General features: G+C 52.9%; 3 protein-coding genes and 1 non-coding gene across 11 annotated transcripts; 3 read left to right on the top strand and 1 right to left on the bottom strand.

Annotated features, from left to right (window-relative positions):
• Window positions 1–11769: 11769 nt before the first annotated feature.
• LOC111758810 (U6 spliceosomal RNA) lies at window positions 11770–11876 on the bottom strand. Its single transcript, XR_002792961.1, has one exon. It is a non-coding gene; the product is annotated as a U6 spliceosomal RNA (small nuclear RNA).
• Window positions 11877–20991: 9115 nt separating this feature from the next.
• PLEKHM2 (pleckstrin homology and RUN domain containing M2) lies at window positions 20992–55563 on the top strand. Of its 8 annotated transcripts, none has more exons than XM_058304335.2 (20): window positions 20992–21143; window positions 39959–40065; window positions 40457–40566; window positions 41031–41130; window positions 41729–41816; window positions 42720–42906; window positions 44305–44364; window positions 47271–47499; window positions 48658–49503; window positions 49772–49841; window positions 50089–50179; window positions 50504–50568; window positions 50937–51025; window positions 51529–51661; window positions 51948–52138; window positions 52552–52617; window positions 53146–53305; window positions 53608–53787; window positions 53869–53985; window positions 54652–55563. In XM_058304335.2, exons 1-20 carry the CDS (start codon window positions 21084–21086, stop codon window positions 54787–54789), a joined length of 3087 nt encoding a protein of 1028 aa, XP_058160318.1. In that variant the 5' UTR covers window positions 20992–21083; the 3' UTR covers window positions 54790–55563. The 8 variants fall into 8 exon arrangements, 7 of the variants coding, with proteins under 7 accessions (XP_058160318.1, XP_058160321.1, XP_071073870.1 ...); XR_011649743.1 differs by lacking the exon at window positions 20992–21143 and adding an exon at window positions 23648–23854 and having other exon boundaries at window positions 53207–53305; XM_071217769.1 differs by lacking the exon at window positions 20992–21143 and adding an exon at window positions 23648–23854.
• A 1468-nt stretch (window positions 55564–57031) lies between these two features.
• Window positions 57032–60556, top strand: SLC25A34 (solute carrier family 25 member 34). Its single transcript, XM_004485185.4, has 5 exons — window positions 57032–57627; window positions 58205–58270; window positions 58341–58493; window positions 58847–58981; window positions 59549–60556. Exons 1-5 carry the CDS (start codon window positions 57208–57210, stop codon window positions 59729–59731), a joined length of 957 nt encoding a protein of 318 aa, XP_004485242.1. The 5' UTR covers window positions 57032–57207; the 3' UTR covers window positions 59732–60556.
• A 728-nt stretch (window positions 60557–61284) lies between these two features.
• On the top strand, window positions 61285–65172 carry TMEM82 (transmembrane protein 82). The gene is made up of 6 exons (XM_058304344.2): window positions 61285–61442; window positions 61604–61676; window positions 61847–62021; window positions 62659–63076; window positions 64192–64379; window positions 64727–65172. Exons 1-6 carry the CDS (start codon window positions 61355–61357, stop codon window positions 64814–64816), a joined length of 1032 nt encoding a protein of 343 aa, XP_058160327.1. The 5' UTR covers window positions 61285–61354; the 3' UTR covers window positions 64817–65172.
• Window positions 65173–68480: the final 3308 nt, after the last annotated feature.

Here is a 68480-nt window from a genome sequence, read left to right as displayed (position 1 = left end):
CTTTCAGGTCTTTACTCAAATATCACCTCAGTGAAGCCTTCTCCAGCTACTTTATCTAAAATGTCAGCCAGCTTCTTTTCTTCCTATGTTCCTTCCCTTCATTTTTCTCCTTAGCCCTACCACTACCTGACGTACTCTACATTTCACTTATATATCTTGTTTATTAATGCTCTCTCCCATTAGAATTTCAAGCTCCCTGAGGGCAGGGATTTATGTCTGTCCTTTTCACTGCTATAGCCCCAGTGCCTAGAATGGTGCCTGATACACAGTACACACTCATATATTGTTACAGTTTCCTTGGCTGCTTAGGCAAATACCATGCAATGGGTTGGCTAAACAATGGGAATTTATTGGCTCACAGTTTTGAGGCTAGGAAAAGGTCCAAATCAAAATGTCATCAAGATGATACTTTCTTCCTGAAGACTGGTGTTCTGGGGCTGGCTGCTGGTGATCCTTGGTCCTGGGCTCTTCTGTCACATGGCAATGTACTTGGCAGCCTCTCCTCGCCTCTCTTTTCTCTTTTGGGTTCCACTGGCCTTCAGCTTTTTGCTTCTGTAGTTTTCTCTCTCTGTCTGAATTTCATTCCACTTGTAGAGGACTCCAGCAATAGGATTAAGACCCATTCTGTGGAACAGCAACAATCCCCTGAGTGCAATGGCTAATATGAATAAGGTAGCATGATCTAACAATGAGCCCTTGATGCTAATAACTATGCTTGTGGGCCTGTGGGCCTGTGGGCCTGAAATAAGAACTAGGCCTAGATCTGCAGGGTACCTAAGAGTTACCTCCTGAGAGCCTCCATGTTGCTCAAATGTGGCCAGTCTCGAAGTCAAACTCAGCATGTAAATGCATTGCCCTCCCCCGAGCATTGACATGACTCCCAGGGATGAGCCTCCTTGGCACCAAGGGATTACTACCAAGTACCAGCTGATGATGTGGCTGGATAACGACCTTGAATAAAAGGGTCAACTCAGACCAGCAGAATATCTCAGCCTACATGTAATTAAAATGCTTTTTGACCTTGAATAAAAGGGTGAAAATGAAAGGACAAATGAGTTTATATGGCTATGAGTCTCCAAAAAAGAGCCAGGAGGTCATCAGAGGGGTCGTCCTTATGCACACCTCAGCAGAGTCCCAGAGGCAGCTAAAGTAGATACAACCCCAGGTATTGGTTCTTCTGAGGGCTACAGAGACCCATAGGTTCTATGGTCATGGCAGATGGACTTCAGTGCCATGTCAGTTGGTCCTACTTTGGAGTTTGTGTTCCTGAGTGTGATGGAGTTGGACTCAGATGTGATCTTTGTTCACAAGCCTCTCCTGTCACTTTTACCAGGCCTGTGGTTGGAGCTGGGGTTTAGTGTATACTCAGGGGACCTGAATCTCTGGACTGTCCATTTGATAGCCAGGCCCTGAGCCTCAGCAGACTTGTAACTCCTACCCTCTGGTTTATTGGACTTACACAAGCCAGCTAACAGGGAGCTGAAGAAGGTCAACCACCACACCAGGGAGCCAAGAGTGCCTACAGCTACAAACAGGAGAAGTGCATCCATCATCCAAGTGGAATCTAAGCAACTTCTCGATACAGAGATGGAGCAGACATAACCATCCCAGGGTCCACAGAATGGAGGAATAGAGTATGGATTAGAGTGGACTTACTGATATTCTATTCTGGAACTAATGTGATTAGTAATGGAAGTAAATGTAGCATTGAGATGGAGAAAGTGGCCATGGTAGCTGCTGAGGGTGGGGAATGGGAAGAAGATATGTGATCTGGGGGCATTTTCAGGACTTGGAGTTGTCCTGAGTGGTACTGCAGGACAGTTACTGGGCATTGTATGTCCTCCCATGGCCCACTGGGTGGACTGGGGGAGAGTGTAAACTATAATGTGGACCATTGACCATGTGGTACAGCAGTGCTCAGAGATGTATTCACCAAATGCAATGAATGTCCTATGATGATGGAGGAGGTTGTTGTTATGGGAGGAGTGGGGTGAGGGGCTGGGGGCATATGGGGACCTCATATTTTTTTAATGTAACATTTATTTATTTCATAAATAGTTTTTTTAAAAATAAAAAAGATGAATTAAAAAAAAAAAAAGACCCACCCTGGCTCATGCCCTACAGCAGTGATCTAATCAAAAGAAAGATCCCTTAACTGATTCTAATAAAAAAATCCCATTACAATAGGTTTACATCCACAGGAATGGGTCAGCTTAAGAACATAATTTCCCAGGGTCCACAAAGGAACCAAATCACACAACAGGTAAAATAAATTTCAAAAAGCAAAAAAAGAAAGAAAAGACCCATTCTGATTGAATTGGGCCACACCTTACCTGAAGTAACCTCATCAAAAGGTCCTACTTACAACGCAGTCACACCCACAGGACTGGATTAAGTTTAAGAACAGGTTTTTCTGGGGTATTTCATCTCCAAATTATGAATGAATTGGAATGAATGAATGAATCCATGGACACCATTATGCTGCCTCAGTTTCCTCATCTCAGTGGTCCTAAGGAATTATGCCATCAGTGGATGACAGCTAGTTGCAGAACTGTGCCAAAAACACAACCAGGCCATTGAGGCTGGTTTGTAGGTTTAGGGATTCTATCCAGAATAACTGCTGATTATGAGTTTAATGTAGATTTTATAAGACAGATGACACTCTAGGGTAGTAAGTTTACAAGTTTCTATGTGAAGTGGTACTTTTTTTTTTAACAAATCAATTTTATTGATACATATTAATAAAGCATACAATTCATCCAAAGTGTACAATCAATGGTATTTGGTATAATCACATGGTTGTGCATTCATCACTTCAGTCATTATTAGAGCATTTTCATTATTTCAGTAATAATAATAAACAAGAAAATTCTTCACCTCTCAATCTTCTCTGTTTCACCTGCTGTACATAGCTGCTATTTCTGGCTATTCTTGCACATTTATTTATTTATTTATTAAGCTGTTTTATTGAGATATGTTCACATATCATATGATCTTCCTAAAGAGTATAATCATTGGCTTTTTTTAAAAATATCTTCCCCCTTTGTGGCTTTTTGTGTGCTGTCAGCTCTGTGTTCATTTGCTGTGCATTCTTCTGTGTCTGTATTTATTTTATTTCCCTCCCCCCTTGTGGCTTGCTTGCTGTCTGCTCTCTGTGTCCATTCGCTGCATGCTCTTCTGTGTTTCTGCTTGTCTCCCTTTTTTGGTTGTGTCACCTTGCTGAGTCGGCGCTCCCTGGTACCTGTGGGCCGGGCGGCACTCTGTGGTGTGCGGGTGAGTCTGCCTTCCCAAGGAGGCCCCAGGATACAAACCCAGGGCCTCTCATGTGGTAGATGGGAGCCCAACTGACTGAGCCACAGCCGCTTCCCCTAATCAATGGCTTTTTAGTATAATCACAATGTTATGCATTCCTCATCACAAAAAATTTTAGAATTATTTCACTACTCCAAAAAGAAAAACTCCACACCCCTTAGCATACCTTCCCTAGCCCTACATAACCACTAATCAAATTTCATCTTTATAAATTGATTTATATTTGCATTTCATATAAATGGAATCATGCAATATATTACACAACTTATTTATTTTTAAAGATTTATTTCTCTCCCCTCCCCCCACCCCCACCTCCACCCCCAGTTGTCTGCTCTCTGTGTCCATTCACTGTATGTTATTCTGTGTCCACTTGTATTCTTGTCAGCAGCACTGGGAAACTGCATCTCTTTTTTGTTGCATCATCTGGCTGTGTCAGCTCTCCATGTGTGCAGCACCACTCCTAGGCAGGCTGCACTTTTTTCATGCTGGGCTGCTCTCCTTATGGGGCGCACTCCTGGTGCGTGGGGCTCCCCTACATGGGGGACCACCCTGCATGGCACGGCACTCCTGTGCGCATCAGTACTGAGCATGGGCCAGCTCATCACACAGGTCAGGAGGCTCTGGGTTTGAACCTTGGACCTCCCATGTGGTAGGCGGATGTTCTATCAGGTGAGCCAAATCCACTTCTCATACACAATATATTTAGTTCATAGTAACACAATCGTACAGTATTTGTCCTTTTGTGTCTGGCTTGCTTCACTCAACATCATGTCCTCCAGGTTCATCCATGTTATCATATGCTTTACAACTTCATTTTTTTCTTACAGCTGCATAATATTCCATCCTGTGATTACACCACAGTTTGTTTATCCATTTATCAGTTAATGAACTCTCGGGTTGTTTCCAACTTTTGGCAATCGCAAATAATTCATTGTGAACATTAGTATGCAGATATCTATTCATGTCACTGTTCTCAGTTCTTCTGGGTATGTAACTAGTAGTGGTATTGCAGAGTATGTGCCAAGTCTATATTCAACTTCTTTAGGGACTGCCAAACAGGCCTCCACAGTGTCTGTACCATTCTACATGCCCACCAACAGTGAATAAGTGTTCCTGTCTCTCCACATCCTCTCCAACACTTGTAGTTCTCTGTCTTTTTAATAGTGGCCATTCTGATAGGTGTGAAATGATAATTCGTTGTAGTTATGATTGGCATTTCCCTAATCATGAGTGATTTTGAACATTTTTTCAAGTGTTTTTTTGCCATTTGTATCTCTCTTTTTTTTTTGTTTTTTATTTTTTTTAAGATTTATTTTATTTATTTCTCTCCTGTTCCTCCCTCCTCCCCCAACCGTTGTCTGCTCTGTGTGTTCTTCTGTGTCCTCTTGCACCCTCGGTGGCCCCAGGAAACTGCGTCTCTTTTTTATTGCATCATCTTGCTGCATCACCTCTCTGTGCGTGCGGTGCCACTCCTGGGCAGGCTGTGCTTTTTTCACGCAGGGTGGCTCTCCTTGCAGGGCGCACTCCTTGCATGTGGGGCGCCCCCGCGTGGGCACGGCACTCCTTGAGCATGGCAGCTCTGTGCCTGGGCCAGCTCACCACATGGGTCAGGAGGCCCTGCATATGGAACCCTGGACCCTCCCATATGGTAGGCAGACACTCTATCCGTTGAGCCAGTCCACTTCCCTGTATTTCTTCTTGGACAAATGTCTATACTAATCTCTTGCCCATTTTTTTTTTTATGTTTTTTTAAATTAAATTTAATAAATCACAATCTTTTGCCCAATTTTTAACTGGGTTGTTTGTCCTTTTATTGTTGAGTTGTAGCATCTCTTTATATATCATGGACATTAAACCCTTATCAGATATGTGATTTCCAAATATTTTCTCCCATTGAGCTGGCTGCTTTTTCACCCTTTTGACAAAGTCCTGTGAGGTGCAAAAGTGGTTAATTTTGAGGAGGTCCCATTTATCTGTTTTTTCTTTTGTTGTCTGTGCTTTGGGTGTAAGGTTCAAGAAACCACCACCTACCACAAGTTCTTGAAGATGTTTCCCTACATTTTCTTCCAGTAGTTTTATGGTCCTGGCTTTTATATTTAGGTCTTTGATCCATTTTGAGTTGACTCTTATATAGGGAGTGAGATAGGGGTCCTCTTACATTCTTTTGGTTATAGATATCCTGTTCTCCCAGCACCATTTGTTTAAGACACTGTTTTGTCCCATTAACGTGGACTTGGTAGGTTTGTCAAAAACCAGTTGACCATAGAGGTGAGGGTTTATTTCTGAACTCTCAATTCTATTTCACTGATCAATGTGTCTGTATTTATGCCAGTACCATGCTGTTTTGACCACTGTAGCTTTGTGATATGTTTCAAGGTCAGTCAGAGAAGTTCCTCCCATGTCACTCTTCTTCTTAAGAATGCTTTTGGCTATTCAGGTGCACTTTCTCTTCCAAATGAATTTGGTAATTGCCTTTTCTATTTCTGTAAAGTAGGCTGTTGGAATTTTTATTAGTATTGCATTGAATCTATAACTCAGTTTGGGTAGGACTGCCATCTTCAAGATTGAATTCATGAACATGGATTCTTTTTTCCCCCCCTATTTATTTATTTATTTATTAAACGTTACATTCAAAAAATATAAGAGGGTCCCATATACCGCCCCCCCCAAAACATGGATTCTAATCCATGAACACAGAATGTCTTTCATTTGTTTAGGTCTTCATGGATTTCTTTTAGCATTGTTTTATAGTTTTCTGCATGTAGACCCTGTACGTCTTTGGTTAAATTGATTCCTAGGTATTTGAGTCTTTTCGTTGCTATTGTAAATGGAATTTCCCCCCTGATTTCCTCCTCAGATTGTTCAATACTAGTGTACAAAAACATCACTGATTTTTGCATGTTGATCTTATATCCTGCCACTTTACTAAACTCATTTATTAGCTCAAGTAGCTTTGTTGTAGACATTTCAGAATTTTCTAAGTACAGGATCATGTCATCTACAAATAGTTGCACTTCACTTCTTTTTAAGCTGCATATTATTCCATTGTATAGGTGTACCACATTTGTTTACCCATTCATCTGTTGTGCCCACCTTTTGGCTATTGTGAATAATGTTATGATGAACACTGGGGTTCAAATATTTGTTCAAGTCCATGATTTCAATTATTTTTTGTTTTATTCTGTTGTTGTCCAAGGTGAGACATTGTATTGATTTCAATATTTTTTAATTTAAAATTTATTTGTGATCTAACATGTGGTCTACCCTACATGGAAAATGTTCCATGTACCCTTGAGAAGAATGTGTTTTCTGCTGTTGTTGGGTGGAGTGTTCTGTATATGTCCATTAAGTCTTATTAATTAATAGTGTTGTTCACATCTCATGTTTTCTTTTTTTTTTTATAGTTGAACATGACTTTTTGTTTTTTGTTTTTGTTTTGTTTTATTTTTATTTTTTGTCTTTATTTTTTTAATATTACATTCAAAAAGTATGAGGTCCCCATATACCCCCCACCCCTCCATGTTTTCTTATTGATCTGCCTAGAGAAAGAGACATGGGCATTTAAGAAGAATGTACAACCCACTGAGTTTGGATGCAACGTGCTTTGTCTGTTATGTCTAACTACTTATATTGTTCAAGTCCTCTGTTTCCTTGTGGATTTTCTGTCTAGTTGTTCTGTCTAATGATATGAGTGATGTGTTGAAGTCTCCAATGATTGTTGTCAAAATGTCTATATTTCTTTTCAGTTTTGCCAGAGTTTGTCTTATGTATTTTGGGGTATGCTGGTTAGGTGCATAGATATTTATGAACTTTTCTATCTTCCTGGTGGAAAGTCCCTTTTATTAATATATAATGGCCTTCTGTAACTCAAAACTTTTTTGCATTTAAAGTCTGTTTTGTCTGATATTAGTATAGCTACCCCTGCTCTTTTTCAGTTATAATTTGTGTGGAGTATCTTTTCTCAACTTTTCACTTTCAGCTGTTTTGTATCCCTGGGTCTAATGTGAATCTCTTGTAATCAGCCTATGGATGGCTCATGATTTTTAATACATTCTGTCAGTCTGTATCTTTTGATTAAGGAATTTAATCTGTTCACATTCAATGATATAACTGTAAATGCATTATTTACTTCCACTATTTTATCCTTTAGTTTTCATATGTCATATCATATTTTTGTCTGTCTTTTTACTCTTTTGATTATCCCTTCTGCTAATCTTTCTTCTATACTCTCCTCCAAGTCTCTCTCCTGTCTTTTTCTTTCCAGGCTCTAAGGCTTCCTGCAAAGATGTATTATTTTTTATGAACTCTCTTAGTTTCTGTTTGTTTGTGAATATTTTATACCCATGTTCATATTTGAAGAACAATTTTGCTGGATAAAGAACCCTTGACTGACAATTTTTCTCTTTCAGTACCCTAATTGAATCATACCACTGTAGCTTGCATCCATGGTTTCTGATGAGAAATCTGCACTAAGTCTTACTGGGTATCCCTTGTATGTGATAGTTTGCTTCTCCCTTGCTGCTCTCAGAATTTTCTCTTTATACTTGACATTTGACATTCTGAGTAGTATGTGTCTTGGAGTAGGTCTATTTGGATTTTTTCTGATTGGAGTACTGTGTGCTTCTTGGACATGTAAATTCATTTCTTTCATGAGTGTTGAGAAATTTTCAGCTATTATTTTCTCAAATACTCTTTCTGCCCCTTTTCCCATCTCTTCTCCTTCTTGAACTCCCATGACATATATGTTGTTGTGTTTTGTGTTGTCATTCAACTCCCTGAGTCCCTCATCATTTATTTCCATTCTTTTCTCTCTCTTTTTTTCTCTATTCAAGTTCAGTTATTCTGTCTTTGGTATCACTTATTCTTTCTTCTATCATTTCAAATCTGCTGTTGTATGCCTCTAGTGTGTATTTTTGAGGTACTAAGGCTGGGAATTGAACCTGGGATCTCATATGTGGGAAGTCAGCACTCAACTACTGAGCCACATTGGCTCCCCTGAGTTGGTTTTTTCATTTGTTTTGCTTGATGTTTATTTTTGTTTTTTCTAGCAGGCACTGGGAACCAAACTGGGGACCTCCTATATGGGAAGCAGGTGCTCAAGTGCTTGAGCCATATCCCCTCTCCTCTAATATGTTTTGGATCTCACCTATTGTGTCTTTAATTCCCATGAGCTCTGTTACTTTTCTATTCAGGGTTTCAAATTCTTATTTGTGCTCACTCAATGTCTAATTGATGTTTGTTTTTTTTTTTCTCTTTAGCCATTTTGTCCTTCATCTCATTAATTTGATTTTGCAAATTTGTGTGCATCTCATTAATTACTTCTCTCAAATCCTGCAACTTTTCTGGAGGATTATATTCCTTTCCTTGGACCATGTCTTCCACTTTCTTAGTATGGCTCATATATATTTTTTTCACTTTAAAAAAATTTATTGAAGTATATCACACATACATAAACAAATATAAACAATAAGTGTATAGTAATAGTTATGAACTTACAAAACAAACATACATAACATCATACAAAGACATCATACCTCATCCTAGCAATAATACTTTGCATTGTGGTGAAACTTTTTTTACAGAGTTATTTTTTATTTATTTCTCTCCCCTTCCCCACCCCCTCCCCTCAGTTGTCTGCTCTTTGTGTCCATTCACTGTGTATTCTTGTCAGTGGCACTGGGAATCTGTGTCTCTTTTTGTTGCGTCATCTTGCTGTCAGTTCTCTGTATATGCAGTACCACTCCAGGGCAGGCTGCACTTTTTTTGCACTGGGCAGCTCTCCTTACAGTGTGCACTCCTTGCATGTGGGGCTCCCCTATGTGGGGGACACCCCTGCATGGCATGGCACTCCTTGCATGCATCAGTACTGAGTATAGGTCAGCTCATCACACAGGTCAGGAGGCTCTGGGTTTGAACCCTGGACCCCCTATGTGGTAGGTGGATGCTGTATCTGTTGAGCCAAAACCGCTTCCCAGTGGTGAAACATTTTTAATAATGATTAAAGAGCATCCTCAAAATATTTCACCAACTAAAATATCTTACTTTTGGTGTATTTTTCTCCCAACCCACCCTATTATTATTATTATTTTTATATCATTTATATATGAACATATATAAACAATAAGTGTATAGTAAAAATTGCGAACATATAAAACAAACATGCATAACATCATACAGGGGTCCCATACATCAACCCACCATAAACATCTTACATTGTTGTGAGATATTTGTTACAAATGATGAAAGAATATCATCAAAATTTTACTACTATAGTCCTTATCTTACATTTGGTATATTTTCCCCCAACCACTCCTATTACTATTTTCTAAATATATTTTTATGACAGAACTTGTAAACTTACAAAACAATCATGCACATGTGCAGGATTCCTATATAACACCCCTCTATCAACACGCCACACCATGGTGGGACATTTGTTACAGATTAGGAGATAATATCATCAGACTATTACAAGGTCCATAGTGTACATTTGGCACACTTTTTCCATACTCCACCATTATTGACACAGTATATCTTTGGCTTAGATGCATGAATATTACATTATTACTGTTAACGACAGCCCATAGGTCACTCCAGCTGTATTTTTCCCATGCTTCTCCATATTCCCACCACCCTGCAATAATGATGTACATCTTTTCTAGCTCACAAAGGGCACACTTGCATCTCTTAAGAATCCACCACCTACCACCAGGTCTTGAAAATATTTTCCTATATTTTCTTCTAGAATATTTATGGTTCTTGCTTTTATATTTATATTTTTTAATCCATTTTCAGTTAATTTTTGTATAAGGTGTGAGATAGGGGTCCTCTTTCCTTCTTTTGGCTATGGATATCAAGTTCTCTCAGCACCATTTATTGAATGGACTGTTCTGTCTAAGCTGGGCAGGTTTTACAGGCTTATCAAATATTACTTGATCATAAATGTGAGGGTCTGTTTCTTAACCATCAATTCAGTTCCATTGGTTTATCTGTCTGTCTTTATGCCAGTACCATGCTGTTTTACCGCTATAGTGAAGTAATATGATTTAAAGTCCAGAAGTGAGAGTCCTCCAACTTCATTTTTCCTTTTTAAGATGTTTCTCGCTATTTAGAACCCCTTAGTCTTCCAAATAAATTTGATTATCATATTTTCCATTTATTTTAAAAATGCTAGTGGAATTTTTATTGGGATTGCATTGAATAGAATTGGCATCTTGATATTTAGTCTTCCAATCTGTGAGCATGGAATGTTCTTCCAATTATTTAGGTCTTTTAAAATTTTTTTTAAACAATGAGTTATAGTTTTCTGGATACAAGTGCTTTACATCATTGGTTAAGTTTATTCTTAAGTATTTTATTCATTTAGTTGTTATTTTTTCCCTGACTTTCTCCTCAGATTGCACATTACTAGTGTCTTTTAAATCTATTTCATCTAATACAAGTATAGGCACTCTGTTTTTTTGTTGTTGTTGTTACCGAATGCATGGAATATCTTCTTCCAGCCTTTCATTTCAAACTGTTGATATCCTTAGTCTAAGATGAGTCTTTCCAAGACAGTGTATAGGTGGCTCATATTTTCTTATCCTTTCTGCCAAGTCTGTGTCTTTTGATTGGGAAGTTTAATCCATTAACATTCGATGTTATTACTGTAAATGCAGTTCTTATTTCACCCATTTTGACCTTCAGGTTTTATCTGTCATATTTTATATTCATCACTTTTTTGAGACTTTAGTTACTTTTACTGATATAATCTTCATTTCTAGACTCTCTTCCAAGCCTCTCTCTCTTGTCTTTTCTTTTCAGACTATAGCACACCCTTTAGTATTTCCTGCAAAGCCAGTCTCTTGGTTACAAACTCTCTCAGTTTCTGTTTATCTGTGAATATTCTAATCTTGCCCTCATTTTTGAAAGATAATCTTGCTGTATATGAGATTCTTGGCTGGAAGTTTTTCTTTGCAGTATCTTAAATATATCCATACCACTGTCTTCTTGTGTCTATGGTTTCTGATGAGAAATCAGCACTTAATCTTATTGGATTTCCCTTATATGCTATGCATTGCTTTTCTCTTGCTGCTCTCAGAATTCTCTCTTTGTCTTCGGCATTTGACATTCTGATTACTATGTGTCTTGGAGTTGATCTATTTGGATTTATTCAGATGGGAGTACATTGTGCTTCTTGGACATGAGTATATTTGTTCTTCAATAGGGTTGGGAAATTTTCTGACATTATTTCTTCAGATATTCTTTCTGTCCCTTTTCCCTTCTCTTCTCCTTCTGGGACATCCATGACATGTATGTTTGTACATCTCTTACTGTTGTTTAGTTCCCTGAGACCTTGTTTAATTCTTTCCATTCTTTTCTTCATCAGTTCTTTTGTATGTTCACTTTTGGAGTCCATTTCTTTAAACTTACCAATCCTTTCTTCTGCCTCCTCAAATCTGCTATTGCATGATTTTTTAAAATATGGAACACTTCACGAGTTTGCATGTCATCCTTGCACAGGGGCCATGCTAATCTTCTCTGTATCGTTCCAATTTTAGTATATGTGCTGCTGAAGCGAGCACTCCAGTGTATTTTTTTTAAAGATTTATTTATTTATTTGTTTATTTCTCTCCCCTTTCCCCCCACCCCGGTTGTCTGTTTTCTGTGTCTATTTGCTGCATCTTCTTTTTGCCCACTTCTGTTGCTGTCAGCGGCATGGGAATCTGTGTTTCTTTTTGTTGCGTCATCTTGTTGTATCAGCTCTCCGTGTGTGCAGCACCATTCCTGGGCAGGCTGCAATTTCTTTCCCGCTGGGTGGCTCTCCTTATGGGGTGCACTCCTTGCACGTGGGGCTCCCCTATACGGGGGACACCATTGCATGGCAGGGCACTCCTTGCGCGCATCAGCATTGTGCATGGGCCAGCTCCACACGAGTCAAGGAGGCCCGGGGTTTGAACTGCGGACCTCCCATGTGGTAAACAGATGCCCTAACCACTGGGCCAAGTCTGCCGCCCTCCAGTGTATTTTTAATTTCATTTATTGTACCTTTTGTTCCAATAAGATCTGCTATTTTTCTATGTATGCTTTCAAATTCTTTTTTGTGTGCATCAAATGTCTTCTTTTTAAAAAAAATTCTCTCCCCTGTTCCCCCTCTCCCACTGTCTGTTCTCTGTGTCCATTTGCTGTGTGTTCTTCTGTGTCCACTTGCATTCTTGTCAGCAGCACTGGGAATCTGTATCTCTCTTTTTGTTGTGTCATCTTGCTGCATCAGCTCTCTGTGTGTGCAGCGCTACTCCTGGGCAGGCTGCGTTTTTTTTTCATGTGGAGCAGGTCTCCTTGTAGGGCACATTCCTTGCACATGGGGCTCCCTACATGGGGGACACCTGTGTGGCACAGCACTTTTTGTGTGCATCAGCACTGTGCTTGGGCCAGCTCACCACATGGGCCAGGAGGCCCTGAGTTTGAACCCTGGACCTACTATATGGTAGACAGATGCTCTATCAGTTGAGCCAAATCCACTTCCCCAATGTCTTCTTAATATACTTTTTTTTTTCAAATTCTACTCAATTTATTCATTTTTTAAAAAATATTACATTCAAAAAATATGAGGTCCCCATTTACCCCCCCCCACCACCCCCTTAATATTTTTAATCTCTTAGCCATCTCTTTGAATTTATTAAGGAGATTTGTTTAAACATCTATAATTAGTTTCCTCAACTCCTTTATGTCATCTGGAGGCTTATCTCATTTCTTTAACTCGGCCATATCTTCCTCTTTCTTGGCATGGATTCAACTTTTTGTTGGTGTCTGGGCATCTGGCTTACTAGATTCATTTATTCTGGGTGCAGTTTCTCTCTTTAGTTTAGGGCTTGTTTGCCCTTTCTCCTTTGATGGCTGTGTAGTAGGAGCCAAGGATGTAGTTGATGATGTAATCTGTGGAGGTTCAAACTGCCCTCATTTCCCCAGGGACAGACAAAGGCTTTCCCACCTTTCCCCTTTGCCAGGGACAGGGACAGAATCACAGCTGTGTGTAATGTAGGCCTAAACTCTAGTTGCCCAGAAGGGCTGATGAAACTTTACACCCCTTCTTTCCCTGCCTGGGGTGGGAACAGAGCTGCAGGTGTGGGCAGCAGTCTATGCCATGTGGGTCCAAAATGACCACAGTTACCTCAGTGGACTTCTGACCATTCTGTATCAGCTAAACATACCTGCAGTTACCCAGAGGGGCTGGTGCAGGGCCTGCCAGCCTCCTTCCTGCTAGAAGGGGGGCTGAAGCCTAGGCTAGGGCTGCCAGTCCAATTTGGCTAAAAGAAGCCAGTCCCTACCATCACTGTGATTTTCAGTCAGCCTGGCTTCCCTTCATGCTGGGGGCAGAGTCAAAATGGCGGCTAATGGCCTCTTTCCAACCTGGACAGATTCAAACTTTAACTGTTGTTGGGGTTATACTTTAGTCAGTCAAATTTACTAATCAGTAGCTGAAGTCAGTGGTCTCTCCCTCCCCTGTTTTTGGGAAATGGAGCATCCAACACCAGCCACAGAACAGCTCCTGAGGAGGCTTGTGCCTCCAGAGTAGAATGATCTCCAGCCTCTGTGGCATGGCCTGTATTTTCCTGGAGAGGCTGGTGCAGGTCCCCCCAGCTTCCTCCCTGCTGGAGGTGGGGTTGGGGCTTAAGCTAGAGCTGCAATCCGACCTGGATGGAAAGAAGCTGACTTCTATCAACACCATGATTTTCAGTCTGATCCACTTCCCCTCATGCCAGGGGCAGAGTAAAATGGCAGCTACTGGCCTCTTTTTCACTTGAACAGGTTCAAACTTTAGCTGTTCTCGGGGTTATACTTCAGCCAGCTGAGTTTACTAATCAGTAGCTGAAGATGGTGCCCAACCATCTCTTCCTCCCCCATTTTTGGGAAGTGGCACTTCCAATTCCAGCAGTGGAATAGCTCCCCTCCCGAGGTGGCTAATGCCACTGGGGGAGGATGGGCACCGACCTCTGGGGCATGGTGTGCTTTGCTCATGAATCTTCTCTGCAGATGGGCAGTTTCCTCCTTCCATTCCTTCAAGGATGTTGCAGGATGCTCTTCTGGTCTCCTGGAGTCTCCAGACAGGTGTGTTATGTAGCTCTGGGTGATTACTAATTGCCCTATAGCATGAGCTGACTCTAGAAGCACCTTATTTTGCCACCATCTTGCTGGTTGTCAGTCAACTATGGCTCATAATTTTTTGCTGACGTCTAGGAATCCGATTAGGATGTAGTTTACTCAGATGCTAAATTTCTTTCTCTTTTGTAGGGATTTAGTGGCTGAAGGCTGTGTGTTACTGTTGCTCTTTGATTCTGGGTTTTACCTGGATCATTAGGATTGTCCCTGTTAGTTTCTCAAAACTGGGCTTGCAGTAATGGGTTGCAGACCAGCTTCTTAGGGCCTTGGGGAGAGAGGATATAAAGGCTGGAAAAAGCCTCTCTTATTTATTTTTAATTTTCTCACATGCACTTCCTTGGTCTGCCAGCAAATGGTGCTCTTTGGAAGCCCTCTCCTTTCAAAGCCTGGTCAGAGCGTGTTTCTGCCTGGAGGCTAAAAGCCTTGCAATTTAAACTTTCTCAGAGACAGTTCTCAAGCCCCTCCCTTTTCCCAGGTAGGAAATATTTCCACTCCCCTCCGCATCCTCAACCCTCAGTCCTGGTTAGTAGAAAAGGAGATTGGAGGGTTGGATCTCTTTAAACCCTTGTGGGCTCTCAAGGCAAACCGTGGCACATGGCACCAAGTTTGTGGGTCAGAAGCTGAATCTGCCTTAGGCTGTGTCCCTCTCTCCACCCCCCTTTCCTGAGGAGGTGGATTCCTGGAGCCTCCTTTGTCTGTAGCTGGCTCAGAGGCCTGAGAATTCTAGAGTCTTTAGTGTGCGGGTGGTGCTGGCAGTAGCAACTGCTGGTTTCATCTCAGTTTTGCCGTTGCAATTTCCCTCCTTTGTCCCTCTCTCTTCTGGGTGGTATCCAGCCTTCGTCTGGTGTCCTAAACCCTAGACGATCTTTTTCCAGGCTGTTGCAGCCTGTCCTCTAGCTATTTTCCTGGAAGAAAAGAGAGTCCTATGTCTTTTGAGTCTGTCATCTTCCCAGAAGTAGTGGTACTTTTTATTATGCCTACATATAAGGCTAGTTTGGGACATTGGCAAATAGCACCTTTCTGCTGTTTGACTTTGACCGCAGCTCCCCATTGCTTTAGCTTTCTAAATCTGCTAGGAGCAAATTACCAGAAATGCGTTCACTTTTATAATAGAATTCATTAGGGGAAAATCTTACAGTTCCAAGGCTGTGAAAACATCCAGATCAAGGCATCATCAGAGAGGCTGCTCACCAAGGTCAGCAGCTGGCAAGCCTGGAGTCCTGCCATGTGGCAAGGCAAAATGCAAGCTGGTGTCTGCAGAGGTCCCTGTCTTCCCTTCCAGGCTGACTTTCTCAGCGGGGGTGATCGGGTACATGGGTCATCTCTCCCTTCTTGCTTTGGGCTGCTCTGCTGATTCCAGCCTCTAGCCTCTCTCTCAGCCTCTTGGGGTTTCTCTGTCTTTCTGCAGCCTACTTTCTGGGGCTGTAGGCAATCCTGGTGTCTTCTCTCACATGGTAAGGTAAAAGAGCAGCTGTCTTTGTGTGCCTTCTCCATTTATAAAGGACCCCAGTAAAAAGATTAGGACTGACCTGGGGTCCTGCAATCTAATCAAAGGCCCTTAACTGAAGCACTCTAATCAAAAGGTCCCTTAACTGAAATTTAACCCAAAGGTCCCACATACCTTATACACACAGGAATGGGTTAGCTTAAGAACATGATTTTCTGGGGTTCACAAAAGATTCAAACCAGGACACCCTCCATTACTTTCCTGGAATAGAAGGGCCAAGTCAGGCGTAAAGAGGAGCCTTATATTTATCCTCAGTTCTCTTTCTGTCCTTTTACGGTTACAGCCAGCTAAAAAATTCTGTGCATCCCAACTGAGTTAAAAACTAGGGAGAAGATATTCATTCAGCAACCATTATGTATCATGTACTAGATAACATGTTGATGCTATGAATACATCCTTGAATGAGCTGAACAGAGGTGCCTATTCCATTGGAGCTTACATTATAGTATCCTTTAGAAGAGTGACAACAAATAAGAGAATGCCAGGTAGCAATTAATTCTGTGATGAAAACAGTAGAGTGACATGCTGAGAGGGACTCAAGGCTACTTAATGCTGAATAATCAAGTAGGAAAGTCTCTGAGAAGATAACATTTAAATTGAGACCTGACTCACAATAAGGTTCCTGCCAGGCGATGATTTGGGATGTTTTAGGTTAGGATAAGCTAAGAAAACAATGAGGTCCAAAATTTCCCCCTTTTTTTTAGGGTAAGCAAGGGAGTAAAGAGTTTATTAAGAAACAAGAAAACAACTCTTTTCTTGTCCTAGACATGGACTGCGGGTGTGCTGCAGGGTGGGTCACTCAATGGTTTATTACAATAAAAGATTTGTATCTTGCCTATGTTACTGTCCAAGGTGGTTGGCAGGTACCTCTCCATGTAATAACTCCAGGAGGCAGGATCTTTACATCTTGTTACTCCGGCATCCCCTTTGCTTCCTCCCAACTGGTGGAAGAAGAAGCATGGAGGAGGAGTACCCACTGGCTTAGAAACCCCAACCAGAAATAGATCACTTCCACATTCCACTAGAGAAAGCTCCATCATATAGCAGCATCTGCTGCAAAGGAGGCTGGGAAATATAGTCTAGTGCTGAACTTAGCTACAATCATATCATGGTAGAAAGTGAAGAAATTTTGTTGGGCAGCTAGAGGCCCCTGCCATACTGGAAATGAGCATTCCCAGCGAAGGCCCTCAGAACTGAGCAGGCTAGAATGCTTGAGAAAGCGAAGGCTGATGTGGACTGGCACACACAGCAGAGAGGTTAGGAGATGACTCAGAGGAGGTTGGGTCAGCGCACCTATAGCCTTGCAGGCCAGGGAAAGAGTGGACTTTATTCCAAATGCAATGACAGGATGACGTTAGAGGTTTTTAAATGAGGAGATTGAGCAGCGTCCTGATTTTCACCAATCCCTCTTTCTGACCAGATGGTCATAAGGAATGAGCTGGATGTTCAACACTTTCTAATAATATCAGCTAGATCAAAGATGCCTTGTTCTAGTCTACAAAGAGCTGTAGATTGTCTGCACTTCTTCTAGGCGCTGGAGTTAAGGAATGGGAACCTGGGCCATTGCTGTTACGTTATAACCAGCCCCTCCAATCTTCCCTCTCCAGATGGGGATCAAATGGCTTCATAGACTGATGGTCAAAGAAATATTTAGGAAAGCGGACTTGGCCCAATGGATAGGGCGTCTGCCTACCACATGGGAGGTCCACGGTTCAAACCCCGGGCCTCCTTGACCCGTGTAGAGCTGGCCCGTGCGCAGTGCTGATGCGTGCAAGGAGTGCCCTGCCACGCAGGGGTGTCCCCCTCCTAGGGGAGCCCCACGCACAAGGAGTGCACCCATAAGGAGAGCCGCCCAGCGCGAAAGAAAGTGCAGCCTGCCCAGGAATGGCGCCGCTCACATGGAGAGCTGACACAGCAAGATGACACAACAGAAAGAAACACAGATTCCCGGTGCCGCTGATAAGGATAGAAGCAGTCACAGAGGAACACACAGTGAATGGACTGAGAGCAGACAACCTAGGGGGGGGGGAGGATAAATAAATAAATAATCTTTAAAAAACAAAACAAGACAAAGAAACATTTACTCCTTCTGGAGGCACAAATATATTTGCCTTGAGTTTAGGGGTGGGGAGGAGCTCAGCCCCTAAACCATACCCTACTTTTACTTGCAATCATCCTGTGACCTTTAGGACTGTGGCAGGATAAAGCTGCCAGACTTTTTCCTTAGCTTTTTCCCCTCTGAAGCAGCACACAGTCTTTGAAAAGAAGAGTAAAGGCGACCTGGTGCCCTTCTCTGTGGTCTTGACTTCCTTCCCAACTTTTGCCCTTGTCTGATTAAGTTTAACAGTATGAGACTTGGATGAGGACAATAATAAAAACAAACGAAGAAAACAAGAACAATCATTTTTCCTGTGTCACTGCTTTGGAAACTAAGGCAAAGTGACTTGCCCGAGGCCTTAGCATGAGTCAGTTGATACCTTTTGACTCAGAGTCTCGTGCCCATTGCGTGTGATCAGCAGTCTTGTGCAATAAATGAATGGGCTTCAATTCTGAGTTTTAATGATTCCCAATAACAGGATTAATATGCATCCTGGGTTTTTTGTTTTGTTTCCTTTCAGTTTTGCCTTTTCTTGACAGGATGGAGTCCGTGTTTGTGCTCTGGGCATGGTGCACACACTTGGCCTGTCTTCTTCCCCACAAGAAGTCTTGTTAGAATTAAAATACGCCCCTTCCCTCCCACCCACTCACACACCCACGAGCACCTCAGGACCCAGGTAGGCAGTGGGACCTTATGTTTCCCTGAACACTGTAAAATGTTGATCATCCTCCCATGGGCAAAGAGGCAAACATTATGGAAGAGATTCCACTGCTGCCTTCAACTGCAGACCAGGCAGGCCCCCCCAGGTGTAGAGCCCAGCAGTGACAGTGTCGGCTGAAGTTCCCATGTGCCCAAGCCGTGAGCGGCCGTTTGTAGGAAGGTGGTGCCAGCAGAAGACTACATCCAGCAGGCGATGGCTTGCTCTTCAACAGCAGGGTCACAGAGCACATTGGCTCAACTTCGGGCAGAAGGAGCACAGGAGCCAGAGCTGTGTCAGACAGGTTGGGGCCGGCAGCGCCTTAGCCTGGGTGGAGCGGAAAGGCAGAGCACCAAAGCTAATCAGCGAGCCAGTCAAGCTGGCTTCCTGACTTGCCACAAACACCTCTGGACACTGGGCTATTTTTTTCCTTATTCAAGTAATGTGTTCTCTGCCCCCAGCCTTTACCTGTTCAGTGTCTGCATACTCCATCCCCACCTGTCCTGATTCAGTGCTCTGCCCAGCTCCACAGAGACTTTCTCCTACTTTTCCTGAATTCAGTACAAATAAGAAAGTGATTTCGGTTATTAGGTTTGTTGAGACTTTGCTTCTTCCCCTAAAGCATTCGACCAAGATCCTTTGGAGTAGGATGCAAAAATATAAAGGAGTCCTTGGGCCAGGAAAGGATATACATGGTTTCTTGGGTTGGTGTCTTGGCTCCACCACTTGCTGTATGATTTCAAGACAAATGATTTAATCCCTCAGCCCTCAATTTCTTCATCTGTACAAGAATCATGTGAGGATTATGAGACAAATGTATGTAAGCCACTTAGGGGCACATAGTTAGCACTCAGCACTGAGTATGATTATCATAGTCATCGTGACAATGAAGAACTCTTGCCCTAGGTCCTGTGTGTACATCAATTCCAACTTCTCAAGTTGTACTCTTTCCTTTTCCTAAGGTTATTTTTGTCCCCTTATCCAGACAAATAAAATCAAAACAAAAATATTCAACTGCTATCTTGGGGTCTCTCCTTGGGAAACTGAGGAATGAGGAGGGATCTTTGGGGTATGTGGGGCAGGGGAGGGAATAGGGTCCACCTTGGGAGAGTTGTAGAATCAGTGTTTCAGGTGTGCTGGGGCGATGGGGTCTGGGAGGCTGAGGATTGGGATAGCTGGAGCAGAGAGGAAGGACTGGGAGCTGGACTTGAGAACTGAAGGGTCTGAGAAGAAAAGGTGGGGAGACTAATGGATGTATCAAGAATATATTTATTTGGGGTCCAAATCAGTGAAGTGAGTCGGGTAGGAGACAGCTCCAAGTGCAGGAGGCTTAAGTGACGGTGAATTCAGGGAAAGGGGGATCGTTATGGTGAGTTTCAAGGGTTGAGGGAGTTGAGGCTCCCAGGAAATGTGGGGTTGAAGAAGTGGGATAGGGGTAGGAGGAGGGAGGGGAGTTGCAACTGGAGGGAGAGGGTGTGTTTAGGACTGGACGGGGAGAGTAGAGGGGCTGGCTTCTCTGGCACGGAGATGACAGGGGGCCAGGGAGGGCTGGAGGACTGGGGGACTGCAGGCAGGGCTAGGTGGGGAGGTCTCTGGGCCACCAAAAGCCAGGGGCGTGAGCCTGTGGGCTGAGGGGAACCCGGGTCTGTGCGTTGAGGGGTTCTCCGGTCCTCGACGGAGGTGGGGCACCTCTGGGCTGTCGAAGGGGAGAGGGGACAGGCAGGGTCTGTGGGCTGAGGGGGTCCTGGGGTCTCCGGCTGGCAGGGGCGGGGTCTCAAGGATCCCCGGGGTCTGTGGCCTTCCGGGATTTCCGGGGTTCCCCGGCCCCGGGGCTGGGAGGGTCAGGGGGGCTTGTGAGCTGAGGAAGGCCGGGATGGGGGTCTCTGGGCTTAGGAAGAGGCGGGACCTGGGGGCCAGGAGAGGGGCCCGGGGGCTCTCGAGGTCCCCGGGGTCTCCGGCCCGGAACTTAGGAGGCCGGGAAGGCGGAGCCAGCGGGGGGCTCTCCGGGGTCCCCCGAGTCTCCCGGCGCGGGCACGGCGCGGGCGTCCCAGCCGCGGCCGCCGGCCTTGGCGCCGCCCCGCCTGACATCAGTTCCTGCCGCCGCCGCCGCCGCCGCCGCCGCTCACTGCCCGCGGCCTCCTCCCCCGGCCGCGCTCCCGAGCCCCGGGCCGCGGCGGAGCGAGGGGCCGGGCGAGGCGAGGGCCGGGCGGCGGGCGCCGGGCCCCGCGGCCGGCACGACGGAGCCCCCGCACGGCCGGCGGCAGCGGTTGGCGGCGGCCCCGGGCCCCCGGCGCGGGAAGAGGCGGCGGGGCGGCGGCGGCGGCGGCGCCATGGAGCCGCGGGAGGTGAAGGACCGGATCCTCGAGAACATCTCGCTGTCGGTGAAGAAGGTGAGCGCGGCCGCGCCGCCCTTCTCCGGGCCCCGTTCTCCGCCCCGGGCCCCAGGTCCAAGCCGGGCCGCCCTGCCCCTTCCCGCGCCCTCCCCTCCCTCCCGGTCGCCTTCCCGGGTCCCCCCGGCCCTCGCCCTCTCCGACCCCGGGAGGGGAGCAGCCGGGAGCCGCGGACCCAAACGCCGAGCGGGCCCCCTGGCGTGAGCGCCGCGGCCTCCGAGCTGCTTTTAAAGAACGAAGTTGAGGTCAGCATCCTCCGAGCTTCCCGAGGCCAGGCCGGGGGCCCTGCCTCCCTGGGGAGGGGCCGGCGACCCCCACTCAAGCAGCTGCACCTCCAGGAAAGCCCCCGGGAGGCCCCCGGCCGGCGGCGCGTCCCTGGGCGAAATCCACCGCCTCCTCGGACTTGCTCAGGGCTTAGCATCTTGGCGGCGGTCTGATGGTCAGGGTGAAGGCAGATTCGTAAGCAACTTCCACTTTTCCCCGTTCTGTCTTCTGGCGACGTTGCCTTTGGTCCAGGAAAGTTCCCGGGATTAATCTTGCTCAAGGTTGGCAATGTTGAAGAGGCTTATTTCAGAACTTGGAGAACCTGAGGTACCTGGGGATTGCGTTTTGGACGGTGATCCGTGGAATTTGGCACCGCAGACCCTTGGCTGCGTGGGGCTTGCTGCAGTAGAGATCGTTATCCCCGTTCCAGGTAGAAATTATTACCCAGCAGGGCCACGTAACTGTATTTGTGATGAAGTCAGCTTGTCTGAAAAGGGGTTTGGGGCTTGAAGGCGAAATTCATATTCACCTGAAACCTCCATGGCCAAACCAGAACTGACAGTCATGTAAGGAATGCTGTTGGATTTTTTTCCCCCTTATTTGAATATCTGGCTCACCTGATAGTCCCAGAAACTGGAAAAAGAATGATTCAGAAAGGGGAACAAAGAACCTCTAGCTTATTTTTAATATTTCAGCAAACCAAAATGAAGAGTATTCAGTTGATTTAATTGAAATAACTATGCTTTTTCTTCCCCACTTACATTCCTCAAAAGTATTGTAGGCAAGCAAGTTTACATTTCTTTGAAATAAATGTGCCTTAAAAGCAGAACCAAAAATGCTCTTTCCAAAATGTTCCTCTGAAAGCACAGTTAAAAGTTTAACATTGCCGAGATCCAACAAGAGTTTTATTTCATTTTCCTGAGCTTTGCTAATGCAATATAGTAAGTTTTTGCTTACTCAGGGAGAGCAGGATGAGCAAATACTTCATTAAAAAGCAATACATCTTTTGTAATGGAAGAGAGGGAAGACTGCTGATGTTTCTTTTTGAACCTGGGCTAATTATGGCGTCAGGTGGACTGAGCATTTGGTCTTCAGATTCCAAACAGATATATGGGGAAAGTCCCCGGTGGAGAGGTGATGGCCATGAGACCCTGTCACTCGTACGGTCACGGGTCTTTTGACAGCACCAATCCACAGTAAATCAAGCTCTCATTTATTTGGAAGAATCGCATGTGTGTGTCAAGAGTCTTGTAATTGTGTGTGTCTGGACAAGCACATTTTATGGAGCTGGTAATGAGCCCCAGAAAATATAAGTTGTACTCTAGCAACTGGAAGCCTGTCCCTGCTGCATCCTAGCCAAAGGCGTGACTAGCGTCGCGGTAAGGAACATGGATTCTGGAGTCTGGCTCCCTGGCTCGAATCCCTGCCCTGTCAATGAATAATCCTTAGTTTTGGGGAGGGCCCTTAACTTCTGTGCCTCCGTTTCCTCCTCTGTAAAGCAGAGGTGGCATGAGGGCCGTTGTGAGGATTAAATGAAATTATGTTGGTAGCGTGTATAGCTTGGTGCCTAACCCAGTTTTAATACATGGTAACTCTCTTGGTTGGTTTGTGGTAGAGCCAGTTCCTCACTTTTACAAGGTCTCAAGCGCCTCGGTTGCCTAAAGGTTGTTATATAACACCATTTAGCCTTGTCAGCCACTTCCTTTGTATGCTGTGTTTCAGAGAACTGTGTTGTAATTCTTGCATTATGAAGTGCTTTTGGTTTTCTGAATCAGAGTAGCTGCTTCCAGGAGGAATTGGTAAATTCAGCTGCAGCAGTAGGCATTGGGGGTCAGTAGTCTTGGAGTTGGGTTTGTCTTTGAAGACCAATCTCACTTAAATTTGTCCTATAGCACCTTAATAGGTGCTTGGCTTTTTCTTCCATCCTACCACTGGTAAAATGATCTTGCTGGTTCTTTCCTAAGGAGGTTACATGAAGAAAATGAGATGTGTATTTCTGCAGAGAAAGTTCTATTACATATCACTGTGTTGGCATATAGCACACTTCCAGACCCTACACGTACAGCTCAAGTTCTCACAAAGTGAACACGCCCACGTGTCCAGCACCCAGAGGAAAGAACAGAGCACGACGGGCATCCCAGAAGCCCCACTCATGTGTCCCTCCTGAAACCAGCCCCCAAGGGTAACCACCATCCCCAAGCAGCGTTGGTGAGTTGAGCTATTTTCACACCTAGATCGTGTGGTGACGAAGACGCCCTGGACGACCAGGAGACGCACCAGCCGTTATCCCCCCTGACCTGAAGGGAGCCTGCGTCCTGCTAAGGAGCCAGGCTCCGCGGAGCTTGGGGAGAATTGGAGGGCTTAATAGTTAACAAATGAAAACGGCAACAATAAGAAGCAAAGTGGCACCTGTTCTCAGGAGGGAGCGCGGAGCAGAAACATCCCAGGTGCAGATAACAAAGCCTGTGGTTGCTGCATTGCTAGTTAAAGAGAAGAGCCAAGTCGAGTATAGCGCCGGCCAGCGCTTCTGCTGACTAGCGTCTTCTCCAGGGCAGGCAAGGCAGTGGTTTTCATGGGAGTTTTTTTTTTTTTTTTAAGGATTTATTTTCTTTATTTCTCTCCCCTTCCCCCCCACCCCCTGTTGTCTGCTCTCTATGCCAACTTGCTGTGTGTTCTTCTGTGCCCTCTTGCACCCTCGGTGGCACCGGGACACTGTGCCTCTTTTATGTTACGTCATCTTGCTGTGTCAGCTCTCCGTGCGTGCGGTGCCACTCCTGGGCGGGCTGTGCTTTTTTCACGCGGGGCCGCTCTCCTTGCAGGGCGCACTCCTTGTGTGTGGGACATCCCCACGCAGGGGCGCCCCTGCGAGGCACGGCACTCCTTGTGCGTGGCAGCTCTGTGCGTGGGCCAGCTCACCACATGGTCAGGAAGCCCTGGGAATCGAACCCTGGACCCTCCCATATGGTAGGCAGACACTCCATCAGCTGAGCCACGTCCGCTTCCCTTCATGGGAGTTCTGTTTAACTTTTGAGGAGCCCCGAGTGTCTGGTGCATTTGTGTGCAGTGTGAGCAAAGGCTCTGTGCTGTAAGAAGCAGTCTGTGCCCTCAACAATTTGCATATTGGTTGGGGGAGACTTAAAACAAACAACAACAACAAAAAAACCTATGGCAAGGAGAAGCCTTCAGAGAAGGAAGGCTTAACTGATTTTGACAATTTGACAAAAAGAAGAAACAGGCATTCAAAATAGGAGGAGCAGCCTAAGCGTCCCCAAGGAGGTAGGACTGTGCAGGTAGGTGGTCTCCTGAGGATAGCAAGGCGACAAAGTGGAAGGAGCTCAAGAGCACTGGGACTTCTGCTTGATGTGGCTAGAAAGTGTAGGATTCAGAGGTACACACCTGTGGGTCTGGGTGCCAGTGCTGGGTCCATCACTGACCATATTAGCTTTGGAAATCCTGGACCTCTTTTACCCTCAGCTGTCATTGTAATGAGAATTAAATTCAGTGAAATAATATACTTAAAACACTTAGCTAGCACATAGTAAGACCGAAATAAAATGTTAGTTACTGTTATTACTTGCAAATGTCTATGTGAACTTGCAGTTTACTCTTGGGCATTTCTCAAGTTGAAGTCTTTTACTATACTTCTTGGTTTCTTGAACCTCAGGTTTGGCAAACATTTTCTTAAAAGGCCAAATAGTAAATATTTTCGGCTTTGGAGGACTTATGGTCTCTGTTGCAACTACTCAATTCTGCTATTGAAGCTCAAAAGCAACCATAGGTAATCCATAAACATGTAGGTGTGGCTGTGTTCCAATAAACCCTTATTTACCCCAACAAGTAGCAGGCTGGATTTGGCCCTCAGGCCATAGTTTGCTGAACCCTGTTATTCTTCTTGACCCAAGCCCTTGTCTCGAAAGTGTACATCAGGCTAAAGTGTACATAGTTACAGACAAGGGTATGTACATGTATGTGTGTGTGCACAAAGAGTCCTTGCCCAGGTAGACCAGGGGTCACTTTCAGAGAAGTTGGTGTGACCAGTCCTGTACTTAACCAGCTCTCTATTGTGACTGTTTTTGCCCATCAGATCAGCCCTGTAGAGGGAATATGGACACTTGTAAATCCCATCGAGTGTCCATGCATTCTTATTTTTAAATATTTACTGAGCACCTGTTATATGTTGGCACTATTCTAGGCCCTGGGGATATAGGAGTGAACAAGGCAAATAAGGTCTCTTCCCCCATGGAGCTGATACTCTAGTAGCGGAAGACAAGCAGTCAGTTAGTAGACAGAGGAATAAGAAGATGATTTTGGATTGTGATAACAGTTAAGAAGATATTAGGTGGATAATATGATAGAGAATCAGCCAGAAGTGTTTGCTTTGGCAGAGGTGGTCCCAGAAGACTCCTAAGGAGGTGATGGTGCATCCAGCAAGGAACACACTAGGATAACAAACAGTGAGAAGTCGTTCTAAATATATAACAAGTAGTCGTTTAAAAACCACACACACCTCCTGTTTTGGGCGATGAAAACGTAATGAAAGGTGGTGATGGTCGCACAGGACTGTAAAAATAATCAGTGCCACAGAACTGTACCCTTGAACATGGTTAAAATGGCAAATTTTTACATTGCGTGTATGTGTTACCACAATTTTTTAAAAAGTCACACAAATCAGTACAAAACGTTTAGAAATAAAAAATAAGAGTTCCTTTTTCTCCCTCTCCTCTGCCCCATTCCACTTCCTGAAAGTAGGGAATTTTTAGAAATAACCATCCCTCAGCACGTGGTCCTGAGCCGCAGCAGCCTCCTCTCCTGGGTCCCCACCTGCCCCCTTGGTGTGGGCACGCGTCTGCTGCTCTCCCGCTGTGGGCGCTGAGTGCGGTTCTTTTTCCAGCCAGGCACACCCTGCACTGAGCAGGACTTTCCCAGTCGGGATTGACCCAGCTGCAGCTGCTGCTTAACCCGGCCTGTGCATGCTGCTGAAAATCCCCCTCTAGGTGGTGGGCTTCTCCCTCTTTTCCCACTCTACGCCTAGGTTATATCAGCAGGTGCAGTGGAAAAAATAAGCCGGGCAGCTCATTTCGGGAGAGGGACTGGTAGATATTTGTGAGGATCATGTTGACCATTTGGTTTAGATCAATAGTTTTGTCCTCTCTAGTTTCATGGAAAACCTCCTTACGAGTTTGAAATGTTCTGAAATCCCTAAGGACCTGAGTCACCAGGGCAAAGACCTAAATAAAATAATATGTGCATACAAGGTTTATAAACGGAAGTGCTAAGGATCTGTGTTCCTTCTCCTCACTTCCTCTTCCCCTGCCTGTGTCTTCATGTTGGCAGCAGAGGCTGAAGTTATTTCTCTGCTCCTTTACTTTCTTTCACAAAATAGAGCCATCCAGAAGGCTCCCAGCCAGGCTCCTTTGAAGTCTGCCCAGCGGGCTACGGGCCCATGAGTAACTCAACCTAGGCCAGATGTGATACTCACGGAGAAGCCCTGGCTGCCCCTCCTGAGCCCTGCCCGTTCAGTTTTGTTTTTTTTAGGAGGTGCACCTGGGACCTCATACATGGTAAGCAGGTGCTTAGCTACTGAGCTACGCCCACTCCCCCATTCAGCTCTAAGACCCGGTTCTTCTCGAACGAGATGCTTCTCTAACAGCGGGTTCTCGTTGAAGCCTTGTGCCACTGTGTTCCTTTCCATCCCATCACAGAATCCCTTGGGTCCTCTCTTTCCCCGGAGCTGGCCCTGGCGTTAGGCCAGAATCCATCTGGGTTGAAAGACCCTGTTAGATGATTTGAGGCCAAGCAGAAAGTTCACCTGTGCCTGGGGTTAGACACAAAAAAGCCACCACCTGGCAGCATCGGGCTTGGAAAAGGGGTTGACTACAGCTGACTTTCAGTTCACAGTGACCAGTAACACTGTTTTGGACAGAGCACTGACAATTCCCACTGTTCCCTGTCAAAATACATCCAGCTAGAGCCTTGTGTGAAAAGAAATTACCAGCAAAGTTAAAAATCTACTGCTAGCTGGGGAGGAAAAAAAAGGTTAGGTCCACAAACCACTGTTGAGCAAGCGGTGGGGTGGTCAAGACATGCTTTACTATGGAAAGAAAGGAGCTGGTGTTGAGAGTGTGCCACTGTGGGGAGAGGGAGGTTGGCACTGGCAGGCCCCAGAGGCCCCCCTGGTGGGTCTCTGCCCTCTCAGGTCTCTTGTGCTCGTCCCAGGCATCCAGGATTCACCGCCGCGGCAGGAGCAAGTGCTGCCGAACCTGGTGGTGCCCTTCTGCCTAAGGAAAGCAGTGGGTTTTTTCTCCCTTAGGATAAAAAGCTTTCGTAGGTTGTCTTGATGGTAAGGCAAGGCTTCTTAGCTGGGGATATGGAACCCGTGGTGTAGTAACCTAATAACAACCAGCTCTGGACCCAGAGTCTCCTCCTTGAGAGTCTAAACCAGCCAGCAGGCCTGGCTCATTTGGGCATTTGGGCAAATTTTTGTTTCCAACCCTGTCCTCCTCCTCCTTGCTGCTCACTCAAGGTGCAAACATCCTAAAACTTCTGTTCGAGGCAGGAGAACAAGGAAGATTGCTGGGAGAGACCATTTGGCTGGAGCTGACAGTTCAGGTCATAGTAACTGTCCCAGGACCCTGAGCTCATGTCCGCTTGTCAGCAGAGCAGCTGGCCTGCCTCACAGCCACCCTCTCCTGTTCTCTGTATTTGTAATTTATCATTTTCCCCTTGCTTATATGTGTTTTTAAAATTATAGACATTCATAAGGAAGAAAGTATTAGTTTCCTATAATTCCCACTCTCTTTCCCCCAGAATAACTGTATTTAAGGGTTGGAACTAACAGAGTTTAAGAAACCCAATCAGATGTGAGAACAAGGAAGGAACTACTGAAATCCACAGAAATTTCCTATTTTAAGATTAGTGCGGAGACAACCTTTTCTCTTCGTTTTTGGTGTTCGCGGACATCTGAGGCATAAAGTGTCTGAACGCACAGGGGGGCAGGGGGCAGTGATCCCGAGAAGCCTGGCACGTGGCCAGCACCTGCGGTGTGCCGGGCACAGAGCTTGGCACGTTCACATGCGCTTTCTTTTCCAGTCGCACCATGAGCCAGCAGGATGGCTCAGGACCCAGGGTTAAATGTGAGGGAAACGAGGTTTAGCAAAGCAAGTAGCTCATAGGGACAGAGCTGGGCTTTGAAGCATTTTCTTTCCATCTTCTGCTCCTTTTCCACCTCCATGATGTCTGTTTTGAAATTCTGACTGATGATATGTCCCCACGGGTCAGTCTTGTGGGCTGGTCCCCACAAAACCACATTTAACAGGTCTTTGTGGAGTGGCCCTTCTGGCTCAGGACTCTCCTCGGCCCTAGGAGTCAGCAGCCCCTGCCCCCATGGGCTTCCGTTCTAGAAGGGGAAGCAGACAGTAAACAGATCGCAGGAGGGTAGGCACACGCCCCCCAAACCTGCCCGGACATCCTTCTGGGTCTGTGTCCTGCGAAGTTCTCCTCAGGCTTCTTAGACCTGTTTTGACGTTTTCGGCCTGTGAAGCATCTGTGTTGTGTGGGCCTTGGAACCGAGGCAAGGGTCTCCCCAGTGGCCTCCAGACCTAACACTGCGGTTTAGACAGGATTTGATGACCCTTTTTCCTTAGCAACAAGCTGGTTGCCTGGGTGGGGATGCTCTCATGAGGCCGTGTAGGTCTAGCCGAGGAAAGGGGAAGCGAGAGACAAACCCAGACCCCGTGAAGGCGCCCGTGCTTTGAAGGACTGGTCGAGATGGGGCGTTGAAAACCCCCTTCTCTGGGGAAGCGGATTTGGTCCAACGGATAGGGCGTCCACCTACCACATGGGAGGTCCAGGGTTCAAACCCAGGGCCTCCCGACCCGTGTGGTGAGCTGGCCCACGTGAAGTGCTGATGCACGCAAGGAGTGCTGGGCCATGCAGGGGTGTCCCCCGTGTAGGGGAGCCCCACGCGCAAGGAGTGCGCCCCTCAGGGAGAGCCACCTTGCATGAAAAAAAAAACACAGCCTGCCCAGGAGTGGTGCCGCACACACGGAGAGCTGGCACAGCAAGACGACGCAACAAAAAGAGACAGATTCGGGGTGCCTCTGACACAAGCAGACACAGAAGAACACACAGCGAATGGACAGAGAGAGCAGACAATGGGGGCGTAGAAGGGGAGAGAAATAAATTTTTAAAAAAAAGAAAAGCCCCTTCTCCCTCCTGCCAGCACCACCCACAGCACTGAGTGAGGCGTGCGAGGCAGGCCCCGTGGGCACCCTGCCGTCCCAGCGAGAAGGCCTCACGTGGACCCGCATGTGCCGCCCGGTCCTCCAGGCCGCTGGCTGGCTTCTAGTCTCCGGTGGTTGCCCAGGGACCTCCCGGCAGAGCCTTTACCCTCTGCCCTCCCACTTTGACAGGCGTCCCGGTGCCGCCCTTCGAGGCCAAGCCCTGTGCCGAGCTGGGAGGCAGAGCAGCCGTGGCCCTCAGGCTTGGCCACTCGCGTCACAAGCTTTCATTTCCTGGGGAACCCCGTGCTGTGATACCAAGAGATCTGTGCCCAACTGTGCTCCTCCCCTTCAGTTGTCACACACTTGATCTTCTAAATCTATCTGGTCTCCATGGGGCTGGTAGGGAGGCTGCTGTCACCTGGCGACGGCCTCCCTGGGTGGAGGAAGAGAGCAGCACCTCCCCTGAGCAGGATGGAGCAGGTGCAGCCTTAGAGCTCGCAGAGGCCAGGCAGCTAAAACTGGCACCGCCACTCCCCTGTGTTTGTCTAGACTCGCAGACCCTCCCGAGGTGGGGAGAGGCAGTGGTTCTTACCCTGCTCTGTAGAGAGAGAGCTGGTGACCTTCTCTCCCCCACCCCCACCTCCGGGACAGCCCGTGAGCCAGTAGCAGAGTTAGAACCCAGAGCGCCCCTCTGTTGGGCTGGGCAGCCTCACGTCCTCCTTTTGGTCTTGAATGACCAGGAAGGAAGCAAGGAGAGCACCCGTAACCACCTGCTTTCATCTGGCCAGTTATGACTTTCTATAGCCGCCCTAGAGCTCGCTACCAGTGACCAATTCAGGAAGATTTCTTGGTTCCATGGCACTAGAAATTGTTTTGTGATTGTGTGTCTGTAAGAGAGACGAGTCGGAGAGAGCTAGGTGGCAGCTCCAAGCAGACTGTGGAACCAGCCCTAATTAAAAGAAAAAATTATATCATTGATGTGGAGACAGTGGCCACAGGAGTTGCTGAAGGCAGGGAAAGGGAATAAGGGGTATGATATGGGGGCATTTTTGGGACTTGGAGTTGTCCTGAATGATACTGCAGGGACAGACGCAGGACATTATATATCCTGCCATAACCCATTGAATGGACTGGGAGAGAGTGTAACCGTAATGTAAACTGTAATCCCTGCTGTGTAGCAGTGCTCCAAAACGTATTCATCCAATGCAATGAATGTGCCACACTAATGAAAGAAGTTGTCCATATGGGAGGAGAGGAGAGTGGGGTATATGGGAACCTCTTATATTTTTTAATGTAACATTTTGTGTTATCTATGTACCTTTAAAAATAAAAATAAAAAATGGAAACAAAACAAAACAAAAATGCTCAGTGGCAGGCATTGCTTGGCCTGCTAGAATGAACCACCCACTTTTCCCTGCAGCCACAGGGTGTGGCGCAGTCAGGGAAGGCAGGAGCAGGGATAGAAGGCCACTTAGCAAATCCAGGGTGCGAGGTATGCTCTGTAAACGTCCCTCTTCCTTAAGGGATTTCAGGGAAAACTCAGCTTTTTAAAATCTTTTTGTTTTGATCCCTCTTCTCATACTCAGCTGAACTTGCTTATTTGTTTGCTTATTTATTTCTCTTCTGACCTTCATCTTCCCATCACCGAGAAGAGCAGCCCACCTTCTCCTGTGCCTCCCCTCCCATGGCCACCCTCCGCTGGAGCAGCTCAGGGACTTTACTCCTTTACTCTACCCCGTTTTCCTGCCAGACTTTTGGGAAAAGTAGTCACATGAGTTTCCTGTATTGGCTGCCTCTTTTCCCCTCCCTCCCCCTTCTTCTCTCCCCTTCCTTCCCCTCCCCCTCTCTCCAGATCAGAAATAGACAGTAGCCTGAATAGTGTGGTGGAGCCCTAATGGAACCCACGCACCCAGCACCCAGTTCAGCCCTGGTCATCTCATGGCCCGCCCCGCCACTCCTCTGCCCTCCAATAGATCTCAGCAGCCATAAGTGCTTCAATATTTAGTTCTTAGAGATGAGGGCTCATTTTTTTCACATAACCCCAATACCATTATCCACGTTAAGTATTAGTAATTTCTCCTTAATATCATCAAACATCTAAATTTTCAAGTTCCAATTGCCTCATAAATGTCCAAAAAAGAGCCTCATTTGCTTGAAAAAGGATTTGGAGAAGCGCCTGCTCTTTAAGGTGCTCCCGTCAGGCTTTCGTCCCCTCGCCCTGCTCCAAATGGCTTTCATTCGGGCTTCCGGTACCTCCTTTCTAAGACCGCCTCTCACGTGGCCCGACGAACTCTCATCTCTTGCCTTTGAGGACTTCCTTTGCTCGGCAAGTGCGCAGTGCCCTGGTTTTCCGCCCACCTCGCTGGCTTTGCCTTTTCCGAATAGAGCAGTGATCCTCAGACCAGCCATACACCAGAGTTAACCCCAGAGCCTTCACAGATCAATTTGGATTCCTGGCCCCTCCTCTGGAATTCTGATTTAGGGGTTCTGGGAAGGGGCCTGAGCATCATTATTTGTTTCACGCTCCCCAGGTGGTTCTGTTGAGGAGCTTGGGTGAGGACCCCTGGTCTCACATTAGGGTGCCCCTGACCTAAGACTCCAACGCTCCTGGTGCTGTGCTCCCAGGATGGTCTTGTCCCATTCCATGACTTGTGTGCTGAGCTGGCCCACGCACAGTGCTGATGCACGCAAGGAGTGCCATGCCACACAGGGGTGTCCCCCGCGTAGCAGATACCCACGCGCAAGGAGTGCGCCTCACAAGGAGAGCTGCCCCTTGCAAAAAAAAAAAAGCGCAGCCTGCCCAGGAGTGGCGCCACACACACGGAGAGCTGACACAGCAAGATGACACAACAGAACGAGACATAGATTCTGGATGCTGCTGACAAGAATACAAGTGGACACAGAAGAACACACAGCAAATGGCCACAGAGAACAGACAACTGGGTGGGGGGGCGCACTGACGGACAGGCCTTCCCTGACCTCCAGACCCATTTGTACAGCTCCCTCCTGCCAGGCACTTGGACCTAACTGTGGCCTCCCTCAGTGTTTCCCATCCCAGGAAATGACACCATCCAGTTGCTCAGACCAAAACCCTTAGAATCATGCTTTCTCTCAAACCCACATCCAATCCATCAGATCCTTGTGGTGCTAACCTGACCCCTTCTCACTTCCTCCGTCATGACCACCAGCCCCAAGCCCCCATTATCCCCCAGCTACCCTGCCGCGATAGCCCCCGACCCAGTCTCCCCACCTCCAGCTTTGCCTTCCACAGTCTGTCTATACACCACCCAGCAGCTGTTGCAACCTTGTAAAATATGGATCAGACTTTGTTACTTACCAGTGTCCAACCTTCCAGTCACTGCCCTTCAAACTGGTAATGAGAGAGTCCTTACCATGGCCGGACACGGTCTGGCCCCCACCTGCCTTCCTAGCCTCCGCTCGTACCACTCACAGCCTCACTCCCTGCGCTCCAGCCACCTTGGCCTCTTCACTCTTGTACCTGCCTCAGGACCTTTGCATCTGCTGTTTCCTTACCTAGAACAGTCTTCCCTCAGACATCTCAGTCGTCGTTTCCTCAGAGAGATTTCTGTGACCCTGTTTCATAAAATAATAGATCCTCCCATGTCCTGCTTTTATTTTTGTGGCACCTATTATTCCTTGACACTGTATTATATATTTGCATGTAGTTTATCTCTACCACCAGAATGTAAGTTCTATGAGGGCAAAGATTTTGTTCACTGCTGTATCGGAACAGTATGTGATAAATACATAGTAGGTGCTCAGTAAATACTTGTTGAAATATGTAACTCTTCAAGGCTTGGGCTTCCCCTTCTGGCTACTGTTGACCTGAGCTTTAGCCCATCACAGGGGTGCGTCTCTCACCATGTCTGCTCAAGGCTCCAGAGCAGGGGTTGGCAAACGTTTTCTGTAAAGGACCAGAGAGTAGATAGTTGAGGCTTTGCTGGCCATGTGGTCTCCAGTGTGTCTCCTCAACTCTGCCATCATAGCCGAAAGCAGCTGTAGAGAAGACATAAGGGTGAGCGTGGGTGTGTTCCAGGAAAACTTTATGGGCTTGTAGTTTGCAGACCCCCACTGTAGACTCCTACTAAGTCTGAAATTTTCCACCTCTTCCCCAAATCTAAGTGAACAGAAAGGAAACAGGCAGAACCACTTGGCAGTCTGATCAGCAAGATGAGTTTCTTTCCAGATCTGGGGAAAGCTTCTCCTAGAGCAGCCATGACTTGTTTCAACCAGACAATAACACTTCCCCACTACTGGGGAGATGCTAATGCTGGGCAAAGGATGAGGAGAGTAATAGGCAAGCTTTCTTCTTCCTTTTTTTTTTGAGGCACCGGGGCCAGAGATTGAACCTGGGACCTTGTATGTAGGAAGCCGGTGCTCAACCACTGAGCCACATCAGCTTCCTTGAGTTGGTTTTATCGTTTTGTTTTTTGTTTTGTTTTTTGCTTATTGTTTGTTTTGCTTTTTTAGGAGGCACTGGGAACCGAACCCAGGACCTCCCATGTGGGAGGCAGGCATTCAACTGCTTGAGCCACATCCACTTCCCACTTCTTTTTTTTAAATAAAATTTTATTGAAGTATGTATCATTCATACTTCATACATGAAGATTCCTAAGGAATAAATATATAATAATAGTTGTGAACTTATAAAACAAACATACATGTCGTCATACAGGCTTCCCATACATCACCCCCCCACCAGCACCTTGTACTGTTGTGAAACGTTTGTTACAAACCCTGCTTCTTCTTAAAGATGCTTTGCTGGCTTTCCCCCCCAGTCTTTCTTCCAAGAAGCAGTGTTGCAGAAGACACTGAGCCCAGATGCACCATGGCCTTTGGCTTCCCATGATTTAAAAGTGGGGGACGGGAGTGCTGCACTTCTCTTTCTTGGATTCTCCTAACATCATATTAAAAGGAGACTTTAATAGAGTATAACATTTTTTATGAAATTGTTCATTTGGGTATCTTGAACCCAGATTTGATGAAAAGACCTGGACTTAGAAATCTGGCCCTTACTTACTTCCTCTGTGACGTCCTTTGTGGGGTTGCTGTGATGATTAAATTAGTGTTTGTGTAGTGCTTCATCACCATCGTCATAGCTGCTAAAATTTTTTAAGTATTTAGGAGGTGCTAGTTACTTTGATAATTACTGTGTAAGTATTAGCTGAACCCTCACAGCAGCCTATAAGGAGAGTACTGTTATTACTAAGCCCATTTTACAGATGAAGAAGCTGAATTTAGAAAAGTTATGTAATTTGCCCAAAGTCACACCATGAGTAAGAAGCAGCGTTGGCATTTAAATCCAAGTTGTCCAACTCAAGGATCCACACTGCAAGTCAATCTGCCACCTTCCAGAGCACTTAGGGAAGCACTCACAAATGATGGCTGTAATTGCAGCAGCATTCGCTCCACCAGCAGGTATTGCAGGTAACCAAAGAGTAGTTTGGCAAACAAGGTGATGGCTGTGCTTCAGGGTATACTCATTTTACTTGTAGCATTAATTCTCTTGTGCCGGAGTCCTCCTTTCTTCCATGTTTGCTTTCCTCCCATTTCCCCCCAGTCTGTGCTTTCAGAGCCTACTGATCTTACTGGTGCGGTAAGTGGTTACTCGGCTACTGCCTCACTGGGACTAAGGGATAGGCCTCTGCCATTGGTTTAACTTTATGTCTTGCTTTGCTGACCAACTTCCAAAATGGGGAGCTCAAGCACTTGACAGCACTTTTAAAGTTCTTCCATCATTGAATTCATAGACACTCTTTTTCCCCTCTCTGTACCTCTCAAGAACTCTTCTTGTTTGTCGCATCAATTCAGGAGCTCCTTGTCCTCTGAGAAGAAGGAAGATCTGTCAACCTGCTGTAAAAGAATGGTTAAAGAATCAGCTTTGCGGGAAGCGGACTTAGCCCAGTGGTTAGGGCGTCCGTCTACCACATGGGAGGTCCGCACTTCAAACCTCAGGCCTCCTTGACCCGTGGGAGCTGGCCATGCGCAGCGCTGATGCGCGCAAGGACAGCGCAAGGAGTGCCCTGCCGTGCAGGGGTGTCCCCCGCGTAGGGGAGCCCCACACGCAAGGAGTGCACCCCGTAAGGATACAGGAGAGCCACCCAGCACGAAAGAAAGTGTAGCCTGCCCAGGAGTGGCGCTGCACACACAGAGAGCTGACACAACAAGATGATACAACAAAAAGAGACACAGATTCCCGTGCCACTGACAACAGAAGCGGACAAAGAAAAATACGCAGCAAATAGACACAGAGAACAGACAACTGGGGCAGGGTGGGGGGGAGGGAAGATAAATAAATAAATAAAATCTTTTTTTTAAAAAATCAGCTTTGGAAGCACCTGCTAGCGAACAGAATAATAGTTATTGAGAGCAGAATGCAGTATCATGTCTTCTTTATACCTGAACTTAGGTTTAGCCAAGTCCTTTGTCACTTGTTTCATCAAGAATACAGATTCAGGGGAAACGGACTTTGGCCCAGTGGTTAGGGCGTCCGTGTACCATATGGGAGGTCCGCGGTTCAAAACCCGGGCCTCCTTGACCCGTGTGGAGCTGGCCATGCGCAGCGCTGATGCGCGCAAGGAGTGCCGTGCCACGCAAGGGTGTCCCCCGCGTGGGGGAGCCCCACGCGCAAGGAGTGCGCCCATGAGGAAAGCCGCCCAGCGTGAAAAGAAAGAGCAGCCTGCCCAGGAATGGCGCAGCCCACACTTCCCGTGCCGCTGACGACAACAGAAGCGGACAAAGAAACAAGACGCAGCAAATAGACACCAAGAACAGACAACCAGGGGAGGGGGGGAAATTAAATAAATAAATAAATCTTTAAAAAAAAAAAAAAAAAAAGAATACAGATTCATTATTTTAATATTAGTAATGTTTATTGAGCACTTGCTACCTACCAGCCTTTGTACTAAACCACTTGCTTGCTATAGTTTGAATCCCTGAAGCAAGCACTGTCCAATAGAACTTTCGGCAGTGATGGGAATGTCTAATACATTAGCCACGAGCCACTTGTGGCTCCTGAGCACTTGAAATGTGGCTGATATTTAATTTTAAATAATTGAAATTTAATAGCCATACATGGCTTGTGGTACTGTATTAGCTCAGTGCCAAACAATCCCTTTCACCCATTTTACAGATGAGGAAAATTGAGGTGAGAGGGTTAAGTAGTTTGCCAAAGGTACCCAAGTCTGAGGTAGCCAAGTCAGGATCCGGACCCGTGCTTCCTGGCTCCAGAGCCCTCACTCTCCACCATCATGTTATATACTCTTGATATTGAACTTCTTGCAGAAATTGTTTCATGGTTGCAGCTTGTTCCTTAACTAATAATACTGTGTGTAGGTATGCAACCCACCTTGAAATAAATGGGCAAGACATGCCTAGAAAAAGCTGCAAAACTTACCAAAGGATATAACAGAAGACCTGAATAAATGGAAAGAAATCCCACATTCCTGCATGGGAAGACTCACTATCACAAAGATATCATTCTCCCTCCAAAAAAATCTCTGAATTCAATAAAATTCTACTCCGTATCACAAAGGGAATTGTAATGAAATTTGATTCTAAAAGAATATGCTAGAATGGTCAAAATGGTTTTGGTTTTTTTTGAAGATGTATTTTTCTTTCCTTCTTTCTTCCCACTGCCTCATTGTTTGCACTTGCTGTGCCTGTTCATCTTCCTTGTTTCTTTAGGAGGCACCAGACACTGAACGCGGGACCTCCGATGTGGAAGGGAGGTGTTGCTTGAGCCACCTCTGTTCCCTGCTTTGTTGTGTCTCTCATTATGTTTTTCTTGTGTCTCTTGTTGTGTCAGCTTACCGGGCCTGTGTGTTGCGCTATTTTGCTGTCTTCTTCAGGAGGCACTGGGAACCAAACCACAGACCTCCCGTGTGGTAGGCGGGAGCTCAATTGCTTGAGCCATATCCGCTTTCCTCAAAACAATTTTTAAAAATTTTTAAATTTATTTATTTATCCCCCCACCCCCACCGTCCCATTGTCTTTGCTCTGTGTCCATTTTCTGTGTGTTCTTCTCTGTCTGCTTGTCTTCTCCTTAGGCAGCACCAGAAACCTATCCTGGGACCTTCCGGAGTGGTGGGAGAGAGGTGCCCAATCTCTTTCACCACCTCAGCTCCCTGGTCTGTTGTGTCTCTTATTCTCTCTCTGTGTCTCTTTTTTTTACATCATCTTGCTGTGCCAGCTCTCCACACAGGCCAGCTCGCTTTCACCAGGAGGCCCCAGGAATCAAACCCTGGACCCTCCCATATGGTAGACAAGAGCCCAATTGCTTGAGCCACATCTGCTTCCCTAAAAACAGTTTTGAAAAAGAATATTTGGGGAATGGTGTGGACTTGTTCTACCCTTATGAAAATGTTGAATGAAGTGAAAGTAATTAAACGTGTAATGGTGGGTATGGCTACTTTTATAATCAAGAGATAATTAAGTCTATTTGTTGCCTTTTTTTTTTGAGTTACCAGGGCGGGCGTTGAACCCGGGACCTTGTATGTGGGAAGCCAGCGCTCAGCCACTGAGCTACACCAGCTCCCCTCTTTGTTGCTTTTTCAATGAGGGAGATGGACTAGATCTCTAAGGACCCTTCCAGCTCTAACTCCTATCTCAGGTTTACTCAGATTTTTGGGGGGAAAAAAAACCCAATAAAGCTTGACACGACGTTGTGGTTCTTCATGCCGAAGTGTGAGGGGAGTGGTGCAGTTTCCGCGGGCTTGTTGGGCTCTCTTTCGGTTCTGGAAGCCGTCGTCTTGGTGGCCTGGCTTACCTGCCTCTCTGGATGGAGGGCAGACTCCACAGGACTGAGGCCTGTCTCCTGGGCAGCAGGACCACCGGGCTCTGCCCTGGCTACAGAGAGGAGAAGCTGTTTTTGTTGAGGCGGCTGAATAGTTGGCCTCCCTCCAGGAGCGCGTGTTTGTTGGTGTGGTTGATGGATCTCGCCTGCTGCCACTGCCCCTCCCACGTCCAGAAAACTCTGGGGAACGTCTGTCCAGGCCCAAGAGTTGAGACCTGAGAGTGGCGTCTGGGGAGCTGTGCTCTCTTCTCGTGTTCTTCCCTTCTTGCCGTTGTGCTGGCCAGGACACATGCAGCGAGTGAGAAGTGGGAGGGACTGCTCGCCCAGGGCTTTTTAAATTTAATTTTATTTTTTAATTATCTTTTTGGTTTTTTTTTAAAGATACATAGATCACACAAAATGTTACATTAAAAAATAAAAGAGGTTCCCACACACCCCACTCCCCACACCCCCACCCTCCCACATCGACAGCTTCTTTCATCAGTGTGGCACATTCATTGCATTTGATGAGTACATTTTGGAGCACTGCTACACAGCATGGTTATAGTTGACATTGTAGTTTACTCTTCAGTGTGGGTTACACCGAACCCACCATTCAGTGGGTTGTGGCAGGATATATAATACCTTGCATCTGTCCCTGCAATAGCATTGAGGAAAACTCCCAAGTCCCAAAAATGCCCCCACATCACCCCTCTTTTTCCCTCTCCCTGCCGATCGCCCAGGGCTTTAGTAAAAGGAGCCCGTCTCCATGACCACAGAGCACCCAGCCCAAGTAGCTGCACTTTCTTAGCCTGTACTCCAGCTGGCTGAGCTGAGGCGAGGGCCTTCTCAGCCTTGTGGGCTTTACCCAGTGGACATGCGAGGGCCCGGGTTCGTCTCGCCTCCTGTGCAAATGGCTTTTCATCTGTGCAGCCTGGGAACAATATCCTTCTTGGTGTGGGGCTTGATGTGAGCCTGGCAGGTGTCCAGATGCTGAGCCGACCTTGTCACATTCCCTTAGGCAAACCCAGAATCCCACATCAGCCTCTGGCAGGACCATCAGAGCAGATGTCCCTGTCCATCAGCCCCGAGCACGTACAGAGGGGCAGCTCCAAGCAGGGCCACTGTGTCTCACGTCTCTAGGGTGGGGGGGCACGCACACTGAGCCCCAAGGGTGCCGTTTATATAGACAGCACTGCAACGAGCTGTGTAGCACAGCGGCCCTGACCCCAAGCCTGTTACCACCTGAGACCTATACGTGGGCTGCAAGTCCCTCAGCACCATCGCATCATTGTGCAAAGCTTTTACTGGGTGTCTCTTGGGGCCAAGGCTCTGAGGACCCCTACTTCGCCCTCTGGAACCTCCAGTGTAGGAAAAGTAGCCCGTGAAAGGCAGTCTGAGGGAGACTTCTTTGCTGGTTGTGACGGATGTGTCATTTGGCTGTGGTTTTCTCAGCTACCTTCTTGAGTCCAGAACTCCCCTAGCACTCCTCTTTATCCTCTCTGATTCTGGAGGGGGGATATTTGTCCTTTCAGCTGCAGAGCTACTTTGCTGCATGCGAGGATGAGACCCCAGCCATCCGGAACCATGACAAGGTCCTGCAGCGCCTGTGCGAGCACTTGGACCACGCACTGCTGTATGGGTAAGGCGGGCGGCACCGGGAGGGGCACTGGGCTGCCGCGGGCCCTCCCGGGGCCCTCCTGGGGCCCTAAGAAACCTCCAGAGAAATCCCTAGCTGCCTGCCTTTGATCTTTTTTTCTTTCTCTTGGCAGAAAGGGATTTAGCCTCGCTCAGGTGGGCTGCAGGCTGCTGTGTTACCCCCACAAATTTTCTCTGGGCAGATGCAAATGATTGGGAAAAGAATTAGCAGATGCAATGTGGTGTGGCAGCGAGGTGCTTGCACATGGAGCGTGCTGGAAATGCATGGCTTTCCGCCTCCGTGCACTCCTGACACGAGGGTGGGTGGACCAACATCCTGCAGCTTCCCGGGGTGGCCCGCCCAGCTCAGAGCAGCGCCTATCCTCTTTTCTCAGACTGCAAGACCTCTCCTCTGGCTACTGGGTGCTCGTGGTGCATTTCACCCGGCGAGAGGCCGTCAAACAGATCGAGGTGCTGCGGCATGTGGCCACCAACCTGGGGCGCAGTGAGTAGCTAGAGGGAGGCGCCAGGGAGCACGGGGCATGGGCTTGGCCCCAGGGTCAGCCCTGCTGACCATCTCGAGGTGTCCGGTGGCGGTGGGGTGTCATTCCGGAGGCCTCTCTCCTCCCTGGGAACGGATTTGATGGAGCTTTAGTGATGAGGTGAAGGAGAGCGAGAGGTGCTGCGGAGAATGGGGCTCCCAGCGCAAGATGGAGGTGCGTCGTTTCTCTTTGAGCTGGGATGAATGTTCGCCCAGAGGCTCAGAGACGCCTCGTCGCGTTTCTCAACCCAGCTGAGGTTTGCAGTCTGCCCTCCTAGGGTTTCCTGGCCATCCGCAGGCTAGCGTCTGCCTGGGAAAAATAAAGGTTCCAGGGGTTCTGGCACCCCAGCGAGGGAGGAGGCTGCTGGTGTTGTCGGTCCCCTTCCTCCTTTCCTTTCCGCCCTGACAGCCTTCCTTGCCCTTTGTAGGCCGGGCCTGGCTGTACCTGGCCCTCAATGAGAACTCCCTGGAGAGCTACCTGCGGCTGTTTCAGGAGAACCTGGCCCTGCTGCACAAGTACTATGTCAAGTGAGTGCCCACACCGTCTGTCTCGCGTAGCTGGAGACTCCCCTCGGAGGCTCGTCCCAGGCACTCTTGCCCCACGCAGATCCCTTGGGGTGCCACCTCAGAGGCCTAGCCTGGCTTTGCCTGCCGAGGGCACATCAGAGATGGCCAGAGAGCCGTCAGCACCTTGCTGGCCAGTGCGATGTCTTCCCCAGAAATCCCAGTGTCGATATGGGCCGCTGTGGGCAGTTTGGTGTTCGGCTTCCACCCGACCCTCTGACCAGGCCTCCCACTGGCTAGGGTGCGCATGTCCCCTTTGGCTCAGCCTTCCCTGGGGTTGCTACAGGAACAGAGTCTTTAGAGCAGCTGCCAAGAGCCTGGGGAGCCTCCTGCTGCAGGTCCCTTATCTGGAAACACTATCGGTAAAGCGCGGTGTGGCTCCGAACCCAGTGGGCGATGCCAGAAAGGAGTGGTTGAAGACTGTACCAGCCGGGTGCCCTCTGGGGGGCGGGGTGGGGTGGGGGGTCCCGTGCCAAATGTCAGCCCAGCGGGCCCCTTGGCAAGGTTGGGCCATGCTGGTGGCCATCCGCAGAACCCCAGTGTCCCCTCTCATGCCTCGCAGGAACGCCCTGGTCTGCAGCCACGATCACCTGACTCTCTTCCTGACCTTGGTGTCTGGGCTCGAGTTCATTCGCTTCGACCTGGATCTGGTGAGCTGCCTTGGCTTTCGCCACGCAAAGCAGGAGGAGCGGGCACAGGGTTGGTTTTCAGGTCCCTTTCAGAGATCGTCGAATGTCACAGAACTTGAGCAGAGCCCCTATTGGTCCAGGCTGGGGGAAGGTTTCAGGATCCGAGCAGAGGAGGGGAGAAAAGGGGAGTGATTCCCTCTTGGCCTATTTATGGCCAGAGTTCCTGCTCCAGGCGGCTTCTTCCTGTCTGTCCCAACCTGGAGAAGAGCCACACTGCCCGGAGCCTCCCAGCACTGAAGTGTCCACCCTCAGGAGTGCTGGAGGGGGCGGGGCGAGTCCAGCCCTGGGCTTCCCGGGAGTCAGGCCTGCGCGGTTGGCCCCGTGCTTCCCAGCCGTCGCGCTTTTGGCCACCCTCTTCGGGTTCTCTGACTTCCCTTGCTCCACGCACACACACTGTAGAAATAGGACGCTGACCCAGAAAGAGCTAAAGAGGTTCCAACGCACCTCCTGGCCTCAGGCACCCAAGGTGGACACAGCTGCCCCGTCCTGATTGGATCCCCTTTAGCACAGACTGCAGAAGGAACTTGGCTAGAAGTAGAAATTAGAGGAAAGGAGTGACTAATTGTAAAAGAGACTGAGGACGCCCCAGAGGATGTAGCTTGTAGTTGGGTTCTGACAGCTCTGTTACCTCTCTAAGCCTGAAACCCACAGCCTTAAAAGCTAGAACTATTCACAGTACTCTTTTTAGCAACTTATCTCTGAATTTACTATCTTACGCCCATTGATTTCCCAAAGAAAAGGTAGCATGGGAGGTATGCCAGGGGCAGATCCGTGGCCTCCCGGCCTGGCCGCTCTCCCGGGAAGGCCATGCTCCCTGGCCCACCTAGGCCTCCCACCAAACATCCTTCTCCGCTCTCTGCACAGGATGCTCCTTACTTAGACCTGGCCCCCTACATGCCTGACTACTATAAACCTCAGTACCTGCTGGACTTCGAAGACCGCCTTCCTAGCTCAGCCCACGGCTCTGACAGCCTGTCCCTCAACTCCTTCAACTCCGTCACGTCCACCAACTTGGAATGGGATGACAGTGCCATCGCCCCATCCAGCGAGGGTGAGTGGCCCTGGCGCGGGCAGAAAGGAGCCTCTGCTGTGAAACTGGTTCTGGAGCTGCTTAAGCCTGGCTGGGTATTGTCTTGTCTTAGCTGTTTGGTCCACTGGTTGAAATTCCAAGGTAAATAGGGTTAGCCATGTCCCAGGTCTTCACTTCCTGAGTCCCTGTGAGAGCTGGGAAAAAAAAAAAATTCCAGGAACTAGAAGCCAAAATGAGATTTTACGAATATTGGCCCCTTGTATGCCCAGGGGCAGTTGTCTGAGTGAGGAAGGATTAGGAGAATGGCCTGGAAGCTCTTGTCTGACATTGCAGGGGTGATGAAAGTCAATGTCCTCTTTGGGGAGGTTGTCTTCCCCTAGATTCAAGGCAAAAAAGAAGCTGAGCAACCCCTAGAAAGAGAGAGCCAGGAAAGTCAAAAAGTTCATGGGAAGCTTGCCAGTTTCTCATCTCCCTGCCTGATTTCCTGTAGTTCCACCTACACTTGCCAGTGTGTTGAAGTAATTGCAACCATGGCATCAAAGACCATTGCATCAGAGAAAGAATGGTATCACGTCTAATGCTCGTTTTGTCATCTTGATCAAACAACTTACTGGAAGAACAGTCTGGTTTCTTTCACACCCTTGGCCTCCATGTTCAGTTATAAAACTGGCCATTTCTTCACCTTCATGCCATATGCACAGCCAGATCTTTCCATTTACGTCACCTCCCCTCACCTCCAGAGAAGGAGCTCCAAGCACAAGTTCAGCCCCTGGGGCTCCCTAGAATTGCCTCAGCATTGAAAGATCGACCTTCTCTGTATTTCTGCCTGTGCCATGGGTCATGTGTCCCAGGAGAAGGGTCACTTTCAGACCTGCTGTTAGCAAGGCTTGTAATTGCTCATTGCACAAGCTGAAAATGGCAGCTCCGGCTCTTCAGGCTGGGCTCATGGACATGAGGAGTCAGAGGGATGGACCCTGCAGGAACAGCCAGGCTGTCCATGGGTGCCGATGCCCCTTGAGCCCCCCTCATCTGAGCAGTCTAAAGTGTCCACAGCTCAAGCTGCTGGAGCAGGACCTCGTTTCCAGCTGCAGTATGGAAGGAAGGGGAAGGCAAGGGATAGAAAACAAAGTTAGGTGTGAGGGACCAGGCTCTTCTCTGCCAGAACTGGGTTCTGGGTCTTGAAAGGGGCCATCCCCAGAGGCCTCTGTAGCCGTGCAGAAGCTACCGGGCCAGTGTCTGAGCCGAGAAGCAGCTGGGGTCCTAGAAAGCTCTCCTGAGGTTGTTGGATAAAGTGAAGAAAGTGTGATTTTTTTTCTCTCTCTCATTTTCTCCCCATGTTTGCCAACCTGTTACCCTGACCCTCCCTGTCTTTCCACTGCCTGTGTTTCTAATCTTCAGTTTTGTCCCTCGTTTTTATAGATTATGATTTTGGAGATGTGTTTCCAGCAGTGCCGTCTGTACCCAGCACAGACTGGGAAGGTGGGACAGAGTCCGCTGTTACCCTCTTTTCCTGTTTTGCAACGTTTCTGTGCCAAGCTTGCTGCATGTCTCAAAATCAGCTCCTTATTATTGATAATAATGCCATTGATCGTAATGAAGCCCCGTGTGGTGTTCTAATCGATGGAATTCTGTAGTAGGTGAACTCCTCTCCCCGTGCAGGCCCCGGCCTTTACACCGTGCCCAGGGGAGTCACTGACTGCATCTCAGGACATGCGGTTAGGTCACCCTTCCTCACTCTGCCAGTGACACCAGAGCATCACAGGGGCTCCTACCTTGAAGCATGCCTGGCGAGTGCCCCAGTGGCCCACTGGTGGGCAGACTTTTTCTGGAAAATGATGCCTTCAAAAATGTGGATTATAAGCTCCTTTAGGTCAGATGAGCCCCTGTGTCTGAAGCATCAAAAAGCCTTGGTTCTTCCAGTTCATGCTTGGTGGTTCCTCAGGTTTTTGGAAAGAGATTATGGTCCAGTAAGGGGAAGTGCCCCGGCACAGCTGAAGCTTTTTTCAGGAAGATTCTCTTTGAGGTTTTACAGCAGATTAAAAAGTATCGACCCATCCACCCTGTCCCCTGGGCAACAGGAGTGCTTGGGTGTTTGTTTTTGTTGTTTTGCCTGGGCTTGTGTAAATTCATAAAGCTATTTTCCAGGTTCCCGTGATTACTCAAAGAAAAGGGCAGTTTCTGAGAAGGATAATGTTTCCTCCTCAAATCTGAAGCCAGCGCCAGCTCGCCCTTTCTTCAGAGCCTCTTGCCCTGGGGCCCCTTCTGGCCCAGGAGCCCAGGCTCCAGAAGGGGAGATGCCCCCTGCCTCTCCCTGCGTACGGCGGAGGACCAGGCAGCTCTCCCTGTGATCTTTGAGTAATGGATGACAGATGATCTTTCCCCAAGTGATATGAGTAGGAAATAGCTTAACTTTGAGGGAAATAAGATACAGCATGGGGAAAGATAAATGATATCATATCCAACCAAACTGTAGCCTCGAAGAAACCCATGTTTTAGTTTAGATTGGCTTGACGTCCAGAATTCCATCATAACATTTGACCCTCTCAGCCTGTCTGCTTGCGGCACACATGCTGGGCATTGATTTTTCCCTCCTCTGATTCTAACAACTAACCACCCCCCACCCCCACCCCGGCTACTCCCTGCCTGCTGCAGTCACGTGACAAGCAGGGCCTGACCACCCTCTGCAGCCCTCCAGAACGCCCCATGGCCTGAGAATTAACTGCCCACATTTCCCTGCTTCCTTGGGGCCGGGCCGGTCCCCGGGCAGGGTGAGCTCTCTCAAGCACCAAAGAATTCCTCAGCATGCCCATCTGGAGAGGCTCTGTCTTCTTCTCCTTGGACCTGGAGGAAAGCAGGGCTTGGGGCAGCTCCAAACTCTGGGTCCTGGGGGTGGGGTTGGGGCAGCCTTTCCTCAGTCCTTGGCTTGTTTTCAGCACTCGGGGTAGCTGAGCCTTGGTTTCCAGCACGTCCTGTGGTCTGATTGTTCACCTCCTCCACAAGGAGCTTCAGAGGCTGCCACTCGAACAGTGGGCTTTGCAGGAGCCCTCTTTGGGACCCAAGGACAGTTTTCTGCATCTGGGAACTAAGGTTTTGGGGCCCCAGGAAACCTGAATGAAGTCTCATAAATGACTTTTTTTGGCAGAGCTGGCAATTGTTTTAGTCCCTTCCTTTGTCGTTATATTAAGACAGTGTATGTTAGAAAAGTGGATAATATGCTGCGCCAGCAGGCAGCTGCCCAAGGGATTCCAGGACCCACTAAGAAGGTGACACGGGTTGAGCCCTTCCGGGCAGAGCTTTGGGGAGCAGGTTTGCCACATCTCTTCTGGGCAGATAATGGCCAGCAAGATATGTGTGAGCTGACAAATGGGGCATGATGGCTTTGTCCCTTCACTTTTACTCTTGCCCAGGCCATTCCACCAGTCGGGCCTCAGCGCTCTCACTGGGCGTCTCCCCATCTGCTGCTGGGGAAATGCCCTGTTGCGCTCTTCCCCCTGGGCCTCCCTCCCTCCCTGCCCTGCCCGGGTGGCCTGGGATGAAAGGCCAGGGCAGGGGTGGGTCAGCCAGCTCCTCTCTGGCCAGAAGGCTCCTCTCTCCTGACTCCTGAGGATGGAACTGCAGGCGAGGGCCCAGAGAGGGCCAGCAGGCAAGCCGAGGTTTGGATGAACCGAGTTCTCAGCACCCCCTTACAGGGATGCCTGGGAGAGAAGGAGCCTGTGGGGCAGGCACCCCGGCAGGGCCTGTGTGCCTTCTGGTGGGGAGCAGCCCCTCTCCTCCCTCCTTGCTGTGCCTGTCCGTCATGTCATTCACTCTGCTCTGTGCTCTGGGTCCTCCTTTCTGCCCCTCCCTGAGTGCCTCGCCCTTCGGCTCTTGTCCTCCTCTCAGCAGCTGTTCCCTACTATTTTCTCTAACCCCCGATCGCTTCTGTCTGTTCTCTCTTCCTCCGTGTTCCTTTTTATCCGTGTCTGCATGGGCCCTCAGAGTTGTCTTGGGGCATCTCTTGGCCCTGCTAATGGCATGAGGGGCTACAGGGGCTGCCGGGTCCCCCTAACATCGTCTGACAGGAGGGCTCTCAGGTTAACCTGAGGGTGTGTGGCGCATCTCCTCGTCGTGGCCCCCCACGACCCTGGGAGGCGTCAGAGTCCTGGGACTCGAGGCTGCTTCCCCTGGGCTGTGAGCACGAAGGCAGCCAGGCTGCCGGCCGCTCCCCTGGGCTCCAGCGGCTCCTCTGTTGCTCTTAAAGCACAGCCCCGCTCCCGGGACCAGGAATACCCTGGTCAGATTTCCTTTGGAGGCACTCGCCCGCCTCCTTCCCGGGGTAAGGCATACTGGGGGCCTGGGGTCCCCAGGTGGTTTCTGATGGGCGTCCCCTATTTTCTCCCTTCCAGACGGGGAGCTCACAGACACGGTCAGCGGCCCCCGCTCTACTGCCTCAGACCCGACCAGCAGCAAGGCTTCCACGAGGAGTCCCACGCAGCGCCACAACCCCTTCAACGAGGACCAGGCCGAGACCGTGTCCTCCTCCGACACCACCCCCGTGCACACGGCCTCTCAGGACAAGGGGGAGCCCCACGCCCTGGACCTGGCCGAGGCCTGCCCAGAGCTAGAAGTCATCAGGTCAGCAGGGAGGGGCCGAGACAACTGGGGCCCCACACTGAGCGTCATCCGTTAGAGCAGACTGGGACCCCAGAAGGCAGGTGGGCATCTTCCTGGACTCTAAGAAGTGCTGCCCACCCCTCTCTTGGTAGTTCTTGGAGCAGGAGGAGACAGGCCCAAGCCCTGGAGGTGGGTGGCACCGGCCACCACCATGGCTGGCTGCCCACCACTGGGCTGTGCCCAGGCTGCCAGGGGCCTCCATCCACCCAGAACCAGAAAGCACCCATCAGGTCGGACTTCTCTCCAAGGGGGTTCTTGGAAGTGAATGCACACTTTCTGTGCTTTGTTCAAATTCTCATTGAGCCTGCGTCATTGAGAGGAAAGTAGCTTCATCTTGTCATCAGGGACAAAGAAGGGAAGGAGGGCGTGAATAGCAAGGAGGGAGGCTCTCGGCCCAGAGCCTCGTCGCACCCTGGCCTCCTGGCCTCCCCTGGCTCCTGCTGTTGGGGCGCCTAGTCTGACCAGGAAGAGAGGCCGCGTGTGCACGGTCTGCCCTCCAGGTGGGGGGTGGCATCATTCCCCAGGGCAGGGAGCCGAGGGCCTGTCCCCGTGGGCTGGCTCAATCCAGAGCAGCCTTAACGGCTCAGAGGTGAGGTAGCCCAGCCGGGCCCACTCCTGCCAACTTGGAACCAAAGATTGGTAGCCAGGTGTTTGAGTACAGAAAAATGTAAGGACATTCCTGGGTGACGTATCCATGATGATAACTATGGGAAGTGAAGTCAGCTCAGGGTCTGATGCCAGCATCCTAAGGTGAGGGCAGATGGAGGAGGCCGGAGGCGCGACCGGCTGGGACCTGTCCCCGCTTCCTGGGGCTGTGGAGCACGGCTAGCTCGGCTGCTCCACAGCTGGAATTCGTCAGACCTGCTCAGGCCACTTCTGGCTGCTGCCCTCCACGCCTCCCTCATGCCGGTCCCTAGCCCTATCCCCCCACCCTGCCTCTGCCAGCAACGGGGGACACCTCACACCCCGGCCACTGGTGCCCACTGGCCTGGACCTGGCACCCAGCACTGCCTGGGACCACTGACGCTGTGGCTGTGCCCTCAGGTGCCACGTGCCAAGGATCGTCTCTCTTGACCCGGTCTACACCTGTTAAATCTCTCTCCATTTAACTTGTCCCAGGGTGACCAAGAAGAAGAAAATTGGCAAGAAGAAGAAGACCAGGTCGGATGAGGAAGCAAGTCCACTCCACCCAACCTCCACCCAACAGAAATGTGCCAGGCACGGGGATGGCGGCAGCCTCAGTGGCAGCCCAGGCCTCACCCAGGACTCACCAGACACCACCCTGGCTCCCCCACAGGAGGCGGGAGGGGGGCCCAGCAGCACAGCCGAGAGCAGCGCGCGCACGGAGCCGGGCCAGGTGGGCCTGCTGATCCCCGCAATGAAAGACACCTCCATGGAGCGCTTGGGGCGGCCGCTGAGCAAAGTCATTGACCAGCTCAACGGGCAGCTGGACCCCAGCACCTGGCAAGCCCTCGTTGAGCCCCCAGACCAGTCCTTTCGGACCGGCTCTCCGGGGGATAGCCCGGAGAGGCCGCCGTGTTGCGACTTCAGCGAGGGCCTTCCAGCCCCAATGGACTTCTACCGCTTTACCGTCGAGAGTCCAGGCACTGCTCGCCCAGGTGGTGGCGACCATGACCCTGCAGGGCCTGGCCAACCGCCGCATGTTCCTAGTGGCCGCGAGGCTGCTGGCCAAGAAGAAGCGGGAGGAGGGGGAGGAGAGGGACAAGCGCCAGGGCCCCTAGGGGGCACCCCGGGGGGGGCTCTGGAGCCAGAGCCCCAGGAACTGGAGCCCCAGGAAGAGCTGCCCCTGGTCAGCGAGGCGCCTGTGCCCGAGCCGGGGACCCAGGAGGCTCTCAGCCAGCTCAAGCGAGACCGGCCCAGCCCGTGTCTGAGCAGCGCCGAGGACTCTGGGGTGGATGAGGGCCAGGGGAGCCCTTCAGAGATGATCCACTCGTCAGAGTTCAGGTGAGCAGGGCTGTCTCTGCAGCCCTTGGAGCAGGGGACACCGGGCCTCTGACCCCCAAACAAATCAACCAGCGTCTCCCAGAGACCTAGCCTGGTGGGAGGAAGACGGGCGTGGTCCCCCAGCCTGACTGTGGTTCCTGGTGGGAGAGGAGCCGCTACAGCCTCACTGTCGTGTGCCTGTGTGTGCGCGGGGGTGTGTACAGGCGAGTGTGTGTCTCCTCCCACACCCCTGCCCTGACCCCCGTCCTCCCACACTTGCTCCTCTCAGAGTAGACAACAATCACCTACTCCTGCTGATGATCCACGTGTTTCGAGAAAACGAAGAGCAGCTGTTCAAAGTAAGTCCCAGGCACTCGGTAGGAACAAGGGAGGAAACGGCAAGTGTGAGGCAGGCTGGCCCCGAGGCCTGCTCCGAGGGACGTGGGGCAGCCGGGGGACGTGGGGCAGCCGGGGGACGTGGGGCAGCCAAGGGAAACGTGGCAGCCAAGGACGCGGGGCAGCCGAGGGACACATGGCAGCCAGGGGACACGGGGCAGCCGGGGGCTGGGTGGCCACAGCCCCTCAGGCCTTTCTTCGGCCCCGTAGATGATCCGGATGAGCACGGGACACATGGAGGGCAACCTGCAGCTGCTGTACGTGCTGCTCACGGACTGCTACATCTACCTGCTCCGGAAAGGTACCTGCAGCCCCAGGGAGGCCCGGGCCGCTGCTGGGCACAGGCTGAGAAGGTGGTGACAGCCACCCTTCCCTAAGCACCGCACAGCCTCTGAGCCTGTGCTCGTGAAAAGGCACCCCAGGGAAGGAGTTACTGGTCCCAGCAGCCCCAGGGCATGAGCCTGAGAGGGCCTCCCCTCCACAAGCACCCATGTTAATCCCCTAGCCCATCATTTCAGTTTGCAGGCCAAGGAGGGGTCCTCAGTGAGAAAGGGGAGCCAGGTCTTAGAGAATGGGGAAAAGAGGCCATTTGGGGGTTAATAGGCATTGGGGTCTCCTCTCTCAGGGGCCACAGAGAAGCCATACCTGGTAGAAGAAGCCGTTTCTTACAATGAACTTGACTACGTGTCGGTGAGTCCAGGCTCCGCAGTGGTGTCCCTGCTTGCAGGGCGGGGCTCCTCGGGCACCACCCTTAGAGCCATGGAACCAGGCATGTCCCTGACTTTGCCCCTTGGGTTAGGTCCCCATTTGGTTCCCAGCGAAGCTTCCGTACCTGAAGCTGGGGGTGACACCCAAGCTCGAGGACAGCCTTCCCTCCACAGGGGTTCTGACCGCCCCTCCCCAACCCTTGCCAGGGCCCCAGGCCTCGAAGACTTTACTTCCTGCAGCCCCCAGAGCATGGTTCCTCCCTTCCCAGCCTGCCCTACCTCCCGCGGCCGCCTCGCCTGCCCGGCTGTGGCCAAGGCCACGTGTGTACGTGAGGGTGTGGTTTCTGGCAGGTGGGCCTCGACCAGCAGACGGTGAAGCTGGTGTGCACCAACCGCAGGAAGCAATTTCTGCTGGACACGGCCGACATGGCCCTGGCTGAGTGAGTGCCAGCCCTGGCCCCAGCAGGAGGGAGAATCGGTGGCTGCCATCGGCAGGGCCTGGCCCGGACACTCTGCCCTTGGACGTGAGGGTGGGAAGCGGGTACTGAGAGTAGAAAACAGGTCCCCTCCGGAGCAGCAGTCTAGTCAGAGGCAGGAAAGTGAACGTCGCCACGGCCGGTGCCCTCAGACGCCTCCAGAGAGGAAGGGGGCCTGGCCCGAGTGCTCCAGGAGGGCAGAGGGCACGACGCCGTGGCGGCAGTGCCCTTGTGCCCTCAGGTCCTTGCATGTGGACATTCTATGCAGTGAGACCTTGGTGTCCTGCTGACCGTCCCCTTGTCCAGGCTTCCCTCCGTGTCAGAGCCCACAGCACCTTGGCCTTTGGGGGTGGTTAGCCCTTTCCCAGGTCACCATGTGGTGACCGTTGCCCCCCCCGCCGAGTCCTGTCCACTGGAGAGGGGGGGCGGGCTCCCCAGGCCTCGGCTAGCAGCTCCGCGCCCCGCAGGTTCTTCTTGGCTTCTTTGAAGTCAGCCATGATCAAAGGCTGTCGGGAACCGCCCTACCCCAGCGTCCTGACTGATGCCACCATGGAGAAGCTGGCACTGGCCAAATTTGTGGCCCAGGAATCTAAGTGTGAGGTGAGAACCTGGGGGAAGGAGCCTACTGCCCCTGAGATACAGGTTCTCCGCCGCCAGCCCCAGCACAAGAGGGAAGGGATACAAAGAGCCTTCTCACCCCCTGGGAGGGGCTCTCCCCCCACACACACACATGCACACACACAGCCTGGCCGTCCTCCTACTTGGGGTGTGTCCTGAGGTTAAAACATCCTTGCGCTCTCAGCAGCCACACCTGGTGCCGGGCCGTCGGCGTGGACTTGGCCCTGCCAGCCTGACTGCACCTGCTCTGTCCACTCCCCCGTTGCAGGCGTCCACCATTGCTGTGCGCTTCTACGGCCTTGTGCACTGGGAGGACCCCACGGATGAGTCCCTGGGGCCCGTGCCCTGCCACTGTTCACCCCTCGAGGGCGCCATTACCAAAGAAGGCATGCTGCATTACAAGGCAGGCACCTCTTACCTGGGCAAGGAGCACTGGAAGACTTGCTTCGTGGTGCTCAGGTGGGAGGCCCGGCAGCTCCAAGCCATGGGCTCGGGCCCCAGAGGCTGGTGGGTTGCCAAATCTCTCTGCCGCAGGGCCCTTCTCCACAGGGGCTTCGAGGTAGACACACCCCAGGATTTGAGAGGGTCTCTGTGAAGCCAGCCTCTTTGGTCCCAGGGTGTCCCAGAACGTTGAGGTGAAGACCTCGGCTGGGCCCCCCTGAAGGACCGTGAGCCGGCTAGAGGGACCGTGTCCCCCCACCGTCCCGCTGCAATTCTTTCTTCACACTCCCTTTCGTAGAAAATTGGCCCCTGGCCTCCTTGGCCTCTGGGGCTCATGGCTACAGCCTGCGGGAGGATCCCCAGGATCTGGGCCCTGGCTGGTCCCCAATTCCTTGGACAGGACTGACCCCTGCCACCGTGTGTCCCTGCAGCAACGGGATCCTCTACCAGTATCCCGACTGCACTGATGTCATCCCTCTGCTCTCCGTGAACATGGGGTGAGTGTCCCAGGCAACGGAGGGGCCTGCCAGGTGCTGGGGCCTGGCGTCACAGCCTAGGTGGCACCGAGCTTGGGGCCCAGAGCCCCTCTTCTCTGTTTGGAGATGACTCCTTGTCAGATCAGCCTCTCCTCTGGGCCCCCCCAGCCCCATCCTGCAGCCCTGACCGAGACCCGGGGCTTGCCCAGCTCTGAGTATGATGAAGACCCCAAGGCAGGAGGGAGGCGACAAGGGGCTCCTTACTCGGAAAAGGTCCAGACTGGCAGGGGAGGCGGGCCCTTCCCCCGGAAGCTCCTAACCTGAGGGGGAGCGGAGCCCACACGGACCCGGAGAAAGCCCCAGGCCCATGGGAGACGGGAAAGGATGTGCCGGTTCCCGGCAGCCCAGAGCCGGCAAGCCCGCGAGGTGGAGGGGTGTGGACAACCTGGGGTGCCTCCAGCCCTGGGCGCGCAGGCCTCCAGCCCACCCCGGGGGCTCTCCTGGGCCCCTGCCTCCCCACCCCCCTTTCACCCTCCTCCTCTGGCCCAGGGGGGAGCAGTGCGGTGGCTGCAGGAGGTCCAACACCACGGATCGGCCCCACGCCTTCCAGGTGATTCTCGCCGACCGGCCCTGCCTGGAGCTCAGCGCCGACAGCGAGGCCGACATGGCCGACTGGATGCAGCACCTATGCCAGGCCGTGTCCAAAGGGGTGAGCCCCTCCTGCCTCCGCCGCTCGCCCGGCCCTCCAGGACCCCCAGGGTCCCCTCCCCAAACGCGCGCCAGCCATGGAGCAACCTGTGACGACCTAAGCTGGTGGCCTTTGGGGGCAGCCCAGGCACTGATGGCCCTGGAGCCTGGACCATTCCTATTGCTGCCCTCACCCCTACTCCTGAGGTGGGCAGAGCCTGCCTGGCCTCGAGATCGAGGGGCAGGGTGCTGGCTGTTTCCCTGGAGGGCTGCTGTGCTGGGGAGACTTGCCTCTCCCCCTAACCCCTGCCGACACCCTCCCAGGTCATCCCCCAGGGGGTCGCTCCCAGCCCCTGCATCCCCTGCTGCCTGGTGATCACGGACGACCGCCTCTTGACGTGTCACGAGGATTGCCAGACTGGCTTCTTCCGCTCGCTGGGCACAGCCAAGCTGGCTGACATCAGTGCCATTTGCACCGAGCCGGGCAAGGAGTACTGTGTCCTGGTGAGCTGGGCGGGAGGGGCTGGAGGCAGGCCCCTGCAAAGGGAGCTGTGCTGCTCACCTGGGGGTCGTGTCCCTGCCTAGGAGTTCTCCCAGGACAGCCAGCAGCCGCTGCCGGCCTGGGTCGTCTACCTGAGCTGTACATCGGAACTGGACCGATTCCTCTCTGCACTGAGTTCTGGGTGGAAAACCATCTACCAGGTAGCTCGCGGCGCAGGCCCGACCTGTGGATCAGCCAGGGAGCCAGGGAGCCAGGGAAGGGAGCCCCGCTGCTCCCGGGGCCCTCCCTCGAGGGTCCTGGGGACAGCCATATACCAGTACCTCTGAGGTGGACACAAAAGGATAGGACCACAGAGGCAAAACCCTGGCTCCCTGGTGAGCCTGAGGCTAATGCTGAAAATAGAAGTTGGGAAACCACTTCCTGGTCTCAGTTCCAGTCCAAACATGTGAATTAAGTGCCGAGGTGAGCCTAGAGCTGTGCCTAAAGGGTAGGGACAAGATTGGCAGGACACTCCTCACCCCCGAGCCTAACACCTTGGACCACTTGTTTTTTTAATGGCTGCTGTGTCCCAGCGCTGGGGGAGCTCTGGACTGGCCTCCAGCAGGGCCTTCGCCCTTGGGCCTGCCTGACAGCTGAGGCTTCCCAGGAAGGAGGCGGCTCGGGAGCACCACCTGCCACCTGCTAAAGCCCCTGGGGCTGCTCAGGCCCCTCCTTGCGACCTGGCTGGGAAGTGATCCAGGGAGAGGCTAAAGCTGATTCTGGGGGACTTGAGAGGGTCCCTGACTGGACCCCCGCCCCCAGGCCTGTGGGGCTTGTGGGGCCTGTGCTACAGCCCCTCACGGACTCCCTGCGTGCCCCCAACACAGGTGGACCTCCCGCACAAGGCCATCCAGGAAGCTTCCAGCAAAAAGAAATTCGAGGACGCCCTGAGCCTCATCCACAGCGCCTGGCAGCGGAGCGACAGCCTGTGCCGCGGCAGAGCCTCCCGGGACCCCTGGTGCTGAGGCCGGAGCTGGCTGGCGCCCCCGGGGAGGTTGGAAGGGGAGGCCGCTGACCAGCACGTCACTGTCATCGCTGCGTCCTCGGGTGCTCGGAGACAGGGTCACTGAGCCTGGTCTCCACTAGCAGGGGTGAGGAATGGGGTGCCCGGCACCTCTGGCCACCCTGTCCACCAGGTGACGACAGGGGAGAGTGGGGGTCAAAGGGGCTGAGCCCCGTGGGCTCTGCGGGCACCTCCCGGGGCCTGGCACCTCAGTCTGCGTCATCTCTCCAGGAGGGGCTGAGAGTGACAGACCGTAGAGGGTGGAGCAGGGGGTGGGAGGGCTGGAGCCCCCTTCCTCCCCTCAGGTCGGGGGCCCAGGCAGAGGCTCAGGGTCTCCCGTGGGCCCTGAGGCCGGGCCATCGGGTTCATTTTTGAACCCTTGTCCAGGCCATGCAGGGAAGCTGGAATACTAAGAGCTCCGAGCATGTTTCCACTAATTCCAACCCAGGTGCCACCACCTGCCTGTGGGGCTGGCGGGGGTCCCTGCATGCCCACTGCCCCACGCCCATCCCGGCAGAGCTTGGGAGCCAGGAACCAGGCATCTCCTGCCAGGAACAAAGGGGGAGAAGGGCTGCGGCGTGGTGGCTGTGGTGGCTGTGGTGGCCGTGCAGACGCCTGGCCCCCGCTTGGCTGTAGCTGGGCTTATCCCCAGAACTTTTGTCAAGGGTCCTTGGGGGAAAGAGTCAGGTGGTTTGGGTTTTGTTTTTTTTTTAATAAAATAGACACGTTATATTGCTGTGACTTGTCATTGGCCCTTTTTTGACCAGGGGCAGGAGGGAGGGTCTGCAGCCGCTCCTCTCACACCCCTCGGCTTCTTCACTGGTTGGCTCATTCCGCGGTGTCCCCCCTCAACCGCCTGCTCTGTGGCCGATGCCCACGCCGTACCCGGAACAGGCTCCCCGGGCACCCTCTTGGCGCTCGCTGACTGAAGGAGCTCAGGCCCTGGGGGTTCTCGGTCTGACCTCGCTCCCCCACCCTTGTGTCTGCAGTCTCTGTCCCCCTCCCAGGGTGTGTCCCCACTACCAGAGCCGCCAGGTCAGCGCTGCCCGCTCGCCTGCTCCCCCAGCTCCCAGGGAAGGACAGGCCAAGCCCGACTCCTGCCTCCGCACCCTGAGGGGTGAGTGCCAGCCACGCCGGGCATAAACCAGGGGAGCCCAGGCTGTCCCTGTGACCTCTTGCTGAGCCTTCTGGGGTTGGGGGACTCGGAGCCCTTGGGCCATTTGGCCTCACGTCAAGGGCCTCGCACCTAGGCAGGAACTAGTCAGGAAAGGGGTCACCGGGGAAGCCACAAAGGAGCGGGGTCCCAGGCAGGACAGAGCTGCCTCTGGTTTGGGTTGGGAGACTCAGGGCAGCAGGAGCTGCCGTGGAGGCCGAGGCCGAGGTGGGCTGGTGGTACTGGGCCCAGCCTGAGCGGGTGGGCCGGTGCCGGGGGGCGGGAGTTCCTCCTCACCAGGCACCCAGGGCCACCTCCGTCCCAGGGCCTGGCTCTCCCACCAGCCTTTCCTTCCCCGTGGACAACACCAGGACCCGGAGCCGCCGAGCTGCCTGGTTTCTGCCAGGAGGAGGGGCCGGGTCTGGTGGGCAAGAGGTCACAGTTGGGAGCGGCTAAAGCCACGAGGTCGCTTCTTGAGTCCCAAGGGCCCTTCCACCTTCTTTACCCAAGAGGTCCTGGGGTATAGTCTTGGGGGGGGGGCGCGAGGGGAGGGTTTGGGGGCTAGAAACAGGTGGCGGCGGGTAGGGGGATATGGCGGGAGCTCTGAGCCAGGGCTGCCCCCCCCACATCTCTAATCCTTCAGGAGCCTAGGCCGGTAGGGACCATTGCAAAATGCGATCCCGGGAGGGGGAAGTCACATGGATGGTGGCGGGGTGGGAGCGTGGCAGTTGCCGATGGCCCCTGCGCACTGTGCCAGGAGCTCCCCGGGAAGCGGCGCTACGCCCAGGACTCTGAGCTGCAGCCCCACTGGCTGAGCCAGAGGCGGGGCAGGGGTACCGGCCCTTTACCCCGGCCCGGAGGAGGCAGGAGTGCGGGAGGGGAGGAGGAGGTGCCCGGGCTGGTTGGGGCCTCCTTCCCGCCCCCACCCTAACTGCAGCCCCTGGCGACCTTTTCCCCAGATCCCAGGGTCCAGGCTCCGCCCCAGCCGGGAGGTGTGGGGGGCAGAGGCAGCTGGGATTGGCCGGAGGCGGCGGGGGCGGGTCCCCGGCGCAGGCGGTCCCTGGAGGCTGAGCGGAGCAGGTGGACTCCTGAGACGCCCGGGGGGCTGCCAGGCAGCCAGCGCCACCCCGGCCCTCCAGACATGGCCCCAGCCCGCCTCGCTGTCCGCCCCTGTGGCCCTGCGGAGGTGCAGACAGCCTGAGCACCGCCACCCCAAGGCCCGCACTCATGCCCGTGCCCCGGGCACAGCCGGCTGCTGGCACGGAGGCTGCGGAGACAGTGTCCCCAGCGGTGGACCTGGTGCTGGGCGCCTCAGCCTGCTGCCTGGCCTGTGTCTTCACCAATCCCCTGGAGGTGGTGAAGACGCGGCTGCAGCTGCAGGGGGAGCTGCAGGCCCGGGGCACCTACCCACGGCCCTACCGGGGCTTCGTGGCCTCCGTGGTGGCCGTGGCCCGCGCCGACGGGCTGTGGGGCCTGCAGAAGGGCCTGGCCGCGGGCCTCCTCTACCAGGGCCTCATGAACGGCGTCCGCTTCTACTGCTACAGCCTGACCTGCCAGGCCGGCCTTGCCCAGCAGCCCGGGGGCACGGTGGTTGCGGGGGCCGTGGCGGGGGCTCTGGGAGCCTTCGTGGGGAGCCCTGCTTACCTGGTGAGTGTCTCTCCCCCTCCTCCACCGCCCCTGGGGCGCCCCGCGGCCTCCAGGGCTGGGCAAGGTGAGGCTGGGTGGGGTGGGGCAGCCGGGTGGGGCTGCCCTGGGAACATCCCAGCCCAGGCCTGGAATCTGCCCTGGGCACCCTGCCCTGCTGGGCCTGAGCCAGGGGAGGGGGCAGAGTGCGGCAGGCGTGGGGGCTCCAATCCTAGCCTTGTCCCTCTTCTTCCTGTGTGGCCTTGTGCAAGCTAAGAATAAAGCGACCACTGAGCAGGGCTCCCCACACCCCAGGCATCTGCAGAATGCCGTTTGGGCTCATTATCATTTAATTCTCCCATCAGCTGAGGATGAGGAAACTGAGGCACAGAGGCGGTTAAGTAACTTGCCCCAGGTCTCCCGGAGATGCAAACCCACAGATCGCCCCCAGCCCTCTTCCACAATTTCCCCCAGCCTTCAGGGGTAGGATCGGGAAGCCCGGGGTTTTAGGGGCCCTGAGGGACGCCCCTTAACATGCACTACTCCCCCGGGCTCCCCCTGAGCTCCGTCCCCACACCCTCTGTCCCCTCTGCTCTCACAGGTCAAAACGCAGCTGCAGGCCCAGACGGTGGCCGCGATGGCCGTGGGGCACCAGCACCATCACCAGGTGAGAGCCGCTGCTCCCAGGGCGCCCTGCCCGGGGGGCTGTCCGGTGACCCCGTGCCCTCTCCCCACAGAGCGTCCTGGGCGCCTTGGAGACCATCTGGCGGCAGCAGGGCCTGGCGGGGCTGTGGCGGGGCGTGGGGGGGGCCGTGCCCAGGGTCATGGTGGGCTCGGCCGCCCAGTTGGCCACCTTCGCCTCCGCCAAGGCCTGGGTGCAGGAGCGACAGGTGAGGGGCTGGGGACCCCTGGGCCCACCCACACGGTCACACAGTGGTGTGGAGGTCCCTGCCTTGTTTCTTCCTGTTGCACTCATGACATCCCTAGCTGCACCCCCACGCAGGGAAGTCGAGGGGGTGGTGACAGAGGACAGTCAGGGCCCCTTAAGAGAGTTTGGGGTCCACAGTGACCCCGCAGCTGTGAAGGGGCTGGGGATTCGGGGTGGGGGTGGGAATGGCTCGAGGGGCTCGCCCGCTCCCCTTCCCCCAGCTCTCCCAGCCCCCATGCACTGGGAGGGGTGGGGAGGCTGCCACATGGGGGTGGAAGGCCGTCGCAGGGGTCAGCAGCCCGCGCCACCCCACAGTGGCTCCCGGAGGACAGCTGGCTGGTGGCCCTGGCTGGGGGCATGATCAGCAGCGTGGCCGTGGTGGCAGTCATGACGCCCTTCGACGTGGTCAGCACGCGGCTCTACAACCAGCCTGTGGATGGAGCTGGCAGGGTGAGCTGGGGTGGGTCGGGGAGGGAGTGGGGGCCGGGGAGCACACCCCCCAACACACACAGGGCCAGAGACCCGCGTGCAGGGACGTCGGTGCAGCAGGCTGGCTGGGCGCCTGCGTCCCCGGGCACACGCCAGGGGCTCTGCTGCCCATCTTACTCCATTCTTACAACCACCCCCATTCTTCTGATGAGAAAACTGAGGCTCAGAGACCAGGTGACTTGCCTGAGGTCTCCCAGGAGGAGGTGGAGGAGCAGGAGCGGAAATCCAGGCCTGATTCCATGGCCTGCCCATGGCACTGCCGTACGATGGGGCAGGTCGTGCCAGCACATAGGTGCCCACCACGAGGCACATCAGGGGTGAAATCAGCCACGTACCACCCACCACCCAGGCCGAGCCCCCTTTTCTAATTTCACAGCCTGCAGGGCAGCCTTTTTGTGGTTTGTACGAAGGGAGAGGTGCCTTTGATTGGCACGAAGGCACCTTAGGGACAGCAGAGGCCCTGGAACCAGCCATGCCCGCCCCGGCCCGCGGGCCCCTGCAGTGATGCCCGCCCATGTCTGTCCCCAGGGCCAGCTGTACGGGGGCCTCACCGACTGCCTGGTGAAGATCTGGCGGCTGGAGGGCCCCCTGGCGCTGTTCAAGGGCCTGGGTCCAGGCTACCTGCGTCTGGGCCCCCACACCATCCTCAGCATGCTTTTCTGGGATGAGCTCCGGAAACTGGTGGGGTGCACCCAGCAGCAGGGCAGCTAGGGCCCCCACCCGGGCACCGACACAACCCCCACTCACCGGGGTCGGGGAGAGCGTGGACAGCCCTGAGGCCCGGCCATGCCCAGAGCATCTGCCTGCATCAGCGCCCACCCTGCACTTCTCCAGAAAGTTCTTTGCCCTCTCTCTCTGGGCCATCCCAGAACTGTCTTTGCTGTAATAACTGCTCCCGGCATGGACACGCACCCTGAGCTGGGTGGCCTATGGGTATCAGCAAACGGAAGACAGGTGAAAGTCCTCTTCCAGGGTTGAGGAGGCGGAGGCTTGGAGAAGCCTCTTCCAGCGATGAAGTAACTGTGACCAAAAGCACATGGCGGCAGAGCCAGGCCTGAGGCTCAGCTCTGCAGCCCCAGACCTGTGCCTCTGACCAGGGCCCACCGTGCCAGGACCACGGGGCAGTGGGAGTGTCCCCAGGGGATCATCATGCCTGCGGGAAGGCCCTGGCCTGCGCATGGAGGTCGTGGCAGTGTTGTCTGAGGGCATTTGTGAGGGCTTCCCCTGTGCACGTGGCCTCACGACAGTCCCAAAAGGGAGTCCTTGGGGTGGCCGTGGCTCCAGTGAGGACACAGGCCCAAGGCGAGTGGCAGCATCCTAGCCCCCTTCCCAGGACCCCAACAACAGTCCCCCCCAACGTGGGCAGGTTCTTAAGGGCCCGCACTGACCTTGTGCGACAGAGGAGGACCCTGCGTGCGGGGCAGGGGCGGGCTTGGGCCAGGGGCAGGCAGCCTGAGCCCCCGCCCCGCGTCAGTGAAGAGCGCCTCCCCTCCTACCCCCCACACTCCAAACCAATAAAGTTTTCTATTTTGTTTACTTGAACGTGTCCCTCGGCTGGCAGCCTCTCTCCCCACCTGTTTTCTATTTTGTTTACTGGAGTCCCCTCCGCTGAGTCCCCTGGCCGGCAGCCTCTCTCCCCACCTGTGCTCTTTCAGTCTCGGGCCAGGAGGACTGGAGCAGGCCAGGCAGGTAAGGCCTGCCACCTAGCGGGCTCTGGGGGAACGTCGAGGCAGGACCCAGGCGCTGCCGGAGGGGAGGGCGGGAGCCCCACGGGTCCCAGCCGAGTGGATCCCAGCTGAGTGGATCCTGACCTCAGGTTTTGGGGGGAATAGATCCCCAGCCCTTGGGCTGAGAGGGAGGAGCCTGACCAGGCTGGGGGCGGGTAGACCCCAGACCCCGGGGCCGTGGGGGACAGGCATCCCCCTCTCGGCCTGGGGGGGGGGTGCGGCGAGGGGGGGCGGAGGCCACTCGTCAGGCGTCTGAGAGGGCAGAACTAAGACCCGAGGCCGGAGCTTCCGGAGCCATCGTGTGGCCAAGTCCCAGGGGAGGTGAGAGCCTGGGCCCAGCCTTTCTCCCACCAGCGACCAAGACCAGCCCCAGAGAGGCGCCTTCACCAGCCACCCGACGGGACCCGGGCAGGGCTCCCACCCCCTCGTCCTGGACCCGGGGCAGGTCCTTCTCTGGCCTGGGAAGGGTTAAAGCCCTGGGGGCCTCCTCTGTCCCCCCCCCTTCCCCCCCCAGGCCTTTGACCCCTCCCAGCCCCTCCCCTCCGCAGACACCTTTGCCCTGTGACGGTGACAGTCTCTCCCAGCGCAGACCTGGCTGGAGGCCGCCATGTTCCCCCTGCCCTCCCTCCCCTCCTGGCTCCCCGGCCTCCCCGGGCTCGAGTGGGGCTCCAGCCTCCTCGACGCCCTCCTGCAAGGTGAGCCAGCGCCTCCTCCCCATCCCCGCCTCAGCCCCGGTCCCTCCAGGGCACCCGCTGGGGCAGGGTAGACTGCCCCCCCACACGTGAGTCGCCCGCCTCCCCCCCGTGCCCCTCCCCTAAGCCCTCCCCGCGCCCCACGTCTGCTGCCACCCCTGCAGGCCTCATCGGGGCCTGCGGAGTCTCCTTCTTGAGCAGCCTGCTAAAGGTTTACTTCTTCGTGGGCTGTGTCAAGTGAGTGCCCAGCCCCAAGGCCAGACCCCTGGGCCCTGGGCAGTGGATCTGGTCTGAGGGGGGGGGGGGCGGACTGGGAGGGACTGGAGGGGCGCCTCCCTAGGGAGCATGGCTGGGGGTACCAGGACCCTCTCCAGGGCCACTGTTGCTCACAGCCACTCTGCTCTCAGTGACCCGGAGCGGAGTCTGGAAAAGGAGCGGCTGCAGGTGCAGTGGGCGGCGCTGGAGACGCTGCACCTGGCGGGGCTGGCCTTGCTCCTGACGGTCGTGGGGTCCCGGGTGGCCGCCCTCGTGGTGCTCGAGTTCTCCCTCCGAGCCGTCTCCACGCTGCTGTCCCTGGGCAAGGTGAGGCGGCAGGTTTCCAGCCTCTGGGCCTCAGTTTCCACCCCTGGAACATGGGAGGCTGGGCCCCCAGGAGCACCCCCTATCCTCACCCTCACCACCCCTTTTCTGGAAGGTTGTGACTTGAGCTTGCAGGTTGTTGCTTCCTCAGGTTTTGATGGCCAGACTTAATTCTCCACTCTGACTAGACAACCCCAATCACGAGAAAACAAAAGCGACAGCTCCTGTGGGTGGAGAGCATCCCAAAGCCAGGCGTGGAGTAAACGCTTAGAAGGAACCATCTCATTTAATTCCCGCCACCACAGGGGGACGGGTTTGCTGTAATCCCCACGCAAGAGAAGGCAACTAAGGCTCAGTGAGGTTGAGGCTTGTCTGCAGTCAGTGACCAGCAAGGGCCAGGGGCGGGCTCTGGACCCAGGTCTTTGAGACTCTTACCCATCAGCAAGCAGATGGATCCCAAGTAATAAGACATGATTAGAAGGAAGCCGAGAAAAATGGGCCGGTTAGGGCCTGACCCGCAGTTGGTATTCTCTCTTGGGGAACGATGCCAAAGGTCCCTCGGGCTCCAGCCCTCTTGGTCCTACCACGATAAAGGGAGGCCTGAGCACCCACCATGGCACCCTCCCCTGCCCCCCACCAGGGCTCACAGGGCACCCAGAAGCTGCAGCTCTACCTGCTGAGCCAGTACTCGCTGGGCTGTGGGCTGACGTGCGGCCTGAGCTTCCTGCAGGAGGCCGCCCCCCACCGCACGCTGAACCTGCTGCTGGGCCTCGGGCTGGCTGCCCTGCTCCGCGCCGGCGCCCAGCGCCTCCGCCGCCACGTCTGCTGCCTCTACGAGCTGCACAGCAGCCAGCACTACTGTGGCGTGTGCCTGGGCCTGCTGGCCGGCGCCCACCACCTGCCCCGGCTGCTGGGCCGGGCCCTGGCTGTGGCCTTGGCTGTGGGCGACCTGGCGGCCGTGGCCCTCATCAACCAGGACTTCCTGAGCACCTCGGAGGCCGTGCGCTTCTGGACGCCACTCACCATCTGCTACACACTGCTGGTCATCTACATGCAGGGTGAGGCCGCGGGCCGGGCCCGCGCCGTGAGCGGCTCCTTCCCTATTCACGTCCCGCTGTCTGGCCTGGGACTGTGAGGGCCAGGTGCTGAAGCAGAGGCAGTACAGGGGGGCGGCTCAGACAAGGGGGCAGCGGGCAGCGGGAGTCCCAAGGAGCTGGTGTTGGAACCAGGCCTTGAAGGATAAGCAGGACCTCCACGGGGGAGGATTCTGGGCCCAAGTTCAGAGGTGAGAGAGATAGTGGCAGCATCAAACAAGTGAAAATAATTGAGCGTGATGGTCACCTCGAAGGCACGGGGAGGGGACAAGCCCGGCCAGGTTAACGGGGGCCTGATTAGGAGCCCGTGTCAGCCGCCTGGACAGTGCGATGAGAAGCTGTTGCACAGTTTTAAGCAGCGGTGTGCCTAGCTCAGATCTGGGCTCTAGGAAGCACCCCTGGCGGCAAGGTGGAGATGGGGTGGAAGCAGCGGGACCAGGAGGAGCAGTCCAGGCAGCGGGATCAGCAAGTGCAAAGGCCCTGGGGCGGGAATGATCTTGCCAGTGTCAGTGAACCAAAGAAAGCCAGGATGGCTGGGGGGAGTGAGCAAGGCAGGCTGCGTAAGAGACGAGGTGAGGGTGGAGAGCAGGCTCGCGTCAGGCAGGAGGTCCTCTTGGATTTTACTCCAAGCACAGAGAGACGTCACGGGCGGTTAAAAGCAAAGGGATGGTTTCATCCACTGAGGTTTTTAGGCCACTTGAGCTGCTGAGTGGACAGTGGATCGTGGGATGCAGGTGCAGGTGGCTTGGACCAGGGCAGGGCAGCAGGAGTGGCGGGACACACTCGGGTGGGGATTTATTGGGCAGAAAGAGCCAACAGGGCGTACTGTGGGCCTGTGGGAAAGAGGAGGCAAGGCGGGTCCCGGGAGCGTGGCGGGCTGTGCCCTGCGGGGCCAGGCAGCCGGAGGAGCGGCCTGGCGGGGGGGCGTGCGGGATGAGCAGCCAGCCCTGGGAGGCAGCAGAGCCTGGCACCCGGTGGGTGCTCAGGGTGGGGTGGGGAGGGGAGGAAGGCAGGAGGGCTGCCAGGGGAGGGGGGGCGGGGAGGCTGGGGGCGCGCGGTGAGGCCCGCCCGCCCCGCAGAGGAGCAGCGGCTGCGGCCGGGCGTGCAGAGCCACGTGCAGACGGTGCTGGTGCGCATGGGCGGCCTCCTCGTGCTGCTGCTGACCGTGGGCCGCTGGCTGGACCTCCTGGGCGTCCTGGTCTCCCTGCTGGGCGAGCTCTGGTGCCTGGCGGGTGTCCGCACCCTGCTTGACCTTTGCCAGATACAGGTGGGTCCCCCAGATGCTGAAGTCCTACTCCAGATGCTCGAGAGGCCAAGTTCAAGAGCAGTGGGACGACCCGTGTTGGGGTGGGGGCAAAGGGATCTGGAATCACCTCTCCCTCCCAGGGTTAACCTTTGAGCCCTGTGTAGCCAGCCTGGGGTGTCCTCTGGGTCACTAGGTGGTGGTGGGGGGACAGCTGAGCAGCGCCCCCACCTAGTCAGCAGCTCACTCCATCCTGCACCCACCGGCCCCTGCCGGGGACCCCAGAATTCCTGGGTAATTGGAGGGAGGGCTGAGGCCCTGCAGGGAGGATGGGCGAAATGAGCAATTCCCTCCATCCTTTTCTTCCTTAGGATTTTCCATCCCAGAGGCCTTCGGTGTCATCTCCAAGACAACCCCTGTCCTCGGCACCCGCCCCGCCCCAGGGGACGGACCCCTCCTGACCTGGGTCAGTAGGACTAGGAGTCTTCCTCGGGCTGGAACGGGCTGCCAGCCCAGGCCTGGGTGCCCGGGTGCTGCCTGGAGGAGGTGTGGCTGGGCCAGCCCCCACCTGGAACTCGGGCTGGACACTGGGAGCCCCCGGGGGTCAGGGGAGGGCTGGGGACTGGGTCCCTCAGAGGGCGGGGGGTGCGGAGGCCGCTTGGGTTGGTCCCTCTTTTTCTCAGGGTGGGCGGGGGTACAGCCCCCCTCAGCCAGGTGTTCCCAGGAGGGGTCTGGGGAATAGGCATCCTCAGAATGGCCTCCCCCTTTTCCAGCCTCCCTTGCCCTCTCCACAAACAATAAAGGTGATTTTTCTCAACCCGTGCCTTAGAATCACGAGCACACAGAGAGGGCAAGAGGTTTTTCTGAGGTCACACAGCTCTTTGAGCTGGGGCGGTCTCCTGGGACACATGTGTCAGGGCTGGGTCCCACGGGGTCAGGGCAGGAACGGAGTTCAGGGCTGGGGTGAAGAGGGGAGCAGCAGCCCTTGGCAGGGTTTGAAATCGGGGTGGCTGAGGAGGTGATGTGGATGGGGCAGGTTGGTGCACGGTCAAGTGGCCAAGCACCCATGTGCAGTCTTGGGTAGACGATGCCCACCCCCTGCCCCGACCCAGCCTGAGAGGCAGCCACAGGGAGCACTGTGCTCAGCAGAACCCAGCTCAGAGAGGCTGCCGAGCATACGGGAAAAAGCCCAGCTTCTGAGCTGGGGACCAGCGACTCCACCCTCCTGCTAGGTGACCTTGGGCAAGCTGCTGCCCCTCTCTGAGCTTCCAAGAGCCGACCCTGTGCACGGGGTGAGCACCCACACTCTCGATCTCCTCTCATGTTGACAACAGCCCCAAGAGGCAGGTACTGTTATTATCCCTTTATACAGATTCAGAAACCAAGGCTCAGAGAGGTAAAGTAACTTGCACAAGGCCACACAGCTAGTGAGTGGCAAAGCCAGAATGCATATTCAGGCAGCCACTGAGCTCAGGAGTTCGGCAAGCTTCCTGCTGCTCCCTGCTTGTTGGAGATTTGGACCCAGAGAAACTAACGGGTGGGTGTGAAAATAGGGCGTGTTCTGGAACGTGGTCCCGGTCAACCTTGTCCAGAAGCCGGAAGCCCCCCGCAGAGACCGTCTCTGTATTAGTCAGCCAGAGGGGTGCTGATGCAAACGACCAGGCCATCAAGCACAAGTCACTTCCCTCACCAACTTCTATTCGGAGCAAGATGGCTGCCGACGTCTGCAAGGGTTCAGGCTTCCTGGGTTCCTGTGTTCCTGGGGCTGGCTTTCCTCTGGGTTCAAGGTTCCTCTCTTCGTGGGGCTGGCTTCTCTTTCCTCTGTGAGCTGACTTCCTCGAGCTCCAGTTTAAGTCTTCAGCATCAAACTCCAACATCAAAACTCCAGCATCAGCAGCCCTCAACTCTGTCCTCGCCATGCCTTTTATCTGTGAGTCCCCACCCGCCAAGGGGCAGGGACTCAACGCCTGAATCATGACTCAGTCATGCCCAGGTAAAGATCAGATTACAAGCATAATCCAGTATCTATTTTTGGAATTTAAAAACGTATCAAACTGCTAGAGTCTCCCTGTCCAGGCATCCAGCCCGTGGGGACTGAGGGCCCAGCTCGGGGCCAATTCCAGGAGACACCCCGCAGGACAGAGGAGACACGCAGCCAGTGAGCTTCTGGTGGGGGGTGCGGAGAGAGGCAGGGTTATCCAGGAGCACAGGAAGGCGTCAGGGAGGAGGGGAGGCCCAGAGAAGGTGCTTGTTGGCTCTGGGCTCGGTGGGCCTCCACCTCTCAGCAAAGGCCATCGCGGACACTCGAAGGCTGCTGCCCTGGGGCGGGCAGGACAAGCCTAAGACTCTACCCCCCACCCCCGCCCCGGGGCGCACATGGGGCTCACGGGCAGGCTGGACCCAGCGCTGGGCCCAACGCCTTCAGCTCATTCCTCCAACAATGGCCAAATTCCCAACCCTCGCTCCCGGCCCTGCCCCCAGCACGGGCCCCTGGGCCCCCGGGTGTGGGAGCTGAGGTGGGGGAAATGCCCACCCCCCCCCCCGCCGCAGGACGCAGTGCCCCCGCCTGGGGGTGCGCCCAGCTCCCCCGGGCAGGAAACATGTCCCAGTCTAGGAGGAAATGGCTCAGTTGGGTGGCACGGGGCCAGCCCCTCGCCAGACCCAACTGGGCGCCTGGTTCCGGGGGAGCCCAGCACTTTTCCTGGAAGGCACCTCGGCCTCGCGGCCCTGGCGATGCTGGGACCCAGTGGGGACAGGTCTGGAAGGGGCCTGGACCCAGCAGTCCTTTCCTTTTTATGGGCAAGGGGACCGTTTTCCAAACAAAAACTGGAACACATGGGCTGGAATAGAATTCTTTTCTTATTATTAAATTATTTTTGTGAAAAATCCGACAAGTATAAAAAAATTAGGTCACTCGGAGTGAGGCATTTAGCAAATGCTCATACCAAAAAAAGAAAAGCAGGCATAAAGTCCAGGGGGTGTAGAAAAATGTGAATTGCACTGTCTGGGGCGGGGGTGTGAAGCTGGGCCTTGTTTTCCCACAGAAACCACGAGAGCCTGTACCCTGGGCCCTGACCACCCAGGACCGAGGTGCAGGGTGGGGGCTACACGACTCTGACGAGGCCGTGCAGATGGGAGATTAGCAGGACAGACCACGCTGCCTCTGTGGGGGGGCCCTCTGGGGGAGGAGGCAGACACACCCATGGGATGTCAGGAAGGAAGTAAAGCTGGGTGGGGGGGGATGGGGTGCTAGGAATGGTGTATCTGTTATCTACACTGCGTAACAAATTAACCCCCAACTTTAGCAGATTAACACAACAGACGCTTACTATCTCACTTCTTCTGTGGGGCAGGAATCTGGGCTGGACTTCACAGGGTCCTCGGTCTCAGCGGCTCTCAGCCGAGGCTGTGGTGTCATCTTGAGGTGTGACAGGGGGGGGACGGTGTCCCACTCCCAAATTCACTCAAAGGGCCATGAGCAGGATTCAGCGTCTCATGAGCCGTGGGGCTCAGGGCTCCAGGCCACCCTCATTCCCCTGCCGCCTGGGCCCTCCATGGTTGGCTCTTGGCGTGGCGGCTGGCTTCCCTCAGAGCAAATGCAAGAGAGAGAGCAAGACAGATGTCACCATCTTTTTTTACCCAATATTGACAACCCATGGGGTTTTTGTTAGTTTTTTTAAACAGCATCATGGAGATATAATTCATATATTATACAATTCACCTACTTAAAGTGTGAAATTCAATGGTTTTTAGTGTATTCATAAATAAGTATGACCGTCATACAGGCAATTAGAGAACATCTCATCACCTCAAAAAAAAACGCTGGTGCCCTTTGACTATATCCCCCAGCCCTCCCCCAGCCCTCAACCCATGGCTCTAAGCAGCCACTATTCTATTTTCTCCCTCTATAGACTTCTCTTTTCTGGACTTTCATATATATAATATGTGACTGGTTTCTTTTGTTTAGCAGAATGTTTTGAAGATTCACCCAGGTTGTGGCATGTATCAGTACTTCATTTCTTTTTCACAGCCAAATAATATTCCATCGCATGGATATACCACATTTTATTCATCCATTCATCATTTGGGTTGTTTCTACCTTTTTGTTATATGAATAATGCTGCT

Source organism: Dasypus novemcinctus, chromosome 9 (assembly GCF_030445035.2).
Source record: "Dasypus novemcinctus isolate mDasNov1 chromosome 9, mDasNov1.1.hap2, whole genome shotgun sequence".
Lineage (NCBI taxonomy): Eukaryota > Metazoa > Chordata > Mammalia > Cingulata > Dasypodidae > Dasypus > Dasypus novemcinctus.
The sequence above is the reverse complement of the archived record's forward strand: the minus strand, read 5'-3'. Positions and strand labels throughout refer to the sequence as shown.

Coding starts and splice junctions, on each gene's coding strand:
- SLC25A34 (XM_004485185.4), top strand. CDS start 57,208: ATGCCCGTGCCCCGGGCACAGCCGGCTGCTGGCACGGAGGCTGCGGAG. Junction 58,494..58,846: donor CCTGGGTGCAGGAGCGACAG/GTGAGGGGCTGG, acceptor GCCACCCCACAG/TGGCTCCCGGAGGACAGCTG. Junction 58,982..59,548: donor CTGTGGATGGAGCTGGCAGG/GTGAGCTGGGGT, acceptor GTCTGTCCCCAG/GGCCAGCTGTACGGGGGCCT.
- TMEM82 (XM_058304344.2), top strand. CDS start 61,355: ATGTTCCCCCTGCCCTCCCTCCCCTCCTGGCTCCCCGGCCTCCCCGGG. Junction 61,677..61,846: donor TTCTTCGTGGGCTGTGTCAA/GTGAGTGCCCAG, acceptor CTCTGCTCTCAG/TGACCCGGAGCGGAGTCTGG. Junction 64,380..64,726: donor TTGACCTTTGCCAGATACAG/GTGGGTCCCCCA, acceptor TTTCTTCCTTAG/GATTTTCCATCCCAGAGGCC.
- PLEKHM2 (XM_058304333.2), top strand. CDS start 23,783: ATGAAAACGGCAACAATAAGAAGCAAAGTGGCACCTGTTCTCAGGAGG. Junction 41,131..41,728: donor CTGCACAAGTACTATGTCAA/GTGAGTGCCCAC, acceptor CATGCCTCGCAG/GAACGCCCTGGTCTGCAGCC. Junction 53,788..53,868: donor GCAAGGAGTACTGTGTCCTG/GTGAGCTGGGCG, acceptor GTCCCTGCCTAG/GAGTTCTCCCAGGACAGCCA.